This window comes from Bos indicus, chromosome 3 (assembly GCF_029378745.1).
Source record: "Bos indicus isolate NIAB-ARS_2022 breed Sahiwal x Tharparkar chromosome 3, NIAB-ARS_B.indTharparkar_mat_pri_1.0, whole genome shotgun sequence".
NCBI classification, from domain to species: Eukaryota; Metazoa; Chordata; class Mammalia; order Artiodactyla; family Bovidae; genus Bos; species Bos indicus.
The window spans coordinates 28577841-28638788 of NC_091762.1; the positions used below are offsets into that span (position 1 = coordinate 28577841).

Consider the following 60948-nt stretch of genomic DNA (forward strand, 5'->3'; position numbering starts at 1 on the left):
AGGACCACAGTGAGGGCAGGGTGAGGCTGAGATGCAGAGGTGGGAGGAAAATGCACTGCCCAGGCCCCTTACAGTTCCCAGTTCCCAGGGTCCAGTGCCACCCAAAATGTATTGACTTTCTCCAGTTTTAATTGTATAAACATGAAAGGTGTTAGAGGAAATAGTTAAGTGTCCACTTACAATAGAAAATTTATTTATAAAAATATTTAAAACACATCATATATAAAAGAACATAATATTTTAGAATTTTTTCCCATATTCACAGAAAGGAAGAAAAGAAAGAACACAGGAAGGAAGAAAACAAAAGAAAGGAAAGAAAAGAAGGCAATTTAAAGCAGCAGAAATGTTGTTTTTCATTCTCCTGATAGGTGATTATTATCATGATCTAAAAACAGTCTTTCAAAGGGCTTATTTACAATTACATCCATCACTTGCAAGTGGGAAACCCTACTTCCAGGAAGTTCATTTAATCTATATTAAATTTATCTGCCTTTTTACCCCATAGTTTCTATCTAAAGAACTCAAAAGCATCTCAAAAGAGCATTAATTAAGATTGTTTTAGGCTGGGCCTTTACCAAGCACTACCCTATTATTCAAAACAAAGTAATGGAGAGAGTTCCCTGTAATATGAAAGCTTTGGTGTGGCCTCAAGTACAAGGCTGCGCCCATGGCATCATTTGGCCAAATACTCACTTAAATTCACTCACATACATTACTTTATCTTATTTAAACTTTACAAGCATCATTTGATCTTTATTCTATAGATAGGGTGACTAAGGTACTCAGAGGATAAGTAAGACCACACAGTTCACAGCACATCTAGTTTTAGAAAGTCAGGGTGTTCTGACTCGTTCTACGCGAGCTGAAGGGATGGGCTCTGTATCTAAGTGTGGGGAGGGGCCTTCTCTCACATCTCTGAATCACACCACTTAGGCAATCACGTACTGACTTGAGCGATTCGTCCTGAGCACATCCACCTCACACGAAGAAGAAGGAAGTTCACTTTAGTAAGGCTGATAAGCTACCTCTAAAGCAATACAAACTACTCAACAAACTCAATCTAATTTTACTGAGCACCTACTAGGGGCCGAGTAGTCTATTTCATTTTATCATCAGAATTTCCAATGAACCACACGTGAAGAACAAGCTTGAAATATTAGAGAGTCTGAGAATCTGGGCCTTAGGAAGAAGCCAGGGCAGCACATAGTGGAGAATGAGGACAATCTACATTTCCACCATGACTCCTCATAGGAAAGGCAGGAATCAATAGCTGTATTAAGTGACTAATTAGATTTAACTCCATCTGGGAACCTTAATGGTGGCTCATAATTTTTTCTTTAATCAAAACTTACATATTTTTAAAAAGGATTCATTGTCTCAGAGTATAAGTGACCCCCAAAATGTTCTACTATATAGACAAATAAGCTCCCAGCCAGGGCAATAGGACTTATGAAAGAATCGATGGTCTATCTCTTCTTCTTTCTCAGGTTTTGGTTCCCAGATGTGCAATCCTAGAAGGAAAGGGAAGTGGGGATGGAAAGAGAAGAGAAGGAGGGAAGAATGGACATTCTCTGAGATGTGCTTTTGTAAGAGCAGTAAAAAATAGCTAGATTACTGAGCATTCACTGCAGGCTAGTCACTGAGCTGGTGCTATACAAAAGTTATCTCATGGAATCCTCACACACAGCCTAAAAGGTGGGTATTATCCTCACATTGCACAGAGAAGGAAGCCGAGGTCCAAGGTCACTCAGCTAGTAAGTGGCAGAGTCACTAAGTTCAGAGCTCGGGCCCTTCATCCCCAATTACACTGATTCATATGACCCATCTAGATGCTGGTTCTCTCAGCTGAGCTCTTACCAAATTACATGGCCTGTGTCCATTAGCCCATCTAAGATCGGGGCCAGGCGCTGGAGAAGTAGTAAGAGTAAAGCACATCACCACCCCAGCCTACAGGCCCAGGGGCTTAGACCCAAGCAACATTCCTGCCAGCCTTTTGTCAAGCACATTCTGGTCAGGCACCAGGCTTGGCAGTCTCCTCTGACCAGGATTCTGGAATCCTGGGCTCTCAGGAAGGTCCCAAAAGGAAAAGGAGCTACCAACCAGGTGATGACTCCAAAAGCCCTGACCTCAATGTGAATTTGTTCCATCACTCCTGAAAGGTCAGAAGCCAAAGAGACCGGGTCCCTCATCCTCCAGTTCCTTAGGGGCCCCCAAACGTCCCCGGGAGAAGGGAACAACACAGAACTGAAGCATCTTGTTTTGATTGCACTGAAAATATCCACTGTCACAGCCCAGACCCTATGAAGACTAAAAGGAGCTTCTCCACTCTGCCGGCAGAACCCAGAGTGCCGTGCGGAGCCCGCTCACTGTTCTCGGGGGTATGACAGCCAAGAATGCTTTCATAGTTGTGCGCTGCGCCTGATTCTGTCTGGAATGCACAGACTTCATCCCTTTGATCTTTAATATGGCTGCTTGGAGGGCCAGGATCCCAGCATTTGCAGCTAGTTCTGTCTTCATCCTCCACTGATTCTGCCTCCATCCCACATTCTTGGACACAATTTGGCAACTCTGCATTCAGAAATCTCTCCTCCTTCCCTCTCAACTCCAGACCCTGAACATCCTGCCTCCCTGCCAGCAGGAGGGCCTCACCACCTACCACCTTCCTCAGTCACGTCGGGGTGAAGGGAAACAGGCGCCTCCTCCTCTCAGAACTGCCTCCACGATGTTTCCTCCCCCCCAGATACGAGAACCAAACATCTAGATGCTTGAAAACAAGCATCTGTTTAATTGGCTGGGGGTTATTGGCTTGTTTTTTAACTTTTCATCCAGATGTTGGTATCATGTAGACCCTCCCTGGAAGTCCTGGAGCCATGGCTGGAAATTGTGTTTTCTATTATGATTTGGAATTAGTCACAATAATTAGAAGAAGTAAGATGTTGTTTGTCTTTTCCAGTACTACACCCAAGAGCAAGACCTGGGGGCTTAATCTGCTCAAAGAGATTTAGTTGTGGACACATAAGTCTCTATTTAAAGGGGAGAAGAAGGGGAAAAAGATAGATGAATATAAGATTCTAGAGTCTACTAATGGGGGATGAATACTGGCCCCAGAGTTACCAGGTCCTAATATCTGGGACTTATAATGTTACCTTATTTGGAAAAAGTGTCTTTGCAGATGTGAATAAGTTAAGGATCTGGAGATGGAGGTGTCATCTAGATTACCCCGGTGGGCCCCAAATGCCATCACATATCATCATCCTTTTGATAGGGAGGTAGAGGGAGGTTTGACACATAAAAAAGAGGAATGGGCCATGTGATGACAGAAACAGATTGGAAGGATGGAGACACAAGCCAAGGAATGCCAGTAGCCACCAGAAGCTGAAGAGGGAAGAAGCCTTTGGTGGGAGTCTGACTGACTTGGTTTTAGACTTCAGGCTTCCAGAACTATAACAGAATAAATTTATGTTATTTTACTCCACCAACTTTGTGCTGGTTTGTTACAGCAATCACAGGAAATGAATACATGTTATGTATAAGAACCACTACAGACAAACCTAGAGATGGAGGTAAAAGAAGGGATGAGTAGGACTAATAGGCTGTAAGATCTCCTACACATGGGAGGTTTCATTGGTGACTGATGTTTGTATCCAGCCAGTGTCCATTCAGATTAAAGACCTATTGCCAAGCAGAAGGAGAATGCCTCCAAGTAGCATTAGGTAGGGGTCAGTTCAGTTCAGTCACTCAGTCGTGTCCGACTCTTTGTGACACCATGAACCGCAGCACGCCAGGCCTCCCTGTCCATGACCAACTCCCAGAATCCACCCAAACCCGTGTCCATTGAGTCAGTGATGCCATCCAACCATCTCATCCTCTGTCGTCCCCTTCTCCTCCTGCCCTCAATCTTTCCCAGCATCAGGGTCTTTTCCAATGAGTCAGCTCTTTGCATCAGGTGGCCAAAGTATTGGAGTAGGGGCTCTTAATTGGGGTCCTGCCAGTGGGTCAAGGGGTACTCAGGACCTGATCTGGCTCAGCAAGCCCTCCTCCCTGTGAGTTCCTAAGAGATGGGAGCACAAGGAAAAATAACTAGTATAAAACCAACACACCTCTCCAACCATCTAACTGAGTTTGGGCCTAAAAGTCCACTGCAGAGCTTCCTAGGTAGCTGGGCTGATACATGTGTCCCAATCTAATGGCTGAAGGGTCTTACCACTGTATGGTCAACTGAAGACCAAAGAGATGAGCTCTCACAAAACTGTGTGGGCTGGCAAACTTTCAGTCCATTGTCCCTCAAGTCCCACCCACTAGTAAATGTGGCTCCAAGTCTTAGATTGTGACTAATCTAATTAATAACTCATCCTCTCTGTTGCAGAAAAAAGGGAAGTAGGAATAGGACTAAGCTCATCCCTGTCTTACAAATAGGAATATTTTGGGAACCACAACCTCCCCAGGACTGTTGATTGAAATCTCCATTTTGGGAACTGGATGACGAGAATGAATCACACCTTCTGCCTATTCCAGCTCCTTTTTCTCGTCTCCACCAAAAGAAAGTGATATTGAGCCAACTTTCCCTGGGTGTCTACCTTGTGTCATGCACTGTTGTAAGCACAGAGGATACAGCATTAAAGGAACAGATGGCCCTGTGTTGATGAAAGACCATAAGTTCCCTCCTAGGCCTTGCTAAGCCTTCAAATTCTGAAACACAGTCCACCCCAAGCTTAGTCTCCCCAGTCACACTTTCCACCCAGTGCCATGCTGGTCTGAAAACCCAAGAACTACAATTATTGAAAGAACTGTCGTAAGATTAAAAAAAAAATTTAAGATATGAGAATCAGATAAAATTAACATAAATGAAGAGCATGAAACATTGTAAAAATGCAAGACATTTTTAATTGTAAATTATAACCAGTTAGCTCAGAGGATCAGAAAATTGCACTACTAAGGTCCATACTTTGTGATCTCATTAACTCCATTTATTTTCATGTCACATCCTGGACTTAAACCCTGAACAACTGATTAAAACCAACACAAATCAGCTGACGCTCATCTACAATTTTTTAGAATCAGCCAATAGTATTAGTTTCCTTTACAAAGAATAGCATGTTACTTTTGAAACATGAAGAAAGAACAGAAAGGAGACACTCTGAAAGGCCCAGGAAAGTTCAAGTCCATGAATAAGCAAGCCACCTATCTAGAAGTGAAGGAGATGGAGGAAGAGGAGAAGGAGGAAGAGGAAAGAGAGGGTGAGGAGGAGGAGGAAGGAGAGGAAGGAGGAACAGGAAGAGGAGGAGTCAAACATTTCTAAATATGCAACTGTTCACTATGATGTAGAAATGGGAGTGCTATGAGTGACATTAGGGAGACTTTTCTCTTTATTTGATAACAATATCCATGCATGCTTGCTCAGTTGCTCAGTTATGTCCGACTCTTTGCAACCCCACAGACTATAGCCATGAGTGAGTGAGTGAAGTTGCTCAGTCATGTCCGACTCTTTGCAACCCCGTGGACTGTAGCCCACCAGGTTCCTCCATCCATGGGATTCTCCAGGCAAGAATACTGGTGTGGGTTGCCATTTCCTTCTCCAGGGGATCTTCCTGACCCAGGGATCGAACCCAGGTCTCCGGCGTTGCGGGCAGACGCTTTAACCTCTGAGCCACCAGGGAAGCCCACACTATAGCCATGAGCAAACACTAAAAGTGAACCTAATGGAAACCAAAACAATTGTTCCAAAATGATGAAATCTGGGAATTAAGTCTAATTGTTTAATGCTAGTAAAAACAAGTTCACTTTGACTAATTCCATGGGAAGTGGCACCAAGCTTTCCTGTCCGGGATCTGTGGTTACCTGGGTGGCACACATCCAGAACCAAACATCTTTGTTCTCCTGTTGCTTCAGTCCCAGCTCATCACCGACACTCTAGAAATTTCCCACTCAACCACAACACATTAGGAAGGACAACCATTGTTTGGGTCAAAATGAGTGGAAAGGACACCACAGTAGAAGAAACAATAATAGAGAGAGAAAGATGAAAGAAGAGGAAGTGACAGAGATAAAAACAGAGCAGGAACATGTAATTTGAAGAAGTGGGAACCCACCACTTTAGAGGTTTTGTTGAACTGAATGAACTGAAGACAAAGGCCAGTAAAATGTTCCCATCACCCTTGACTTCAGCTGGGTTAATTATGTCTTTATAGAACAGCCTGTTTCAAAGTTCACATTGGTATTTCACAGTCATTCACTCCTTCACTCAGTCATTCATTCAGTAATTACTTATGGAATATGCAGGGCCCTGAGATTAGTTCTAAGGAGGCAGAAAGGTGAGCACAAACTTGGAGGCAGAATCTATAGAGACATGACACATAAATATAAATGTACAAATACCAGTGTGACCTTTGCCTGCAAGAGCAGAGCTTGACAGGGTGCATTTTTTTAAAATAAACTTTTTATTTTATTTCAATTTACAGAAAAACTGTGAATAGAGCACAGAGTCCCCACATCCAAGTTTCCCATTTTTAACCTCTTACATTTGTATGGTACATTTGTCATAATTAATGAACGAATATTGCTTAATTATTATTAACAAAAGCCTGTACTTCATTGAGACTGCCTTAGTTTTTAACTTATTTTATCTCTTTCAGGATCCCTCGAGGACACCATAGTACATTTAGTCATCATGTCTCCTTAGGTTCCTGTTGACTGTGACAGGAGACAACAATCATTTTTAAAGCAACTTTATTTTTTTTACACTGTTGCTCCCAACAGGCTTAGTGACTGGTCATTTCTATGACCCTCTATGAAATCTTAAGCTGGTCTTAAAACTTTTTCAGTCTCTCTTAGATAATATGTTCTATCCAAATATTTACAAAATTAATAATTAGTCAAAATGGTGGGGGAGGGGAGAGTCAGTAGAAGAATAAACAGAGAAGTGAGCAGAAGAGTTTGAGGACCCAGGAAAGCAGAGTATCACAGAAGCCAAAAAAGGAGAGAATCCTAAGGAAGAAGGACAATCAGATGCTGCAGAGTCCCTGGAGAGGAGAAGAAAAGGACTTGGCAATTAGTTTGCAGCCCAAGGTGCTATCTGGCTGATCAACACTCAAAAGCCAATAAAGAGGCCAGGTTGGTAGAAAGGAAAATTTGCTTTATTTTGAATGGGGTGGGGGAAGCCAGACTCCTGTCCAAAGGCTCACACCCCCTGCCCCACAGACAATCGGGGGTGGGGGAGAGTTTTTATACACAGAGGGAGGGAGCTACATGCATAAACAGCTCTGGCAGTCATCTTGAAATTGGTCATCGGTGGTCTGACCAGCATTGTTTTGATTCAGTAGAGTTAATTTCCAGTTCCAGGGTCAGTTTCTTCCCATTCCTTGAGCTTGTTTTTGGAATTATGGCAGCTTATATCATGGCTATGGTCTGGTCATCATGTAGTTAACTTCTTCCACCTGGTGGGGGTTTCAGTATCTACAAGAGAGCTCACAGAATTTGATTCAGAATACTATCTACAGCCTTTGAGAAGGAACTAGGGTCCTTGATTATACTTAATGACTAAATTATTATTTGGTCTCCTTTGACTGTTTGCCTTTGTTTCTGCATTTTCTCAATTCTCTGGTTAAACTTACTCTTTGGCTAAAGTTTTTCTACAGACAAAAGGTAGGCTGAGGTCATATGGCCGAGGACCATAGGGTCCTGCTCCTTTTCAAATTCACTTGCAACCCTCAGGAATAGAGTGGTGAGAGTGGAAGCCACAGTGGGATAGGTTAAAGAGTGAATATGTGGCTGGAAAAATAAAGGCCACCAATTTAGACTCCTCTCTTGAGAAGCTGAGTGATAAATATAAGGAGGAAAATAAGTTGACACCTTAAATAGGTAGCAGAAGTTTGAGAGAAAGCTTTGGGGTTGGGGTATACAGTAGTCAGCTTCTAAAAGATTGCCAAAAATCCACTCTCCTGATATTCACACTCTTGTTTAATCCCCTCCCCTTGTGTATGATGGGTTGCCATTTCCTACTCCAGGGGATGTTCCCAATATTCCATAGAGAGAGGAGCCTGGTGGGCTGCAATCCATGGGGTCACAAAGAGTCGGCCATGACTGAGCACACACACACACCCACACATACACACACTTGCACTTGTGCATGAGCTAGACAGATGATTTACTTTTGACAGACAGAAAACTACAAGAGTGATAATGGGATGGCATGTCTGAGACCAGGTTATAAGAGACTGTGATTCCGTCCCATACCTGTACTCTTTTTTCCTCTGGCTTTCCTCAGTTCGCTCACTCAGATATTATGAGCTGCCATGTTATAAGCTCCCTACATGCCAAGGAACTGAGGGCAGCCTCCAGCCAACAGTCAGCAAGGAACTAAAACCAACAGCCTCTGAAGAACTGAGTGCTGCAAACAATCACATGAATGCAACTGGAAGCAGCTCCTCCCTGGCTAAGCCTGATGTGGACAGCAGCCCCAGCCAACACTTTGCAACCTGTGATACTCTGAAGCAGAGGACTCAGCTAAGCCACATCCTGGCGCCTGACCTATAGAACATGATGTAGTGAGGAATGTTGTTTTAAGCCACCAAATTTGGGGATAATTTGTTACATGGCAAAAGGTAGCTAGAGGGAATCCCTTGTGGCTCAACAGTAAAGAGTTGGCCTGCCAGTGCAGGAGACCTGGGTTCGATCCCTGGACTGGGATGATCCCCTTCTCCAGGGCTACCCACTCCAGTATTCTTGCCTGGAGGGCTACAGTCCTTAGGATCACAAAGAGTCAGACAAGAACTACAACAAAATGACAAAAAATAGGTAGCTAAGCAGGCATGATTCCTACCCATGTCTCATTTCAAATTTCTACACATGATTCTAGTTTCAAATTTTAACCTTAAGACAAAAGGCAGATTCTAGGCACCAGACCCCAAGATCTTTATTTAGGCACTGGAGATTGAAACTGCAGAGCACTCTTTGGGAAAGATGGGCAAGGAACGGTTGCATTCAGTGAAATGGAAATACCAAGAGATGCAATTCAGAGATGTGTGTCTTTATATCCCAGAGCAGGCTTTCCTGGTGGCTCAGATGGTAAAGAATCCACCTACAATGCAGGAGACCTGGCTTCAGTTCTTGGGTTGGGAAGATCTCGTGAAGAAGGGAATAGCTGCCCACTCTAGTATTCTTGCCTGGAGAATTCTATGGACAGAGGAGCCTGGCAGGCTACAGCCCATGGAGTCACAAAGTGTTAGACATGACTGAGTAACTAACACTTTCACTTTCTTTTCATGGTCCCAGAGCAGGTAGATGAGGCCAGAATCCAAGAACCATGGCGAAGCCTTGAAGTTTTGACTCCATTCTCTGAAACAACAGGGAAGAACAAAAATATGGGGAAAGATGCACAGAAATTTTGAGATAAGAAGAGAAAGCCTAAATCATCTCTGCAGGAGGGACATGGAACCTGAGGAAGTAGAACTATTGTTCAAGGTTTAAAGAAAGAATTTGGAAGAAGTAGACTCCTTGAGAAAGTTTTGGTGAGTCAGTAAGAATTTTTTAAATAGGAGTAAAAAGATTGAGAGGGCCAGAGGATGCCTAAATGAGCACAATTTGGAGGAAAATGAAGGCACCCACATTCCTCAGCCTCCCCACACTCTAAGCCACTGGGAATGGGAGAAGGGAAACCTCTGTTGGAGAAAGTTGCAGGGACAGTATCCGGGGAAAGGTAAGCTTCTGTTGTGATAAGGAGGCAGGAGGAAGGCTTTAGAGAAAGGTGGAGAAGGAACTTGTTCCCATCAGCAAGTGTTCTTACTGGGCTCTGGGGGCAACTCCCATAGCGGGAGCAGAGGTGTCCCAGGTGCGAGGGGCTGAGCTGGGGAGGAAGCAAGGACGGCAGGCCTGTCCCTGGGGAAAGGAGGCAGGGCCCGGGGAGGGGGCCAGAGGTTGAGGGTGGGCTGGCAGTCCCTGCAAGCAAGGAGAGGACAAGTAGCCACCATTGAATTAACCAGCTCCCCAAATCTAAGTTTAATATTGATCTGTCATTAACATCAACATCCACGGCTCCTCTGAGAGCAGGCCCAAGGTAAGAACTGACAGCACAAGCCTCCTACAGGGTTGTCTCTGAGAGTCCACCTGCAGTAAGGTTCAGGCCTCAGGAAAACAGGCAGACATGGCCATATTCAAAAGCATTACAGTCCTACATGTAAACTTTAAAGCTGTTCCATTCATCTCGTACAGGAATTTGCTTGTGTTCGGTGTAGAAGACAGATCCCTGGGCTGAGAGTTGGGAGACCTGGGTCCTTGTCCTAGCTTCACCCCAACAAGCTATGTGACCTTAAAAAGTCTTTAACCTTCCTGATACCATTTGTAAAGTGAGGAGGCCGAGCCAAATATTCCCTCAAGTCCCTTCCAGCTCCGACATTCTAAAAGCCTGAAAGCACACAACCCAGATCTCTAAACCAGGTCTAGAGACCATGTGGTTTAGTTCTAAGCTTCAGGGGAAAAAAGGAAGGAAACAAGTCCAACCCTTATCTGTAACCTTCTGCAGACTTCTTATTCATTGATAGAATTCTCTGTGGGTAATGTTTTGAAATAGTGGACATTCCATGAAGTGAAATTCTGTGGATTAATCTGCAATAAAGGCTGAAAATTTTCAGACTGATTTTTCCCAAATGTATGAGAAATCTTTATTCAATTGGATGTGTGGCAGATTCTTTTCCAAAGCATCCTGTTCACATTCATAAGAGGGTTTGGTAGGAAAAAGCACTTGTGCCCAGATATCTTAGCACTTACTCATAAAGTTAAGGAAGATGCACTGACAGCAATGGGTGAGTCATGCATAGGTCATCTCATGTCTAAGGTTTAAAACCATCTGCAAGTATTGCCACACGCACATCTACATATACCTCGCTACGAGAAGCATGAGACAGATTGTGAAAGAACTTTAGTAACATCATGAAGTGAAAGTGGGACTTTCTCCTAACTTCCAGCATCCCTGAGGAATCCTCCCTCTCACCACTTCTCTGGTGGGAACTCCTAAGGTTATTTAGTCTCATCTTACATTTTGGAAACCCAGGATAATCTAACAGAAATGTCCCAACTGATACCCTCAAACTTCACATGGAAGACAAAGGATGAAAAATATGCCTGGGAACTTCTTTTGATTTCCAAATGCAGGAATTCTGATGACTGCATCCAGACACTTAGAGACTCTCTGTTTACTTTTTCACAATGTATTACCAGTAAAAACAAAATCACCCTTTACAATGTGCACTCTAGGTGCTAGAAGGAAACTCAATGTCTAGGCTATGAATTAACTATAATAAAAAATAAATTCTATAATAATAGTGATATTAGATAGTGGTATAAAAAAGTGAAAGTGAAGTTGCTCAGTCATATCCAACTCTTTGTGACCCCATAGACTGTAGCCTACAAGGCTCCTCTGTCCATGGGATTTTCCAGGCAATAGCACAGGAGTGGATCACCATTTCCTTCTCCAGGGGATCTTCTCAACCCAGGGCTTGAACCCAGGTCTTCCACATTGTAGACAGAAGCTTTACTGTCTGAGCCACCAGGGAAGTCCTTGTATGAAAAAAAAAAAAGGAGGATATAATTAATTCTGCCTCAGGGCAGGGAAGTTGAGGAAGATAAATGATGAATAAGAGATTGAAGGTGAGTAAGAGCTAGCCAGGTGATGAATGAGATTTGAAAGATATTTGAGACAAAAGGAAGGGGGGAGGGTAGACAGAAAAATGTGAGATTACAAGTGGAGCATCTGGAGATCCACTAGAAGCCTAATGTAGCTAAAGACTAGGATTCAAACCAGAGAACAAAGGGTGGAGAGGTGGACAAGTAGTTTTGGACCAGCTTTTAAAAACTTGTGAAGGAATGGCTTACTGAGGTGAGCACTTTGGCCTTTATTCTTTAGGCAACAAGAAGACAAAGAAGATCACCATCCTGACCATGATCAAATCTGTGCCTTAGAAAGGTAATGCTGAGAGCAGTGACACAAACGGATCAGGAGGGAGAGAAGAAAGGCAGAGAGCGGTCAGGATCTTCCTAACAGCGAGAAGAGGGGTGATGTATATGAAACATCTCACATGTTCTTGTTATTCTTTGCTTCTGTCTCCTTCCCCACCCCCACATACAGAGATGCTCCTTGTGGACAAGCATCATGTCTTGTTCACCTTCGAATCCCAGCACAGAGCATAACTGTTGATGCAGTGCAAGCAGAAAATAAATACCCATCACAGGTGAATAAATGAACGTGGACTTAAAGAAGGGCAAGAGCAGGGGATGCAGAGAGAAGGACATATTAAAAAAATCGGTCTGAGACAGATTCTAAAGAATTTTGTCCGAAGAAAAGGAAAAATCCAAAGTTTCCATATTGAGTGAATAATAAGGTCTCTAAGGTCTCTCAAAATACAAGAGACCGGGCAGGTTGAAAGGGAAAGGTAATGAGTTAAGTTGGGAATATGTTGAGTTAGACATATCTGTGGGCCACCATCCCCAAGTCCAGTAGACAACTGGACATGTACATCAGGACCTCAGAAGAGTTAACTGGCTGATTTTTACTCAGAGTCATTCACAAAGGCAGGTCAACCAAATGACTCAACTTTTTTGAACACATGCTGTAAACTTTATTTCCAAAGAATAAGTAAACAAGAAAATGAAGAGTATCTTCAAAGATCCCTGCCTCATCACTCCTGAAACAAAAGCAAAGATAAGACAATTTTATTGGTTAATTATGTTTCAGTAATTCTGGGAAAAAAATAATCAGTTTTTTTTTTTTTTTTAAAATCAAGGACAAGAGGAGAAGCCAGGAGTAATCCTTCACTCTTTAATCTCTGAAGATGTCACTGTCGAGTTCTCAAATCTTCAGAATCACAATGAAAAAGTTCCCATGAGCAGCATTAGCTGTCCAAGCATCGTCTGCTGACGTATTACAAAACATTGAAACAACGAATATGCTGACAGAAAACGCTAGCCATCTTCCCTTTGCCTTCCCACATGCTGCCACCACCAGCCAGTTAGTTCTCAGGTAAAAGCTGCTTTCTCAGGGCTACAGAACATGACAGGAATCTGAGGTTACATGATACCTGAGAAGTTTACCAGATAACGAATTATAGGAACTGATTTTAATCCTTTCTTTACCACTAACTGCCACATGACCTTGGGCAAGTCACTTTACCCTTCTAAATTATAGATTCCTCATCTGTAAAAGTGAGATCATTATAGATTTTCTCTGTTTATTTTCTTAAACACGTAGCACTGACCTAGACCTAGATCCCTTCACACGTGTTCATCGTTAGCTCCTTTCTCAAAGGACTTTACAGAGAGCACTAATTAGAGCCTAAATTACCTAGAACAGACTGTTAGAATCAGACTTTGAGGAGGCTGCTGCTAATATCTTAAAGGAAAATGAGGGAAATCCTGTTGGAAACTTGAAGGAAGGGAATCTTTGTGTTGTTGTGACAGGAAGTTTAGCAACACTCTCTCCTGCAGTATTGTAAAAGGTAGAAACAGTACCTAATGTACTGGGTAATTTAGCTAAGAGGTTTTCCAGCCAGAGTGCGGAAGGGGCTACCTGGCTTCCTGCTGCTGCTTATATTAAAATATTAAAGGCAAGAGAGAAGCTAAAGAAAGTACTGTTAAATCAAAAGAAGACAGGACTTACTGGTCTTGAAGATCCTGAAATTTCCTGGATGGCAAACAATACTAAAAATAAGAAATTGCTCCCAAGCAAAGACCAAATTCAGGACACTCTAAGGAAACAGTGTTCTAAAGGTGAAGCCAAGGGGGTAACTATAAAATTCTTTGTTAAGACCTCAGAAAGTTAAACAGTGATAGTTCCTAATCAATGCTCAGACTACACTCAGTCAGACAAAAGGCCCTCTGAAGAGTTCACAAGTTTGCCCCACAGGACATATAAATAAAATCATGGAGGTCCTTATTGTATAGCCCATGGAACTCTACTCAACGCTAGGTGCCAGCCTGAATGGGAGTGGGGTTTGGGGGAGATCGGATATGTATACATATGACTGAGTTCCTTCACTGTTCACCTCCAACTACCACAACATTATTAATTGGCTATACCCCAACACAAAACAAAAAGTTTAAAGTTTGAAAAAATAAACAAAATAAAATTTTAAAAGGGGGGGAAAAGAAGATAGTAGAGGAAATGGAGAATATTAAAAAAAAATAATAATAGAGGTCCTAAAAGGCTTAAACACCTTGTCCCTCAGCCATTTGAGTAGAAGCCCATGGAGAGAGGCTTTATCTCAAAGACATCTGAAGGTCTGGGTTTGTCTCATGGAGGGTCATGGAGGGTTTGAGAGACCAGAAGTACTGCCAGTTTGGACAGAGACTGACAGAGATAGTATAAAATGAAAAGAGATCTCTGAACCCCCAAACTTCTACAGCAGGAAAACAGTCTGAGAAAACAACTCAGCTGCAAACATGACACTTCCACGAAGGAGGAAGAATGGCTCAAAGGTGGACCAGGAGCCTAGAGGACAGGATCGAGAGCTATGGAAAGCCACTGCCAGCCAGGAACAGGACTGGGCCCTAATCAAGGAACTTACAGCATCTGCCCGGCTGGATTTCAGAGCTGCTATCGTTGAGCAACTCCTTTGTGCCTCAGTTTCCCCTTTGTAAACAGGAATGTCTATAATGGTTATCCTCTGGTATGTCACTATTGTATGCTGGCTGGGCAGGAGACAGACCTGTTTCCTCAGTTCAAAACTAAAAATGTAATCCACCTTTCTTTAAATGGGCAAGAAATTCAAACAGATACTTGACAAATGATGTTATATACAAATGAACAATAAGTACATGAAAAGATGCTCAACATCATTAGTCATCAGAGAAATAAAATTATAACTATAATAAGATACCAATACACCCACTGGAATGAAAGTTAGTGAAAGTCAAGTCGCTCAGTCCTGTCCAACTCTTTGCGACCCCGTGGACTGTAGCCCACCAGGCTTCTCCGTCCACGGGATTCTCCAGGCAAGAGTACTGGAGTGGGTTGCTATCTCCTTCCCACTGGAATAACTAACATTTAAAAGAATGGCAATACTAACCATTGGTGAGGATACGTAGCAAGTGGGACTTCAAACATTACTGACAGAACGTTCATTGAGACCTAAGTCTGGTAGTTTCTCATAAAGGTATGTACCTCCCCTATGACTCAGCCAGTCCACTCCTAGGTATTTCCCCAAGAGAAATGAAAACATACATTCGCACGAGAATGTTCAGAGCAGCTTTATTCATAGGAACTAAAAACTAGACTACCCCAAATTTTCATTAACAGGAAAATGGAAAGTCAAATTGTGGTACATTCAATCAATTGAATATCACTTAGCAATATAAAAGAAAGAGAGTAACCAGTATACACAACAATATAGATGAACCTCAAAAGACGCTGGGTTAGAGAATCCAGACATTTCAAACAGGGAAAATTAATCCACAATGAAGGAAATCAGAACAGTAGAGCAGTGCTTACCTCCAGCTGGGGAGGGGACAGGGGTTGACTCAAAAGGGGAAAAGAGGCCTTTCACAGATGATAGAAATGTTCTTTATCTTGATTGTATATGTATGTGTGTGCTCAATTGCTCAGTCGTGTCCGACTCTTTTTGGCCCATGGACTGTAGCCCTTGAGGCTCCACTGTCCATGGAATTTTTCAGGCAAGAATACTGGAGTGGGTAGACCTTTCCTTCCCCAGGGGATCTTCCTGATCCAGGGATGAAGCCCAAGACTCTTGTGTCTCCTGCATTGGCAGGCAGATTCTTTACCACTAGAGCTACCTGGGAAGCCCTTGACTGTATGAAAGTGAAAGGCTCTCAGTCATGTCTGACTCTTTGCAACCCCATGGACTATATAGTCCATGGAATTCTCCAGGCCAGAATACTGGAGTGGGTAGCCTTTCCCTTCTCCAGGGGATCTTCCCGGCCCAGAAATCAAACCGGGGTCTCCTGCATTGCTGGCAGATTCTTTACCAAATGAGCTATCAGGGAAGCCTTGATTGTATGGGTATACACAATTGTCAGAATCCATGTAACTGTACACTTTGCCTATTATTTTAGGATTTATAAATTCAACCTCAATCTAAAACAGGGATGTCATTTATAAAACCACTAAAAATATCAGATACCTACAAATTATTCTAATAAAAATGTGTAAATCTTTCACGGAGAAAAATATATAAACCATCAAGATAAACTGAAGAAGATTTGGTCTGGTTCATGGTTTCAAAGAACAAATAATGTAAAGTTATCAATGCTCTGTAACTTAAACTGTGTAAATTAAGCACAGTTCCAATAAAAATTCAAGTAGACTTTTTTTTTTTTTGGTGGAACTGAAAAACCTCTTGATGAAAGTGAAAGTGGAGAGTGAAAAAGTTGGCTTAAATCTCAACATTCAGAAAACGAAGATCATGGCATCCGGTCCCATCACTTCATGGGAAATAGAGGCTATGGTTTTTCCTGTGGTCATGTATGGATGTGAGGGTTGGACTGTGAAGAAGGCTGAGTGCTGAAGAATTGATGCCTTTGAACTGTGGTGTTGGAGAAGACTCTTGAGAGTCCCTTGGACTGCAAGGAGATCCAACCAGTCCATTCTGAAGGAGATCAGCCCTGGGATTTCTTTGGAAGGACTGATGCTAAAGCTGAAACTCCAGTACTTTGGCCACCTGATGCGAAGAGTTGACTCATTGGAAAAGACTCTGATGCTGGGAGGGATTGGGGGCAGGAGGAGAAGGGGACGACAGAGGATGAGATGGCTGGATGGCATCACTGACTCGACGGATGTGAGTCTGAGTGAACTCCGGGAGTTGGTGATGGACAGGGAGGCCTGGTGTGCTGCGATTCATGGGGTCTCAAAGAGTCAGACACGACTGAGCGACTGAACTGAACTGAACAAACTAATTCTAAGATATGTAGGAAAAAACAAAGGCCAAAGAGAAACAAGACGCTTTTGACAAAGACAAACAAAGAAGGAGAAGTTTTTTCCAGATATCAAACTTATTCTAAAACCACAAAAACTGAGAGTGGTTTTGTGCAAGGATAAGCATACCAGTGAATAAAAGGGAAATTTCAGAAATCCATTTATGTCATTTTATATGTGATGTTTGTAACCAAAGTGGCACTACAGAGAATTGGGAGGGGTATGATATTTTTAATAAAAGGTACTAAGTTGACTGGATAGTCACATGGGAAGAAAAAAGTCTTATCTGAACTCTATCTCATGCCACACACAAGAATCAGTTCTAAGAAAGAGACACGTGTACCCCAATGTTCATCGAAGCACTGTTTATAATAGCCAGGACATGGAAGCAACCTAGATGTCCATCAGCAGACGAATGGATAAGAAAGCTGTGGTACACAATGGAGTATTACTCAGCCATTAAAAAGAATACATTTGAATCAGTTCTAATGAGGTGGATGAAACTGGAGCCTATTATACAGAGTGAAGTAAGCCAGAAAGAAAAACACCAATACAGTATAATAACGCATATATATGGAATTTAGGAAGATGGTAACGATAACCCTGTATGCGAGACAGCAAAAGAGACACAGATGTATAGAACAGTCTTTTGGACTCTGTGGGAGAGGGTGAGGGTGGGATGGTTTGGGAGAATGGCATTGAAGCATGTATAATATCATATATGAAATGAATCGCCAGTCCAGGTTCGATGCAGGATACAGGATGCTTGGGGCTGGTGCACTGGGATGACCCAGAGGGATGGGATGGGGGGACTGTGGTGGGAGGGGGGTTCAGGATGGGGAACACATGTACACCCGTGGCAGATGCATGTTGATGTATGGCAAAACCAATACAATATTGTAGAGTAATTAGCCTCCAATTAAAACAAATAAATTTATTTTAAAAAAAGAAGGCAACTTTAAATGTTAAAGGCAAAATAAAAATTCTAGACATATGTGAATATTTTCATCACTGTGAAGAAGGGTATACTTCTTAAGCAGGAAGTAAATATGTACCAAACATAAAGAAAAAGATTAATAAAATGAAATACATTAGACCTAAGAATGTCAAAAGACACATGAGAACAAAGTATACATAGACAAGTCACAAAATAGAATAACGCGTTGGCAATTTACACAACTGACAAAGGACTGTTATTCAGAAAAGTTTAAAAATTCCTATAAATAAAAAATGAAAAAACAATACAGACCAATAGAAGTATGTGAAAGGGATTTGAACAAGCACTTTACAAAGGATAAGACCCAAATGGCCTTGTAGGGAAAATTGCTTAATCTCATTAGTCATCAAAGGAAAAGAGAAAAAGAGAAAGAAAGAAAGCAAACTAAAACCACAGTGAGATGAGTAGCTCTACATTTCTAAAGCCTGGCTAAAATTTTAAAAACTGAAAATAATTAGTATTGGTGAGGATTTGGGGCACTGGAATTTTATGCACTACTAGTGATTGCATCAGTTGGCAGAGTCACTGTAAAAAAGAGTTTGACATTAAGTGTTAAAGACAGTCATAGCCTGGGAATTTCCTGATGGTCCAGTGGTTAGAACGCCACACTTTCACTGCCCAGGGCCCAGGTTCAATACTGGGTGGAGGAAATAAGATCCCACAACCCGCAGCACTGTCAACAATTAAAAAAGAATATACTCATCTCCCATAACCCAGGCATATGTATACCCAACAGAAATGCGTGTATACAGGCACCAAGAGACATGGTCACGGATGTCCATAGTAACTTTCTTTTTAAGATTCAAAACTGAAGACAACCCAAATGTCCACCAATAGTAAAAATGTATGAATAAATTATAGTGTATATAAACAATATAATACAATATATAATATTGTATATATAATACAATAATATAATAGCAATGAAATTTTAAACTTCAGGCACATTTAATAATATGAATGAGTCACAGAAACCAGACTCAAAAGAAAAATTACTGTGTAGTTGTAGTCAGATAAACTTTAAAAACAGGCAAAACTAAAGTATAGCAATAGAAGTCAAATTATGATTAGCTCTGAGGGAGCTTCAAGTGTGGAGACAGAGGAATGAACATGAAGGACCTCCTAGCTGTGATCTCTTTCTAGACCTGGATGGGAGTTATACAGTTATGTGCTTTTATTATCATTTATTAAGCACATTTATGTTATATATATTTCTGTATGTAGGTTTTATTTCTTAACCAAAAACAGATAAAAATAAACACAATAATTAAAGTGCCTGTCATGTGGCAGGCACTCAGGAAATAGTCTTCACTATTATTCTCACATTACCCTTCTCACTCCTGAGCGCATAAAACAGACTTTCTTCTCCCTAAGGGCTCTCCAAGGAAAATTACAAGCTGTCACAGGCAAAAATTGACCTTCCTCTCCTTCTCCCTTTGGGACAAAGGTTATAGATAATAGGAAGGGACCCGGAAGCAGAATCCCTCATTGCTCTACCAGACCTAGTCTGAGAGAAAACTCACGATTATCCTCATGTGCCCTTGCCCTCCTGCTCCACGACTCTGTAAACTGGTGCAACCAATTTGGAGAATTACTTAGCACTGCTAGGGCACAACTGAGCAACTTCACTTTCACTTTTCACTTTCATGCATTGGAGAAGGAAATGGCAACCCACTCCAGTGTTCTTGCCTGGAGAATCCCAGGGACGGGGGAGCCTGGTGGGCTGCCGTCTATGGGGTGGCACAGAGTTGGACTCGACTGAAGCGACTTAGCAGCAGCAGCAGCAGCTAGGGTTCCCAGGTGGTGCAATGGTAAAGAATCGCCTGCCAATGCAGGAGACGCAGGTTCAATCCTTGAGTCGGGAAGATACCCTGGAAAAGGAAGTGGCACCCCACTCCAGTATTCTCGCCTGGAAAATTCTATGGACAAAAGAGCCTGGCAGGCCACAGTCCACCGGGTCGAAAAGAGTCAGACAGAATGGAGCAACTGAGCGCACGGTCACTTGCTCTGCTAGCGGAAATGCACATCCCCTGGGACCCACCAATCCCACTTGCAGAAACACAGTTCCTCTCAGAGGCGCTCCTGCACTGAACACGGGTACAAAGATGTTTAATGCAGCACTATTCGTAACAGCAAAAAGAGAGAGAGAAAAACCCGGGACGACCTCAGCAGCCACCAACACAGGTATGGTGAACACATTATGGAACAGTCACACAACAAGTAGTTGTTGCAAAGAATGAACTAGATCTAACTTACTAATATGGCTAAATCTCAAAAATATGCAGCTGACTAAAAAAAAAAACAGTTGTAAAAGGTATGTAGCATGCAAGACCAGGCATGTTGTTTCCAGATGTGTAACAAAATTATGCAGAAGCAACACTTCAGGAAAGTGGTTATTCATGAGAAGGAAGGTTGATGGGACTTGGGAGAGATGGTTGTAGCTGAATCTCTAGTATTTTATTACTTTAAATAAGTATCTGAAACATATGATAAAATAGGTACAATTATTTAAGTCTGGTGGTGGGTATATCAAGTGTCAGCTTCATTATTGTGTTTTCTTATATCTGAAATACTATCCAACTTAAAAAAAAAAAAAAAAGTGAATTACCTCTCTTAAAACATACTCCAGGCTCCTGTCTCCCTCACAAAGGATCATTTCTTGAATTCTGTCAGATTTTTCTCCTTCATCAAGATGCAAACGGAAATTTATGATAAACAAAGGTTGGTAGTAGGGTCATTCATACTCCACCAGGCCATTCCTGACCTCAGCCTCACCTCCACCCTGCCCCGTGCCCCATGCAGCTCATCTGGAAGGATATCAGGTCTGTGCAGCGCCTGGACTCTGGCTTCTGATTGGGTTTGACAAATAGAAGACAGAAGCAGGGATGGCCCAACAGGAAGAAAGAAAGGACTAAGCATATATTTATTCCCTGGCTTCCTCCCTGTTGGCCCCAGGTTGGAAGTGGCTCCACTTCTCTGCTGAAAGCCACACCACCATGTGTAGGCCGATCCCAGGTTCCCACGGGGCTCTCTCTCAGCTGCAGCAATCCTTCCTTGCCCTGCTTCTTCAGCCTTGAGGTGGTGTCATGGCTTCTTACTGTCACAAACCCAAGTGATCTTCTGGTTTTCCTTCATTCTGCCCACAGCTTTATAAATGGTATCCTCATTAGGCTCCCCTTGATTTCCCCACTTGAATATGCTGTCTATTTCTCACTGGTATCCTGACCTCATGGAGCACAAGAGAAGTTCTGTGAGAGCCCAAGAGATCCAAGAAAGCTGCAGAGATAAAGCTCATACCTGAGCAAAGGCTTGAGAGAGGAGCAAGCACTTGTCAGTCAGTCAAAGTTTATGATAAAGGGAGGAGGAGGCAAGAGCAGCAAGACTGAGGGAACAGCTTTTACAAAGGTCTTTGCCTTAGGTTGACCATACGAACTTACCAATATTAGACCATTTTTGGATACACAAAAAATAAAAGGCAATTTCCTGTGGTTCAGTAAAGAATAGGATTCAGACTACAATGACCTTAAATGGGAAAGCAGCCTACAGGACCACGAAGAATCAACATGAGTCTGTCCCTACAGGTGGATGTCAGGAAGGGTGGAGATAACATTAGTCTGAAGAGGAGGAAAGTTAGCTTTTCAGAAAGGGATGAAATGTGTTCTCTATGTCTTATTTCTATTCAAACAGAAACACGGATCTCTCTCTGTTCTTCCTATGTCTGGATCTGCAATCTAGTTCTGACAAAAAAAAAGGCAAATGCAAACAGGTTATCTTGAGCCACAGCTCTCACAGCTAGAGAGATCCTTAATATTTTATTGACTCATTTCAAAGACTAAAAAAATAATGAGGCACAGAGGTTAGAGTCTTGCCCACTATCATGCAACTCTGGGAGCCTCCAATTGGATGAACACGAATTTGAGCAAGCTCCAGGAGTCGGTGATGGACAGGGGAAGCCTGGTGTGCTGTGTGCCGTCCATGGGGTTGCAAAGAGTTGGACATAACTGAACAACTGAACTGAACTGATAATGGAAGACTTCTGAAAGGAATGAGTTTGGGAGGACTCCCATGACACAATTCTATCATGAGTGAAGAGGGTGAAGGTCATTACAGAGAAGGGTCACACCCTGTTAGAGGTGAAGGACTAAAAAACTGCATGGACATAGAGGATGTTGAGAAAAATTAGCTTCGCTGGAAGAGCAAAGAATGCATTTGGCAAATCATTTCCTTTTATTAACCTTATCCTTGGAATTAATCTTTTCCTAGACTTGTTAAGCTGACCAAATTTATTACCCTTTCCCAGATTTGAGAAGAATTCAAATATAAATCATATATTTTTCCTGAGATCAGGCCCACAGTGCTGCTCCTCAAAAACTAATATTTTGGTGTTTAATAAGCCAGGGAAATTAGGTCATGTGCTCCACATTAGCCAGTTGGGAAAAAAATTAGTAATATTTAAAGTTAGAATTGTTTTGATCTCATAACTTCTCTCCTGACATTCTAACATTTGAGTTTTGAGTTAATATATACTCTGGAACCAGATTTTCAGAAGCCTGTGTTCAGGGTGAGAGCACCCTCCCTGCATCCCACACAGTTTAGTGACCTTAAATATCTGTGGTCCCAGGCTTTGCCTGATGGCCCAGCATGGGGTAGTGCCTGGGTCTGTTGAAGTAGGGCTCAGATCATTCCAAACAAGGACTGTAGTGCTTTGGAATAAGAGAGTAAAGAGTAAGGTGAACTCTCACAGGAGCAGGGGGTGGTGACTAAGTCCTAAGGCAGGGCGAAAACTTGCCGACATACCCACCCTGATGGCCAGACAACAACATCAGCATCATTACCAACCAGGAAGAAGGACCATGCAGATTAAAGCCCTCCAGAAGCACACCGCTCGTGGGCCTCTGTCTATTGGCTCAAAGTAAATTGGCAGGCCTATTACTTTTGTAATTATTTTATTTTATGTAATTATTACTCTTGTACTTATTGTCTCAGGGACCCATGCTTACAAATAGGTTACTGAGTTACTTATTTCAGAACTAAGTCATCAGTCATCACCCCAACCCTAAGCCCTTGGGCAGAGCTGGAAAATGATCAAAAGTCAACAAAATGGTCAAAGAACTGTCCCCTAGAAAGGACCTCAGTGATGACATAGTTTTAAATTACCACCCTGAAAGGGAGAAAACACAGGTTGATAAACAGTCAGTGCCCAAAGCCCTGTAACTAGTAAGTACAGGGTGGCACTTGATTGCAAGTCCATCATTCACCAGCAGTGGCTCCTGGCTCTTTCTTCAGGACACAGTCCTCTATCTTATACTGTCTGGAAAAGTTCTTCTCCATCCCCTTCTTTTATACAAATCTTTCCTCCCTTTTGTTCAGTTGTTTCTGATTAATGACTTTGTGTTTGTCTTCATGAAAGAGACTATATCCATTTGGTATAATTTAGGACATATTTATTGAGTTCTGTAAGTGACAGGCCTTGTGCACATATTAAGTACTTGGACAATATTTCTTAAGCTGGACTGTATCTGGGAGGCACCTCTATCATCAGCACATGAGGGAGGAGAGGATATGGGGGCAGGATGATGAGAAATATGGCCAAGCTAGTACACTAGTCATGATGTAATTGGTGAAAAAAGGACTGTGGTGGTGAAAGGAATGAAAATCATAGGAAAAAATGTGGAATGCGTTTCAGAGTAAAGTTGGATGTCAGGAAAAGAAAAAACAGAAGAGAATAATCAGAAAATTATATTTTATACCCTTCAAATGTGAGGTACCAACTGGGCACATTTGGAGGAGTCCAATAAGCAGCATGAAATGCAAAGGTGGGACTCCAGCAGGAGTCAAGGTCAGAGTCTACAGAGGGGGATGGTTTAAGCTGTGGAGAGGGACCTTGCCTTGCTGGAAGTTAACAGGGCTCCCTGCTAAAATTCTCCCACTGCTTTGGAATATTTCAACTAGACCCAGGACTGGCAAAGATATTAAAAAACAGCAGCCCACACTGGCTACCTCAGGGGAAAGGCCAGCCCCTGCCCTTTTGCTCAGCCAGCATTCTTCCTGAGCATCATTCTCAATGCCCACCTCCCTCAGGAAGCCCTCCTGTTTTGATAAGAGAGGAACACTGGCTGTCCTGCCTCAGTTTCTATATTGGGGCATATCAGTCATCCCCATGTTTCTATTGGTGGCATACAGGGCACTTAATGATAATTATTTTCTGATGACACTGATAGTTGCTTGGTCATCCATCTAAACATTTCCCCTCCGGTAACTGCCCATTTTCCCACTGTTAGCTCCCTCTCAGACTCCATGCCCAGTACCCTTCCATCCTCTCCAGGCTCCTTTCAGCTCTCTTATCTATCCATATCCCTGATAAATTCCAGCAAAAACTGAGTTTTATTCAACAAAACTTTAAAAACGAACTCATACCACAAAGGATAAACCTTTGTTAAAACAGACGTTGGCTTTTTAAATCTTCCGCATACATTAAAACTACTACTTCCTAAGTATGGCAAAGATCTCTATTTGATAAACCTCTAACTGAATCGCATTTTTACATATTTGTAAAATTTCCACTAGTGACTGGCGATGCAACAGTGACTGGCGATGACGATGATCAAAACAGCAGCAAGGAAACTGGGTAAAAACAGCCAACCACTAAGGCCACCCAAGTAGGGAAGCCAAACCACAGAGGAGCAAGAAACTCCTGGCAAAAAACCCTCTGGGAAAACCTTTGGTTTTCTCTTTTCCAGAACAAAAATGTAGTCATCTTATCATGTAGTTTATCTTATCATGAAAATGTAGTTTATTTTATCATGAAAAAGGTGCCCAGCCCAAACACGAGAAGGGCAGGGGCTTTGTACACCCTACCCCAGCAGTCTTTGCAACGTACCACAAACAGCCAACAGTATGTTACGACTCATCATCCATGGTCTTCTAGATTTCTCGAACCTGCAATAACTTGACCAATCACATCCCATTACTGGTATTCCCGAATAGCAAGGGCCTTAAGAGGAGAAACTCGAAATCTGAAATTCTCATGGCCTATGACTTGAGCAGGTCTCCTATACTCAGCATTTCCTGTTTGATCCATCATACCTCTGTATAACAGACTGAAATGAGCAATTTAAACCAGATCAACCGTTCCTTGGCTTGAAGTTTACCAAAGATAAGGAAAATTCCCTGCAAGACATTTCACTACCACAGTTAACAACAGCATCTTGTCTTCTAAGGCAGCCCCTCCAGTAAGAGCCCAAATCAGACCCCACCACATCCCATAATGGGAACTTGGCTGACAAATGTTTCTCAACTGAACCAAATCAGTTTATAGGGCATTACACAGAGCTATGAATGTATTCCATATGCATTCCATCTCTGAAATTCTGGGGCCCCAGCCCCAAATCAAAATCATATTACTACTATAGTTGTTATTCAACATTTGTTCTTTTTTACAAGCGCAAAGTGCAGCATAATCACTTCACTAGTATCTTATCATCTGGAGCTCAGTCTCTATTCTAGCCTCTGCAGAGGAATATTGCTGTAGCTTGGTATTATTGCCTCACCAACCCATCCACCTATCCTTACCATCCAAAGGGAGGGAGAGATTGGCCGGACATCCACATGAGATTTTGTTAATAGAGTCGACCTCACACATGAAGATAATAGTTACTTAGTGCGGTAAAAGCAGACAGAGCTCTGACCCTTCTAAAGAGTGTGGGAATCTGTGAGGCTCACACCCTCAGGCCCCAGTGAGGAATGCTGATGGGAAGAGGCACAGAGAACTCCTGCTTCCTCTCCTGAAGAATATCTGCAAGTTGTGGAAAATGATGGTCCCTGAGCCTGAGCCTGTTGGAAAGAAGAGCATAATCACCTAGGGGATTTCTGAAGGGCAGTGGTCCAGTTACAGCACTATTACCAACTATTTCTAAAATTCTGAGCAAATACCCCTTTCCCACTCCCACCTCTGCTCCAGCATGCTCAGGTCAAGTTCTCAAGCCTGCTAGCGTGCTTGAGCATTTCCCATCATCTTGATGGTGACCTAAGCAAAAAGGACATGGAAGGTGAGTTGTCTGCCTGTAAAATGGTAAACAACAGCTTTTGGAGCTCACAAGAGCAGATCCATACTTGGAGATAAGCCCTCCCACTGCACACACCTACTTCTTCCAACCATGCTCAGTAAGGCTCAGAATCAATGCCTCTGTGACAGCTGGTGCTCTGGAAGCATGCCTGGGGGGTGGGGGTGGGTGGGCAGGGGGCACCAGTGAATCAAATATTAGCAGCTTTTCTAATATACTGAAAATATGTGAACATGAAGCCTTTTCTCAATTTGTAGGCATTTCTCCCATAAATTTTTGTTCCACCCTTGGTGCTTGTTACCACTTGCCTGTTAGCCAGAGATAGCATAAGACAAAATAAATGAATGAGTAGAAACTATTAATGAGAAAACACAAAAGCAAACAGTCACACATCCTTCAACAGTTTTCTTTCTCCTAGCCTGGGCTGCTTATGTTTGTGGTTTGATATGGTCATTTGTTTGCTGGAGAAATTGTTCCTTTCTCATTTGAGTGAGCTCAATAGACCATATTTTATGGCATTCTGAAAAGAGCCTCATGACTGTCAGGCCCCAGCCCCCAACCCCGGTAGGTTCCATGACAGGGTACTGTGAAAGGGTATCTTTCAGTTAGCTCTGAGTTCCACCCCTGGGCAATTTCTTTAACTCACCTGACTTTTCCAAGCTTCAGTTTCCACATGAGTAAAGACGAAATAACAGTAAGCACTTCATAGGGGAAGATTCTGAGGACTAAACATAATCATGTATGCAATGTGCCTATGTGAAGGAGTTCTTATTCCTAGGACTAAATGAACATGCATCTGTCTGCATGCGTGCTCAGTTGTGTCCGACTCTTTGAGATCACATGGACTGTGAAGGTATCTGCACACCTACAACCAAAGAGGATCTCTCCTGACTAGGCCAAACCCCACAGATCCCCCAAAGGAGTGCCCAGAGCTCTTCAGATGCCATCCACCACAGCCCCAGGTAGGTTCTCTGGTGGTTCAGTTGGTAAAGAATCTGCCTGCAATGCAGGAGACTGCCTACAATGCAGAAGACCTGGGTTTGATCCCTGGGTTGGAGGATTCCCTGGAGAAGAAAATGGCAATCCACTCCAGCATTCTTGTTTGGGAAATCCCACAGACAGAGGAGCCTGGTGGGCTACAGTCCATGGGGTCCTAAGAGTCAGACACGACTTAGCCAGGCTCCTCTGTCCGTGGGATTTCCCAGGCAAGAATACTGGAGCGGGTTGCCACTTTCTACTCCAGGGGATCTTCCCAACCAGGGATCAAACCCAAGATTCTTGCATCTCCTGCAAAGGACGATGCTTTACCACTGCACCCTACATTTTAAATATACCCAGCTCAGTTCTTCACAGTTGCAAGGTGATCCACCAACGGCCTTCCTTTCACTTCCCTTTTAATCACTCTCCAAATTTCCCAAAGGGCTGTCACTCCATAGCTTCTCTGCCCTCAGACTTCTCAGAGCCACAGGAAGACATGTCAGTCCCTGCTTCACGACACAGGGCTTCAAGGCTGTGTGTAAGCTCCCACCCAGCGCCACTAGCTGACCACAGCCACAAACAGCCCCCAGAAAGCTCTAGGGACCTGAAACTCAGGCAAAAATAAAGCCGGAGAGATAGAAGGTATCTGCACACCTACAACCAAAGAGGATCTCTCCTGACTAGGCCAAACCCCACAGATCCCCCAAAGGAGTGCCCAGAGCTCTTCAGATGCCATCCACCACAGCCCCAGGTAGGTTCTCTGGTGGTTCAGTTGGTAAAGAATCTGCCTGCAATGCAGGAGACTGCCTACAATGCAGAAGACCTGGGTTTGATCCCTGGGTTGGAGGATTCCCTGGAGAAGAAAATGGCAATCCACTCCAGCATTCTTGTTTGGGAAATCCCATAGACAGAGGAGCCTGGTGGGCTACAGTCCATGGGGTCCTAAGAGTCAGACACGACTTAGTGACTAAACCATCACCACCAGCCCCCAGGTCACCTGCTCACAGCTTTGCCTGCACCAGGCCCAGGGATTTTAATCAAATGCGAAAAGATAAATGCAAATAGTTCTTCTTTAAGCAAAGAACAAGTCCTCTCCATCCAGTAAGAGCTAACCCCTTGGAGATGCACAGCCTGCTGCTTCATCACAAGGTGTTAATCAGCTGGCATAAGAATGTGGATAGGAAAGGCTCTCCTAGAAGACAGAAGAAAAGCTGGCCGGGCAAGAACGCTGGGTCCCCAGCCCCCTCCCCAAAGGTGTTCCATTTTTTTGGCTTCCTTAAGGTGAATCTAATCGTTTAAACAAGATTAAACAAGCATGGAATTTGAGAGGGAGAAGGAAGAAAAAAATTTTTTTAAAAGGCAAGAGAATTTTTCTTCCCAAAAGACCCAAAACAAATCTAAACGGCAAGAACAGCCTTAGCTCTTAACAGCTAAAAAAGTAAATAAATAAATCTTCCAGGCTGAAAGTGTCCAAGGGAAATTCATTTCCTGTGGTCAATGTAACACAGAGGAATTACAAAGGAACAATAAACCCAGAGTCACCACCTTCATTTTGCATTAGGAAAAAGAAACACATAGAAAACTTTCCATCCCTAATGCATTTCTATTTAGAACACCAGCACCAGCCACTGTAACATAAGAAAACCATGTGCTTTGTTAGACCCCTGAGAGTCTCACGATAGAGCCACACACAAGGATTCTGGGTCAGACTTCTGATTCATACCTTCATCAGTTCATCAATTTAGTCTTTCAATGATCTGTATCATGCTACTCCAGGTACCATGCTAGACACTGAAGCTACAACCAGGAACCAGATGGACATGGTGCTTTCCTCCGAAGAGCCTGAAGACTCGTAGGGTAGGAGGCTTGTAAACCTGTCATATTAGGTGCTGTGCAGAGAGGAAACACGACTGGTTCTGCCCAAAAGGGTTGAGGCAACAGACTCCCTCAAATGAAAGGTGACATTTGCCGGGATCCTAGAGAAGGCACAGGAGTTCTTCAGGAAGAAGAGAATCGGGAGCTTTTTAAGTGAGTCAGAGAGGTGTTACCGGGCACTCTACATGCTAGGGATCTAGCTGGAAAGGAAAGACAGCTGTGCCGACTGCCAAAGCTTTATTTACCATTCTTCGGAGCTCCAGCTCTGAAGTGGTAGTGGAGCTTCTCAGAAGGCAGAATGACATCATGAAGACAGCACTGGATTAAGAGCCAAGAAACCAGGGAATCTGCCATCTCAGAGCTCTGCAATCTTGGGCAAGGGACTGCCGTGCTCAGGGCCTCACTCTCCTCCTCTGTCAAATGAAAGAACTGAGCTGAATGAGTTTTTATTCCATGAGAGGCAAGTGAAACAATTCGAGGATGGAAGCATGGTTACAAAGCAGACTATGCGGCTGTCTGCTGGGGCAGGCCCCCCACATCCTTGGGCTTTTTGATTAACTGAATCTGGTCATGCACATGCCTATTCACATGTGTGCACACTCTGTCACACCCCTCCGAGCCATCCTCCATTTGCTCACCCAAAAGTGATAGGACTAAAATGCTTCTGGGATCCACAGTGCCTGAAGGATAAAGCTAAAAGTCCTCAGCATGAAAGAGAAAGCCCTTCATAACCCCACAGTCTCATATCACAAACTTTATAACTAGACGTTCAGGCTCCAAATCATGCCACATCACCCTGACCCCAACTCCCTTAAAGTATCATGTGGCCTCATATATCTGCTCCTTGGCCCATGTGGCTTCGTCTGCCTGGAACGCCCTTTCCCTCCCCTTGCTTACTTGGCAAACCCCTATTCACCCTTTAAAACTTGCTCTAGAATGACCTTCCTTGGCAAAGCTTGTCCTCATTTCCCATCACCCCTCCCTGTGCATACTTCTAGCCATGTCTGAGACACAGAGTGTAGCCTCTGCCTTATGTGGCTCTCCCCTACAGAAGAGGAACTCCTCAAGAACGAAGACTGTGTCTCAGTGACTCTTGTACACCAGATCCTGGGACTATATATGGACACAGCAGATGTCTGTAAGCAGATGTTTTTCCAACTGATCATCTGCATTTCTATTAACTTTTCTGACTGTAGGCACATTAATACAGGATGACTGACCCCTTAATAGTGTTGGGAACCAGGGTCTCCTAGAGCTAAACTACCTCCCAGAAAAGAACCATCTAGCATGACTGGAGGCCCATCATCTCCTTGTGTACTCCCAACTTTTCATGAACTCCATACCAGACAATGGGAGGACAGGTAAGAAGGTGGGCTTCTCAAACTTGCCCAGCAATGTCATTGTCATGAAGCTACAAACTGAGAATTAAAATGAATCCTAGAAGACACAGCAAACTTCCACCATGGCCGAGCCCCTCAACATGGCACCCCTGACCACTGCTCATCCAAATTCAGTGGGACTCACTACAGTATGAAGGAGTCTATCCTATTCTTAACTGGTTATTAGAAAATTCTTCCTCAGTTAGCCCATATAATCCCAACATCCCCTGTGCTCTTGTCTCAATAATGCTTCAGTCTATTAATAATTAAACAGTCTAACATCAAAAACAGGTGAAGATGAAATTTTAAAATGTCCTGGAATTTCTCAAATATTATTAAAAGGCAATCAAATAATAAACTAGAGACAGTTTCTCACAGTCCTCTCTCCCCATATTTCTCTCTTGATGCCATACTCAGTTACAGACACTCCCCAAAACTTTCCCTCTTTTAACCATTCCCAGCCAACCTAGGAGCAGACTGCAAACTCCTTCCACAGTGCCCCACCCCATCTTGCTCTCTGGTAGTACAATTACTGTGGATAATCTCAGCCTTTCTAGTTTTTTTAATTTTCTTTTATTTTCTCTTTTACCCCACTCCCTAGATTCTGCACTACAAAAGACTGTAATGGAGCTTCCTTGATATTGAAAACCTATTTTTCATTCTTTCATTATATGTTGGCAGCAACAGAAGCACTCTCATGACAGGAAGCCATCACACTTTCCCTACTTCATTTCCTCTCCACTCTACACAGCCCCTATTTCTTCATTTGACCCTCCAAGAGCCTCCATCATTTTGATATTTGTTGTTGCTGTTCAGTTGCTCAGTCGTGTCCAACTCTCTGCGACCCCATGGACTGCAGCACACCAGGCTTCTCTGCCCTTCACGGTCTCCTGGAGCTTGCTCAAACTCATGTCCATTGGTCGATGATGCCATCCAACCAACTCGTCCTCTGTCATCCCCTTCTCCTCCTGCCTTCAATCTTTCCCAGAATCAGAGTCTTATCCAATGAGTTGGCTCTTCGCATCCTTAAATAATTCCCATTGTCTTTAAAAAGAAGTGCTCATAACTGACATAATAATTCAAGTGTGGTTTCATGACACAAAGCACTGCAGAACTTTCTGTGAAGAAGAAATTTTATTAATGAAGATACAGAATGCATTACTTTCACAACATTTTCTATAAAAGAAAAGTACAGCCCAGTTCAAAACTGGACACACTTTGAGAAATAGCCACTACAAGTAAATAATAGGCCAGGTGACTGGCAGGGGGATGGATGTATGCCTTAGGATATCAGCAGGATGGAGCACTCACAGGGCAGGCCCCCACATGGCATCATCTGAGGGGCTCTGACAGCTTCCCCACCCCTCCCACCAGGAAATGCCCACCAGTGGCGCTCATAACATGCTACTCAAAGGCATTAAAAGCAGTTGTTACAATGCAACTGTGCCACCAGGAAGATGATATCCTCAGAACTTGTTATCAATTAGTGTCTCAGCTCAAGTTAAGATTTTATTGGCTACTGCTAAAGGCAGTAAAGAAAGGTCTGAAATTTGCCACAGTGGAAGGTTGTGTACATCCAGAAGCAGGAGGTGAGGGAGGCGTGATGAGAGGAGTAAAGGACACATCTAAAGGGAATGACAAGAACCTGGTAAGGGGACGGCACAGCCCACAAGGCACACTCAGTGACCAATCTGGCGTGCAGCTTGCAGTAAGAAGCCCTCTGAAGAGGTGCCCAACTTCAATCGGCCTCCATGAAGCACACAGCGAGGGTGCCCTCTAGCGGCAGGAACAAGCGTTCACCACACCTCACTTCTGCGTAGAGCAGCAGGGATTTCAGTGTTCCGTTACCTCCCATCCGCATTCATTCAACAAACATTGGTTGGATTTCCACTACGTGCTAAACACTACGATGGACACTAGAGAGACGTGAGGCTAAAATGAAACCTCAAGCAGATTTAAGCCTGGCCGGAAAGTCCCACCAATCATGGTAGACATGTGTGTCAATGACGGTGGGCATGCAGAGGCAGAAGCAGTGATTCGGGAAGGTCTTTCAAAGACAGGTGACTGTCCAGCCAAGATGTCTGCCACCAGACAGTGGGAGAAAGTCCTTCCAAAACAGAATAGCACAAGCTGGAGGTGTTCTCACTCCATCTGAGAAAGAGAGGTAACATGGGGTCCCAGCCAGAGAGCTACCTGGAAAGGGGTCAACTAGGTCAGATTGAGGAGGGTTTAACCTTCATCCTGAAGGTGACAGAAGCCACTGAGGCACAAATCTGCTTTACAGACTGAAAAGGACTTCTCTGGCAGAGGGAACAGAAGCTGAACTGCAAACAGAAAACTGAGGGTCTAAACTGAGGGTCAAGAAAGCAAGGAGGAAGAGATGTGAAGGCGAGAGGGTCTCCAGACCTGGGAGATTGGGTGTGGAGGTTAAAGGAAACAGGAGAGTCTAGACGAATTCCCAGCCTCAGGCTTGGGCGGCTATCTTGATAGTTATGTCATTCATCAAACCAGAAATTATGAGAAGGAGCTGATGAGGAAGAAAGATGGAGAGCTCAGTTCTGAGCATGTAGGACTGGATGTGCCTGAGGGACAACCAAGAGTTGTCTGGGCGGTGACTGCCAGTTGACTTTAGTCTGGAGCTGTGGGAAATAATTTTGGGGTTGGGAGTAATCTATGACCTTGTAAGGGAAAACATCTCTTAAGGGGGGCAGTCAATATGAAAACAGAAAAGAAGCTGAGGGGAGGCCCTGAGAGAAAGCTAATTTTTAAGGAACAGGCAGAAGAAGAGCTGCCCACCCCATCCCAGAAGAGGAAAGACTGAGGTGGAGGGAAAACCAGAAAAGCACTGAAGTCGTGGAAGAGAGCTTCAAGAAGGGTAAGGTCAACCTCCTCCAAAGAGCACCAAGTCTACAAGTCTTGCAGAGCTGAGAGAAGGCGTGTGGTTTTACAGACACTCAGCGTCATAATCTCTTCAATTTGGATGCTGAAAATGTCAGTCTTTCCTTTCTACCACTCAGCGTTCAGACTACCTAGGTAAACAATTGTGGGGGTGGGGGGATACAAACCCTTGGTTTGATAACCTCCATCACATGACTGATAAGGATCAATGAAATCATTTATGTAGAGCACCTAGAAAATTGCCCCGCACATAGTAAGCCCTCCCCCACCGTGACAGCATAACTAGCAAAGTAAATCCAACAGGATACAGACCTGCATGAGACTGGCTGGTGTCTGGGCTGACAGGCCATGGCGCCCACCACTGAACTGGGTAACTGAGAGTGGGCTCAGGTCAGGTGGACGTGATCACCACCAAGTGGACAGTGTAGCGGCTCATGCATTCAGCTAGGGGGGTCAGAAACCGGACCCTGAGATTTCAATCCGTTTCTGACCTCAATGACCCATCACAACAGTGGTATGAGGTAGGTAGTGCCGTTATTCCCTGTTTACAGATGAGGACACTGGACTTATAAGGACTATGTAATTCTCCCAATGCCACACATTCTTTCTCAAGAAACAGGGTCTGTTTTTAAACTATGTCATCTCTGATGTCCCTTTGGAAGATTTAGGAGAACCAGAGAGGAACAGGCACACCCACATCCATTAACTATATTGGATGGCAGCCACTCTGAGCCAAAGCCCAGTTTTTTCTCAGCTCTGCAGCTAGTTCACTATCCTGCATTCATGAAGCTCCTCTCACTGTTCAGGGCCTCAGTTTCTCCATCTGGAAGTGGAAAGAAGTAGTCCAGTGCCTGCCCCTCCCTCTAGGGAGCGGCTGTGCTGAGATCATGTCTGACTGTTGGCTGGACAGAGGGAAGCCCAGTCCTCCTCCTCACTTGAAGGGGACGTGCACATTCAGAAGTCTAGACCAATGGCACGGCGCCTGCCTGATCACATCACTCACTCCTGAGGCAGAGAACAAGTAGGAACTTGGGGGCTTCAGTGCCAGTTCTCCACAATGACTGCCAGTAAATAAAAGCTCAAGTCCCATGATAAACCTTCAAAAGGAAAGGTGCCAGGTCAACTGGCCAAGGCTCAGCTGAACTCTGGTGAGGTCTGCACAGGACCGTGTGGATCTCGGGACCTGAGTTCTTTCCTCTGCCATCATATCTAACCTCATCCCTTCCCCTGAGTCTAATCAGGTCCCAAGTTCTAAATCCAAACAACGAAGTTGGGGCATCTTTACTGGATATAATGTAAAGAAATCTCTTTATGGGGTTCCCCTAACATCTCACACCCTCAGCTTATCAACCTCTTGTATTCTCCATCTGTCCCACCGTGTCTTCCTTTCCTTCTCTTTCCTGCACTCTCAGTGTCTCTTGCCCTCCTCCTACTCTACCATCTACACACACACACACACAAACACATGCACATATATGTGTACACACATGCACACACACTTCTAAACATTCCAAGCTGCCACCCTGAGGCTATCTCAGCACTCTAGCCTGCAGAATTAACACGCATGCACCTGGAATGCTCCCTACCTCTTCACTGAGCCCATCCCTTCTTCCAGTCTACCTGCTCCTGAGAACCCACTTCCCCTGGAAGGTCTTCTTACATTAATCACATAAGAGCAGTTCCCCAGCTCCACCCTCCCTCAATCTGTAGGAAATATCTTAAAAGTTGTTCCCACAAGCTACTTTCTTACCTCAATTATTCACTCAATGCTTTGTCTAACCTCCAAAATGCTCTTAACCTTTATGTGTAATTGATGTTTACTCTCTACTGGTGAGTTATGTAACTCCCTGATGCTTTCCCATGGTCATGTGGGTGTCCCTGCTTATCAGCGGTGCAGGGAGGGTGAGCTCTCTGCGCAGCACCAGATAGGCATAATAAGGAATTTGCAAAGATGAAAACAACGATGATTGCATTCAACAATTATTTATTGGGCTCCTCCTATTTGCTCATCAGTGTGCTGATCTGGGGCTGGGGTTGTGAGAAAGCCATTAAAAACTATAAAGCATAGACCTTACAAGAAGAAAATCATATCAATTCCTCACTTAGAACCATAATTCAGAGTTTAAAAGCTTTCTCAAACATTGGCATTTGATCCTTGTCCCTTTAAGATAGCCTGGTGGGATATCATTGTCCCATTTCACAGCTCAGAGATGTGCATGCCTTGCCAAAGGTCACGCAGCACAGAATGTCAGAACAGGGACTCCTGACCCCAGATCCTGACCCCAGGGTTCAGGGAAGCAAAGGAAACAATAAACCCCCAAACACAAACCTCTAAGGGCAACAGACAAAAGTGTAGGTACAAAAGTGTACAGATACATTAAAGGTATCTGAAGAATTAATATGAGGGAGAGTCAGCCACAGTGGAGAGCCTTGGGATGGACAAAATAAACACCACCCAGAAATGGCCTCTAGGGACAGCACTGAGCTGCTGCCCTTCAGGCCACAAGTCCTCTGCTCTGGGACAGCGTGACGCTGCCCACGTCGGACACAGAGAACAGCTTTAGCATTATCCAATAAATCATTTTCTGGGCACCAGTAGCAGGAAATAGTTTGACTTTAAATGACATCTACATCTTGAAGGAAACTAAAATTAGCAGTTTCTACTGCCATGACCCACTCGTTCTTCCCACTGGACAACAGGACTGGAGGCTTGGCTTCCCTTACTGCCCCAACCCACGTCCCACGGCTCGGCAGCCCCCAGAGCCCTGGTGCTCCACACTCACAGAACTTCTACATCGCAACTCAGCCTGCACGTCCATCTCAATGAACATACACAAGTGTGTATACATGAGGACGTGTGTGCATGGCCATTCCACTGATTCTCACTCTCCAGGTCTCAAACATGTTAGTTAGGCTAATACATTTTTTGTTTGCATGAGCCTGAGACCAACCAGCGTCTCCTCTGGTCACTGGGTTTCTTGACAGATCCATGGACACAGGAACCCAGAGGAACCAAGCAGGCACTGGGGGTGGGCTCAGCACTGGAGCTGGGCTCTGGCTGTGCAGCAGCCCTGGGCCCCCAACCATGGAATCGCCACCATTTTAACACGATGTGACTTCCTTCTGTGCCTCCCTCTCGTTTCTCGCTGAGCAGTTCTCCGACTCCCTAAGCTGAGCTTTTTCCCACCTCCAGCTCCTGCTCATCAGAGCACTGCTCCTCTCGAATGCAGGCCTGCATGCATCTAGCCTGGCAGCTCTCCTCTTTCACATCATGAGCCTGCAGCTTCAGCTCCCATGGCTATTTCATTCTCTCGGTGTTTTCCGGTTCATAACAGTCTGAGGGGACTGTCACTTGGCATGGCTCACCATTTCAAATAACCAAGCCACTGGCAGGCCCATGGGTTAGTTGCACTTGGGGCAGCTGCCCTGTCTGATCAGGGGCTAGGCTGGTGCACAGCTGTAAGCCTTGTGTCACTCACACTCACCTGGCCTTTCCCCTCCACAGGTGACCCTTTCTATTGTACACCTGGGTAGCCCTTCAGTAGCCCTTCAGCCAAGCCCCTGCTTCCCACACTGAGCCAGGATTTAAACCCCAGTCTTGCCAGGAAAGTTTTCTTTATTAATCTTTACTGTCTGGTGCTTCCATTTGTCTACTTCCGTTGTCTAGTTGACTCATCAACTGACTGCAAAATCCTCAAGGCCAGGGAGGATCTCACCTTTCCTGTGTATGACAAAGCACTGAGTGTAACATGCCACTCAGGCCAGAGATGTGAATGAATGAACACGTTAATTAATTTAGGGAGAAAAGGATGGATCGGCTGAGCATCGCTGTCTAAAGCAGTTAGCCTGCAGATCCCTAGACAAAAGGCCACGTTCCCCTGAACTCTTCTGGCTGCAGGGTCCACTGCTCTGCTTCCCTAGGAGCTTCAGGCTGCAGGCAACCAAGCCCTCAGCTACCCCAGACCCCAGACCTGGAGGGTCTGTGGAACGCCTTCCCTGTCTTTTAGTTTATGCTGCTTTGAGACCACATGGAAAACTAGCCGTTTATTTGACTACTGGAACTCAAGCCAAGCTCAGGAAAAAGGGAGTCAAGAGCATATTTTTTTAAAAAGAAGAACATCTGGGGAGGAGTTGGAGGGAGGCAGAGAGAGGGCAATCCTAAGAAGTCTCCAGTTCAATCCACAGCAGGACCTGCGTCCGAGGTCTGGTCCTGGTGCTATCCTCACTGTGTGTCCTTAGGCAGTCTAATCAACTGTGACCATTCATCCCATTAGTCCTTCTTTCCTCCCAGGGTTACTGTGAAAGTCAAATGCAATCATAAATGTAAGACAGGTGTCATTAGCGTCATCACCATCATGAGGCAGATAACTGTGCCCCGTGGTGCTCGGAGCTCTGCCATCCTGGACAGATACACTCACTCGCCCAGACATATGTGTTGGAGACACAGACAGTGGGGAGAAATCAAAACAAGATGCAGACACTCGTGTGTGTATATATCATGTATCAGATGAAGCTAAGTAGCTGTTTACTTTTAAATGCAGGATTGTTTACAGTGTGGCGCCTGTACCCTAAGCACAGAACTGACTTGAAATGAAGAGGAGGGAATAATAGTGAGCTCCCATCCCAGCTCCAGGTTGTTTCATTTCTGCCTCATAGCAGCCTTGATATTATTATCTCCTTTTTTGCAGAGAAGGAAATCAAGCATGTATGAGAACTGGGACTTGAACTCTAAAGCTAATAACTGTTTATTCCAACTGGCTTCCCCCTGGAACCTCAGGTTAGGAAGCTGAGAGATTATCAGACCAACCACATTCAGAGCAGTCATGCAAACCACAGCTGGTAACTCTGGTAGTGGGCAGCTCACTGGGTGCCAGACCAGAGCTCATCAGAAAGGGGGCTGTCCACGAGCACTGCAGAGGGACCACATTCACTCTGGGGGAATCCTCCTCAACACCCTCACAGAAAAGGACACTGGTCACATATCAGTGCCCTGAGAAACCTTGGCAACCTAACTGATTTTCACAATTGTCATTCAAATGCCAGGTAGCACATTCTGAATGCCCCTGCATTTTAAAGAACAGAACACCAGTGACATCGGTGCGTAAATAAAAGGCACGCGGGAAAGGACCAGTGAGCCAGCACCGCAGGAACTGATAGTTTCATGAGCAGCCACAGGAAGGCTGCTGACTCGTGAATCAGTGTCCATTCAGGGCCTTGGCAGGAAAGAACCTGCCAAGCCTGGGCTTCTGGGCCTTCAAAGATCCCTAGCCCACACCCCTGCTCTTCTCCACATGAAATCAGGGGTCCCAGGGTCAGAACGGGAGCCGAGTGGTGAGGAAGGTGTAAAGTGGGAGTCCAAGAGGGTGCTGGAAAAGCCAGACAAAGAAGCTGGTACGGGGAAGCTGGTGGCACTTCATGCCAGGCTCTGGATCCAGATGTGGCCCTGTGTCTGTGTGTTCCTGCTGTTTATAATCAGCAAATCCATGCTTATGGAGTTGGCTTCTTTTTGGTCAGTGGGCCAGCACCTCATGCTTTTCAAACACATGAAAAATAATGAAAATGGGTTTAATGACTGAGATGGCTTTCAGCACAGCTTCCTCTGAGAAGATATTTGGAACCCCCAGAAGATGGACACACAGGAAACAAGTAAGGGCCCATTTGGGACCCAGCTGCAGGACAGCCGTCCCCTCCAAGAGCCTGACAGGCCTGCTCGGGCCCCCAGCCTGCTCCTCTCCAGTGACCCAGGCAGAGGAACTTTCCATCAAGGCAGGGCCTGACTCAACCTCTCCCCAGCAAACCAGACACCAGCCACCAAACTGCCAGCACAAGAGTTTCCATAATGAGAAGCTTCCAGGAAAGCCCCATAAAACCTTTACTGTAAATTCAATAAACTGGATTTCAAACATGGTGCCTGGGTTGGGGAAGCCTGGAGCCACTCTGCCGCCGTCTGCCCCCTCTGCCATCTGCGCTCACACAGAGGTAGGCGTTCCAGCCCAGACAGAAAGGCAGCCCCACCCGCATCCCCGTGCCAGTCCTCCCATTCCCAAGTAGCTTCTACACGCCCTCCCCACACCACCAGCACCACCCTCTCAGCTCAGGCCAGGAGGCAGAGGAGCCTCGTCCATGGAACCTCCGGAAGGATGAAGCTTGACCAACCACAGGGCATGAAAAACAAGCCCTCCAAGGCCCTTGACCACCCTGGGGGCTACAGGGCTCAGCTCCTTGACACCTGTCAGAGCCATTGCCTGCCTTTCTGTGCCCCATACTATTAGTCCAATCAAGGACACCCAGCCATCTAAGACCAGGAAAAGGAAATACACCCTCCAATACTCAATCTAGATCCAGAAGACATCTGACTCACAGTGACGGAGTCAGAGCATCTCTCCCTTTCTTGGTCAAAAACCTTAGCCCCTCACCCTGATCTTTAGCATAATGTCTCACCACCCACCCCTAAACACTAAGACACATGAGTTTCTCCCACACCTTCACTTTCTCACCCAAAATCCAGCCTCACTCAGGTATCCCAGGGCTGAGTCATTCAGGGAATCAAAAACACATCTGTGGGCCACCTGGCCTGGGTCTATACAGAGGCAGAAGCAGGTCTGAGCTTTCAGTCCACACTCGGCCCACTGCACCTGGGCAGTGGGTATCAAGACAGGTCACAGCAGGGTCTGTGCTGGGAAATGTGACTGAGTGGACGAGGAAGAACGTGGTGGCTTCGGTGGCAGGACCCAGAAAGTTTATGTTTGATCAGAAAGTATAGGGAGTACCTCAAAACTTTGGAAATGGGAAGGGGCTTAGAGATTACCCAACTCCACACCCGCATCATGCAAAGTGAGGAAACCGTGGCACAGAGAAGTGAGGTGTCTTGCCCACGGTTACACGTTCACTCTTTCACACACTCAGTAAGCCATCTATGGGCCAAGTCCAGTGCCACAGTACGTCAGCTTCCTGACTCCCAGACACACACTCCCCAGCACCTCCTGCTTCTGAAAGAACAACAGCAGGGACCCATGGAGCATCAAGGGCACAAGGCAACGAGGCGTGCTGTGAGAACACTGGATTCACAGAAGACTGATATCCATGTGGCCTTAGGAAGATGGCATCCCTGAACCTTGATCGCTTCTTTTGTCCAGTAAGTCCAGTAATATCTATATCCCACTTTCTCACTTGCTGCAAGTGTCAAATGAGAGCATATGTAAAACCGAATAAAGTCACTCGGTTGTGTCCAACTCTTTGGGACCCCATGGACTGTAGCCCGCCAGGCCCCTCCATCCGTGAGTATTTTCCAGGCAAGAATACTGGAGTGGGTTGCCATTCCCTTCTCCAGGGGATCTTCCCGACCCAAGGATCAAACCCAGATCTCCTGCATTACAGGCAGACTCTTTACCATCTGAGCCACCAGAGAAGCCCCCATGTAAAACTAACAATCCCTATGTAAGGGAGGGAGAGAGGAATAGATAACAGAGCTAGGTTAGTACCTGGAGGCTTGGGCAACCTCAGCATCCAGAAGGAAACTGATGTGTGGCCCAGCTCCTCCCAAGCACCTGAGTGACACTCCACAGACCAGGGGTCCTGCCTCGCCCACCTGCTGAACCACAGCTGTCGGAGGCAGCATCTCAGGAAGCAGACTTTGCAGCATGGTCCACACCCCTGACGCCTTCCTAGAGTGGGCAGAAAGTGAAAGGCGTAGTGTGCATTTCCCCTCCTCCGGGTGATAGGGTTTCACATTCCTTCCAGCCTCTTCGCAGGAGGACCATGGAATCTTCTCTGCAAGGCTGTCTAGAAGACTTCCCGCCCCCGCTCTGTGCAGACACTTGGGCTGTGTATATTTTCCACATTTTTTTTTAAACTGCTTTTTTTGGGAAGCGATTTTCCTCCAGCCCTGGACCAAGGACAAACCAGTCAGAGCTTGCCGTTGTGAGTCCAGAGGGCAGCCAGGCATTTGCCTGAAGGCTTGTGGGGCACCAGTACTGCCTGTACTTTTCCATGAATGGAAGGAGGCAGAGGGGGGTGGCAGCAGGGTCGGCTTCCCCGGGAACGGCATCCTGGAGATTTTCCCAGCTGGCTTTGGGGAAGTTACTCCAACCTGATCTAGTCCAGCTGTGGTGGAGGCCCTGATGGGTGTGAGGATTCAGACTATTAGCACTGATATTTAAACAGTAGGTGGTCCTGATGCCCTCAAACCAGTTTCCTCTCCCTGATGGAACTGCATGGCAGTTCTTCAGCCTGGGTTATTATTTGCACATCTTAAATACCCTACCTAGACAGCATATTAAAAAGCAGAGATATTACCTTGCAAACAAAGGTCCGCCTAGTCAAGGCTATGGTTTTTCCAGTGGTCATGTATGAATGTGAGAGCTGGACTGTGAAGAAAGCTGAGCACCAAAGAATTGATGCTTTTGAACTGTAGTGTTGGAGAAGACTCTTGAGAGTCCCTTGGACTGCAAGGACATCCAACCAGTCCATCCTAAAGGAGATCAGTCCTTGGTGTTCATTGGAAGGACTGATGCTGAAGCTGAAACTCTAATACTTTGGCCACCTCATGTGAAGAGCTGACTCATTTGAAAAGACCTGATGCTGGGAAAGATTGAGGGCAGGAGGAAAAGGGGGTGACAGAGGATGAGATGGTTGGATGGCATCACTGACTCGATGGACGTGAGTCTGAGTGAACTCCGGGAGTTGGTGATGGACAGGGAGGCCTGGCGTGCTGCAATTCATGGGGTCACAAAGAGTCAGACATGACAGCGACTGAACTGAACTGAACTGAAATACCCTAGGCTTTAACACTGGTTGGCCTCACCGATAACCTGTGCTCATACCTCAGCCCAGCCTAATCCTAGTGAGACGTGGAGAGTGAACTTCTGCCACCAACAAGACAGATTCGTGATAGAGGGTTTTGAGGGAACACAGGGTATATGAAGAAGTGGTTAAATACATGGAATTTTTAGGATCTGACATATTCAAATTCAACTGGCTCTACCACTTTTTAGCTGTTGTTACTTCTTTGTGTTTCAGTTTCCTCCCCAGTGAAACGGGCTTTCCCAGTGGCTCAGCAGTAAAAAATCAGCCTGCAAAGCAGGAGATGTGGATTCGATCACTGGGTCAGGAAGATCGCCCGGAGGAGGGCATGGCAACCCACTCCAGTAATTTTGCCTGGAGAATCTCATGGACAGAGGAGCCTGGTGGGCTGCAGCTCATACATTGCAAAGAGTCGGATATGACTGAAGTGACTGAGCACGCAGGCACCAGTGAAAGAGCTTGCCTCAGAGTATGGGGCAGGATACATTTAAATGATACATAAAAAAGGAATTATCGCTGTGCCTGACACAAAATTGGTGATGTATTGCAATTGTAAATAAGAGGAGCAGGCTGAAGCCTATGACCTACCCATCCTCTCATGCCAGAATAATGATGCTGTGAAAGCAGAAGGGAAGATGAGGATGGGGGAGGCCCACAGAACCTCACAGAAGGACAATCTCTCCACTTTAGGAGCTGCATAGGATAGCTGGGGTTTTGTGGCCAAGGCCTGCAGGAAAAGAAGAGGTGTGGGCTCTAGTCTGGTTCTTGGAGAACTCAAAGAAATTGGAATTTTCAGTGAACTCACATGTGGTTCAAAGGCAGCCTTCCAATGTGACAACCCAGCTTCCTGTTGGATTAATCCCCTGAAAACACAATGGGATTCTTTCCATACCCCAACCCCACTCCTCAGGTTCTCCCACCACCCCAACTAATGTCCATTTCTTCCTGAAAAACCTTGGAACAAAACTACCACTCGACACTCTACTTTTCTTAAGTGCTGGTTGGCAGAACAATATGTATAGGGTGATTATTCCAGTTATGCGAAAATATAAATATTTTCAATGACTAGAAAACAATATGCCAAGGTTACTATATTCCAAGGTTAACAGTGATTACCTATTGTCTGCAAAGGGTGGAATTAAGAGATGATTTTTGTTTTCAACTTCATGCTTTTCTGAATTTTCCAAACGAATAATTTTAGTTTTTATAACCATAAAACACAATTTTTTTATGGAAATAAAGTTCATCATTGGCTTTTTATACACATACATTAAATCACGCACTCTCCTGCTTAACTCTTTTTGATAGTTTCTCAAGCATATAGAATAAAATCCACACTCCTTTCCCATGGCCTGCAAGGCTGGACATGATCCAGACCCTCCACATGCCTCCAGCTCCATCTCCCGCTAGTTCCTGTCCTCACCCACCAGCTCCAGCCTTGATGGCTTGCTCCCGGGTAAGAATTGCAGCTTCACCATTTAAACTAGCTGTGTGATCTTTGGCAGCCTTGGTTTCCAATTCTGAAAGAAAAAGATACATAAAAATGGTATCAGTTCTGTACCTTATTTCATGTTATTGTCAAATAATGTTCCATTATATGCATATATCTCATTTTACTTATCCACTCAACAGTTAATGGACATTTGGGTTGTTGCAAATCTGGGGGCTATTTTGAACAGTACTGCTATGAATAGTCATATATAAGGTTTTGTGTGGACATATATTTTCAGTTTCCTTGGATATATGCCCAGGAGTGGAATCGCTTGGTCATAAGATAACTCTATGTTTAACTTTTTGAGAAACTGCCAAACTGTTTTCCAAAGTGGCTGCAGCACTTTACACTCCTACTAACAATGTTGGAGAAGGAAATGGCAACCCACGCCAGTGTTCTTGCCTGGAGAATCCCAGGGACGGGGGAGCCTGGTGGGCTGCTATCTCTGGGGCTGCACAGAGTCGGACACAACTGAAGCGACTTAGCAGCAGCAGCAACAATGTATGAGGGTTCCAGTTTCTGCACATCCTCATCAACAATGGCTTTGTCTTTCTTTTTTAAAAGCCATTCTAGTGGGCATGAACTGCTGGTTCATTGTACTTGGATCTGCATTTCTCAATGACTCATGATTTTGAGAATCTTTTCCTGTGCTTTTTTGTCTGTTTGCGTGTCTTCTTGGGAGAAACGTGATATTCAAATCCTTTGGCCACTTTCTCGCCTACTGCTCTGCTAGAGCCTCCAGTACAATATTAAACAGAAGTGGAAAGAATGGAGATCACTGTCTTCTTCCTGATTTTAGGAGAAATGCTCTCAGTCTTTCACTATGAAGTGTCAAGTTAGTGTTATGAAAGGGTGTTCAGTTTTGTCAAATGCTTTTCTCTATCAAGATTATCATGCGATCTTAGTCTATGAATATGGTATATTACAATTGATTAATTTTCATACATTGAATCAACCTTGAATTTCTGGAATAAATCCTTCTTGGTCAGGGTGTATAATACTTTTTCTATGTTTCTGGGTTTGCTTTGCTAGTAATTTGTTGAGGATATATATCTATATTCATAAGAGGTATTGGCCTGTAGTTTTGTTCTCTAGTAATGTCTCTGTCTGGTATCAGGGTAAAACTGGCCTAATAGTCTGACTTTCTCTTCTACTATTTTTAATAGTTTGTGAAGTACTGGTATTAATTCTTCAAATATGTAGTAGAATTAACCAGTTAAGCATCTGGACCTGAGATGTTTTTAAACTGCTAATTTAATCTCTTTACTTGTTACAGGTCTATTCAGATTTTCTATTTATTCTTGAGTCAATTTCAGTAGTCTGTGTCTTCCTAGGAATGTTTCCATTTCATCTATGTTATCCAATTTATCGGCCTACAGTTGTTCACGGTATTCCATTACAACACTTTCTATTTCTGGAAGGTCAAAAGTGATGTCTCTTCTTTTATTCCTGATTTTAGAAATTTGAGCCTTTTTTACTTCCCCCTCCCCACCTTAGTTATTGATCTTTTGAAACAACTGATTTTGGTTTCACTGGTTTTCTCTGCTGTTCTTCTATTCCCAATTGTATTTACTTCTACATTATTATGTCCTTCCTTCTGCTAGCTTTGGATTTAGATTGCTCTTCTTTTCCTAGTTTCTTTAGATGGAAGGTTATATTATTGATCTGATATCTTAATTATTTTAATATAAATGTTCATAGCTCAAATATCTCTTTAAGCACTGCTTTCACTGTAACCCATAAGTTTGAGTATGTTGTGTTTTTATGTTCACTTATCTCAAAGAATTTCCTAAGTTCTCTTGGGACTTCTTCTTTGACCCATTGGTTATTTACATACTGGAATTATCTATACAATCCATGGGATTCTCTAGGCCCGAATACTGGAGTAGGTCGTCTTTCCTTTCTCCAGGCGATCTTCCTAACCCAGGGATCAAACCCAGGTCTTCCGCATTGCAAGCGGATTCTTTACCAGCTGAGCCACAAGAGAAGCCCAAGAATACTGGAGTGGGTAGCGTATCCCTTCGCTAGTGGATCTTCCCAACCCAGGGATAGAACTTCAGTCTCCTGAATTGCAGGCACATTCTTTCCCAACTGAGCTATCAGGGAAGCCTAAAGTACATCATAAAGGTAACTAATAGGTAAATACAAACGGCAGTACAAATATACTTTTATTTGTAACTCTTTTCCAATCTGATTTTAAAGAAAATGCATAAATCAATAATTATAATAAAAGTGTGTTGATGGGCTTACAATGTAAAAAGATATAATTTTTATGACAATAATAGCACAAAGGAGGCAAAGAGTAAACAAAAACCAAATTAGAGCAAACTTTATACTGTTGAAATTAAGTTGGTTCTTGCCAAGATGGCGTCTTAAACACTCAACTAATTGTTACAAGTCTTTTATTAATTTTCAGAATTCTGAAAAAAAAAAAAAAACTGATTATGGCATTTTTTTCCAGTGTTCAAGCTGCTTTTATACAGGAACTGATTTTCAGAGGTTCTTATTCCACCATTCCAAAATGTTTCCTCCTTTAAAGAATGTGAAAGGCAAGTCTCATAGAGTCTCTGTTAAAAAACAGAGCTTTATAATATTTTTTTTAATTTTATTTTATTTTTAAACTTTACAATATTGTATTAGTTTTGCCAAATATCGAAATGAATCCGCCACAGGTATACCTGTGTTCCCCATTGGCATTGATTCACCGCAGTCTCATTTCGAGCCCAGTGTAGAGAGGATCTTATCTCAAACATCACTGTGCACAGGCTTTTGATTAATGGAGTAGATAACAAATGGATACATAAAAGCCCACAAAGGATTATACTCGTCTCAACTGAGAGAGACAGACACTACAAAATGAAGGGATCTTTGAACCCTCAAGCTTCTATAAGCAGACGATAGGCTCAGAAAATAACTCAGCTGTAAAAGAGCTGTTTTACATGTGAAAAGAAGAGTGGCTCAGAAGGTAAGATCAAAATTCCAAGATCCCAGAAGATAGAGCCAAGAGATTCATAAAATTTCCAGAGAGTAGAATTGAGCCCTAATAATGGAACAACCTTGCAATATGAGCTCAAATAGATTTCAGAATTACTATGGACCAGTGACTGCTTGCTATATGTCTTCTATTTTCCTCTTTATGAACCAAAAGATCTAGAACTTATGCCTAACCTACCATTGTACGTTGCCTGTGTGGGGAGAAAACATGTCTTTAGTCCAAAGATCTTCTTGAGAAGAATATACTCAAGTTGATCCTTAAGGACTTCAGCTGAGTAGCCTCATTCACATTTGAACCTGATTTAAATGATGAAATCCTGGACTGCAAGCTGAGGCTATAATGGGATAAGCCTTGGAAGTCTCAGGGGAGGAGATGAGTGTATTTTGTGTATGAGAGGGAATTGTTGTGGCCAGAGAGTAGACTGTGGCAAACTATTCTTCCAAGATAGTCACAATAATATCTCCCATTCCACATGTTTTTCTTACAATATTGTCTTGATATTCTTCCCATTGAGGGGTGGTGTCCATATGCCTTCAACTTGCACCTAAGTGTGTCTGCCTCTATCAACACAGTAAGACAGAAGGAACATTGTCATTTTCAAAGTTAAATTAAAAAAAAGCCCATGTACTGCTGCTACCTTACTCTTCACGGGCACACACTCTAGGAACTCAACCACCAAGTGATGAGAAAGTCCAAACTATCGCACACGGAGAGGCCATGTGTAAGTTTTCTATCCAACAACCCAGTCTAGATCCTAGCCAACAGCCAGCATCAATCACAAACCATGTGACTCCTGACATCTCCAGATAATACTAGATCCAAGCTATTGAGCCACCCCCAATCTTCAAGTCTTTCCAGCTGAGTCCCCAGGTGTTGTAGAGGAGAGACAAGTCAATCCTTCTATGACCTATCCAAATTTCTGACCCACAGAAACTATGAAAGTTAATAAAATACTCTTATTGTTTTAAGTCACTGAGTCTGGGGATGATTTGTTTTACAGCAACACATAACTGGAACATATACCTTGACAATATGGTTAAAACCCCATGCCTGGATATTTGAGTTATTTAATTTTTTTGCAATTGTGAACACCACTGCTATGAATGCTTCTTGTACATTTTCCCTGTGCTGTGCTGTGCTATGCTTAGTCACTCAGTCATGTTCAACTCTTTGCAACCCCAAGGACTGTAGCCCACCAGGCTCCTATGTCCGTGGGGATTCTCCAGCCAAGAATACTGGAGTGGGGTTGTCATGCCCTCCACTAGGGGATCTTCCCAACCCAGGGATCGAACCCAGGTCTCCCACATTGCAGGTGGATTCTTTACCATCTGAGGCAGCAGGGAAGCCCAAGAATACTGGAGTGAGTAGCCTATCCCTTCTCCAAGGGATCTTCCCAACCCAGGAATTGAACAGGCAGATTCAAGTCCCACATTTCCCCTAGTGAACATCTGAAAAAGCATCTTTGGGATATATACTTAGAAGCAGAACTGCTGTTCAAATTTGCAAGATAATGCCAAATTGTTTCTCAAAGAGGTTATACTAAGTTACATTCCATCGACAGGGTATAAGAAATCCTGATTTTTCACTTCGGAGTTCTTACACTGGCTATCCTCTCTGCCTGAAATGCTCTTCTCTAGGCATGCACAATTCACTGCCTCATGCCCTTCAAATCTTTTTAAAATGTCACTTTCTCAATGAGATATACTCTGACCTACTCCATTTAAACTGAAATTTCCCCCACATTATGCTCAACTGTCCTCACATCTTTCTATATCTCACTTTCTAGCATACTATACAACTAGCTAATTATTATATTTACTGCTTCTTGTCCATCTCCTCCCAGAAGAACGTAAGCTATCATAACAACTAGCATATTTGTCTTTTTGTTTACCGCTATGTCCTGAGCACTAAATGTGTATCTAGGACAAAGGAGAAGTGGATGAACTTTTATTGAATAAATGAATGTCTACATCTTTTCCAATTCCCTGTATCAACAGACTTTGTAACTTTTGCCAATTAGTCAGACAAATGTTAACTCATTATTGTCTTATTTTTCCTTTATAACTAATGAGATGAGACTGAATACCTCTGCATATGTTTCTTAATCACATAAATTTCCTTTTCCGTGAAACCCATGTTCATGTCGGAGAAGGCAATGGCACCCCACTCCAGTACTCTTGCCTGGAAAATCCCATGGACGGAGGAGCCTGGTAGGCTGCAGTCCATGGGGTCGCTAAGAGTCGGACATGACTGAGCGACTTCACTTTCACTTTTCACTTTCATGCACTGGAGAAGGAAATGGCAACCCACTCCAGTATTCTTGCCTGGAGAATCCCAGGGACGGGGGAGCCTGGTGGGCTGCCGGCTATGGGGTCACACAGAGTCGGACACGACTGAAGCGACTTAGTAGCAGCAGCAGCATGTTCGTGTCATTTATCCATTTCCTATTGTGTTGTTTATTCTCTTTTTTTTTTTTGAATTGCAAGAATTCTGCATGTATAATCTTCATACTGATCCTTTGCAAGTTACATGTATCACAAATATCTTTTCCCAGTGTATAACCTGTCTTTAAGATGTTTAACAAACAGAAATTCCACTATTCTCATGCCAGATCATCAATGCTGGGGGAGGCAGAGCAGTCCTTTCTAAAACTTTCTTTTTAATTAAAAACATTTTATTGATCACAGGAGATCCATTCATGAAATTTAAGGTATGAAAAAGGACCTCTGAACCCCTCCAGAGAAACAAGCCCACCTACCCCCAGACCCAGGCCCCTTTCTTTCACTTAGCCTCTTCACCGTCTCCCCTCTGGCAACATAATGAGAGACAACACCATCAATCACTCCCTAAGAGCTGCCAGGTGGGCAAGAGGTGGGGGGAAGTGGAAAAGAGCCCAAGGGAAGGAGTAGCCCTCCCCCTGCCAGAGGACTGGACAAGTCCCAACAGAGGGCTCCAAGGGGCACTTAGGGATGAGAAATGTAGCAAAAAATGATGATAAGAATGGGAGGTGGGGGTAGTGAACTAAGGAGAGCTCTGGCTAAAGCAGAAACAAGAAAATTTTTTGCACTTTTTTACAAAATGGGACACCCTTTCAGATGGGCCCCATTGAGGCAGGGGACAGTTAGGGTAACCTCTGTGCCTCTTAGAGAACCAGCGTTGGTGTGACCCGCACACGGCACAGGTTCCTGGAAATGAGCAGACATCAAGGGGCGGGGACAGAGAAGGGAATGGCATTGCTTGAGGCCAAGGCTTTCTGGGGTTCAGACCTTCACCTTGTCATTCACCGATGACAGGCTTCCAGAGGCTTCTTCGGCTTCACAACCCAAGAATAAAGCTTCACAACCCAAGAATTTTTCCTGAATGGAGGAGAAAAGAGGAAATTTGAAAACATAGACGCCAGAAGATGCCCCTGTCCACCTCCCTAAGATTAGCTCAGCTATCATCAGCACATAACCTGCAGGGATTTTCAGAGTCCCAAGTGGCCCACAATGGATTGAGTCACTAAATCTTATTTCAAGTGTTCAGACTTTGCCTCCAGTGAATATTTGGCTTTGATACTTCCTGTCATCTCTGCTGAGAAGAGAAGCAAAGCCAGTCACAGCTGCCAGAGTTCTGGGCGTAGGTAAACCTCCTGCTTTAGGCCTCCCTCACCAAATCCATGGGGAGACAGGCAGTGCTGAGCACTGGACTGAGAGGCAAAAGAGCCAAAGCCTGCTCAAATGTTTCTCCTCGTGCACATAACAAAGGAGTTGTTCCCCTTGTTTTGAAAGGGAGCACAAGCCAAGAAACTGAGAGGCTATCAGGTAGAGAAGGGAGTCCAGGTCTGCCCTTTATCCTAAACACATGCCACAGAAAAGTATCAAATGAACCTCTGTGTCCTGCAAAATGGCACAAGGCACCCAGAAGAATCCCACTGGGCAGAAGCTCAGTGCCAATCCCCCAGCCCTGCAGACATCATCAGACCTGTGAGCATGGGATTTCCACCTCCAGGATTCCCTGCTGCTCACAAGCCCCTCGGCCTTTCAGGAAATGTGGTCCCAGCCCTATGGGGTAACTTCACGAAAGGGAGCCCCACATCCAAACTGTTATAAGAGGGCTTGCCCTCAGGCCCTCGCTTGAGACTCCACACGCAGACTGGTTTACCCACAGAGGGGAAGCACAAGTCCTGCCTCCAAGGAGCTTCCAGTCTAAGGAAGAAATCATGCTAACGATGCACTTGATCTGAAGGGTGGAGCAGTCCCTGATGTCAGGTAAAGTGCCTTCTCCAGAAAGCTCCTCAGCGCAGGGAGGCCCGTGACTAGGCAGAACAGAACAGAATAAAATGTGAATTTGGTGAAAAAAATAAGATATCCAGTGAAACTTCAATTTCAGATGAACAAGGAAACGTTTTTTTTTTTTTTTTTTAGTATATGTCCCGTGCAATATTTCAGACATATTTAAACTTAAAAAAAAAAAAAAGATTTCTTCTGCATTTGAAATTGAAATTTAACTAGGTATCTTGTATTATATCTGGCAACTCTAGAACTGAACAAAACCACAAGGCCCAAACCTAACTTTGTATATGCAGTAACATGTGAGCAGGGAGAAATTAAAAGGTCAAAGCATAAAGATGCTGAGGGAGCAAAAGTAGTGGCTCAGAGTTAGCAGGAGGCGACTGGATCTGTGGGCTGCCCGGCAGTGGCAGGGTTATCGGGAATACCTCAGATTCTGACTGCCCCCATAGGCTGCTGCCAGCTGCATTCCTGTCCCTGTGTCGCAGGCAGGATGGGATCCAGAGAGAGAAGTCCCGAAGTCCAGCAGCCAGCTGCGTCCACTTGTCCACTCGGCCAGAGCTGACACAAAGCACTCTGGGAGGGGGCGGGTCAGGGGTGGGGCCTCGAGGAGAGGCGGTGCCAAGATCTAGGGAATGCAGGTCGCCACCCAAGGGACAGTGCATGCTTTTGAAACGAAGAGTGACGCTAACTCTTCTTGGTTGCCAGGGAAGAAGCCTCCATGAGACCTATGCTGCTGGTGATACTGGTAACACAGAAACTTGAGAGGTGGAGAAACTGAAAAATGGGAAACAGCATGATGCGGAGCTGAAGCCACAAACCCGGAAGGCCTGAACTCCCTGCAAAGTCAACTCAAGAGCACTTCCACATAAGGGAAGTCAGAGGTTTCATCTTCTAAGAGGGGACCAAAATGCAACCTTGTGAAAGGCAGTTTTTCAGAGACAGTTTTAGTAACCTCAGCTCCCAGAGGCCTGAGACTTGAGAATCACCAAGGCTACCCGGTTAACAAACTAGAGGCTGAAGTCAGGGGAACTGTATGGCACTCACCTTGCCATAACTCAAGCCTTCCTCTTCCTAGTTTTGACCACCAGCCTCCAGGTCCTTGGTGTCCTTCTATGAGAAGAACTGAGAACATCTGAACGTCCTGGAACATTCAGAGCCAGAGTAGCTCTTACCACCACTGAGAGTGACAGCTAGGGCTGCCTGCTTTGAGGAGCTTTGAGAAGAGCCTAAGGCAGCCTTAGCAATCATCACTGCTACTATAAGTGTCTACCTGGCACTAATTGTATACCAGGCAATGTTTAAAACTTTATCCACTGCCGCCTTTAATGCACAAACAACCTGGGAAGTGGTCCCTCTTGACTCTGTTTTATAGAAGAGAAACTGACATGTAGATATCGTGGGCATCTACAAGTCAAGACAGTCAGCATTCAAAGGAGACCAGTGAGACAAAATCTCAGACTTTGATCATGGAGGTTAAACCTCTGATTCTTGGAAGAAGGGTATCAGAAGATGCTAAGGGCAGGCTCCAAGTCCTTGCAAAGCTGCTTTCTGACAGCAGGGGGCGCCAGTGTCTTCGGAAAGCTACTTGTCGCAGAAAATCTAGACGTGATTGGTACAAGCGGAATACAGAGGCTAAAGGGAAGAAGTGGAAACGATCCTTTCGGCCACATGGGTCCCAGAAAAGAAACCCAAAACAAAACTAACCTGTGATGCAGGATAATCAGTCTCAGATTTAATTCCCAGCTTATTGAGCCCTCTTATCGGCTTCCCCAGAGCTCAGCCAGAGTCCCAGGGGGAAAACCAGTCCAGCCTTTATGGTTTCTCATCTGTCATACCAGCCCCTCAAGATGGCCATAGCCTCTGTGGTTTCTCTCTCCCTCTGTGGAGTCTGCTCACTCAGGTCAAGTCCACACCCATGCTCAGAATATGCAGATGCCCCCAGGGAAGAAAATAAGTAGGGATCAGCTGTTCTAGGAAAGGCCATTTCTTCTCTAGGTCAGTTTGCCTCCTCCTCATCGCTTCTACTGCTCTCCTTGTTTCAGTAGATGACTTTGACAGCTTCCCCGGTTTTCTCCTTGTTACTTTGTTATTGAGTGGTAGTGGTGGTGGCCTGATGCAACTTGATCTATCCTTCCCAGAAGCGGAAGTCCAGGTTCCGTCTCTAAGCTTCTGCTTTCCTCACTTGTGAAATGATGATGATAGTGTAAACATTAAGGGAAACGAAGGATGTCAATCAGCCAACACAGTGCCCAAAGTGTGGGACACTCAGCATAGTGGGGCCTCTGGGCGGCCACCTGAGGAATGTGCAAGGGAGGCCCTGTGGGTCTGGGTGAAGAGCACTGACCTTGGAGTAAGTGGGTGCAGATTTGAACCCCGGCTCCCCGACTTGTTGAGTGACCTTGAATAAGCTGTTTAACCTCTCAGTCTCAGTTTTCTCCCAGTCAGTTGAGAAAAACTAATGTCAGTCTTGAGAGGATGAAATGAGATCCCATATATGAAGCCTTTAACTCCGTGTCTAGCTGTTAGTACATCTTATTATACTTACTAGATAAAATAAGGACAGATAGATTGAGGCACTGTAATTTTTGGAGAGTACCTGTAAGAGACCAAATATTATAAAGGGTATAAGAAAGATAGAAGGTAATAAAAAATCCTCCCAACCACAAGGTACAAGCAGTCCTTTGTATTCATGGGTTCCATAACCAAAGATCCAAGCAACTGCAGTTTCAATGAACCGCAGATTGAAAATATTCAGGGGAAAAACTTCCAGAAAGTTCCAAAAGGCAAAACTTGAATTTGCCACATGAGCAACTATTTACGTAACATTTACACTATATTGGTATCATAAGTAATTTAGAGGTGATTTAAAGTACGGGAAGATATGGGTAGGTTATATCCAAATACTATGCTCCTATTTTCATAAGAGACTTGAACATCTTTGGATTTGGGGAGGTGTGGGAAGTGGGGAGCGAGGAGACTGAAACCAACCCTCATGGATACTGAAGGGTGACGGATGGATGGTACGGCATAGTGGAGCAGATACTCTCTCCATTTTAAAGATGAGGAAACTCAGGTTCAGTGAGATTAAATGAATTAGCTAATGTCCACCCAGCAACTCAGGCAGAGCCAGAGAAAGAATTAGTCTTCACACCCCTAGTTCCTGCCTTCACTGGTATAATAATCCGACCATAGGAGAACTGACAGCCTCCGCAGAAGAATACAGCTCAGTAGGATAAGCTGGAGAGGAGGGTATGAGAGAAGACTGGAGAAAAGAAGGCAGTGGAGAAGCTTGTTATCAAAAAACCATGTTTAGGTGTGTGATTAAACCACTGCAGCCACCATTGCCCAGTGCAGCTCAGAGCCCTAAAGAGGACAGATGAAGCACAGAAATCTCAGTGAGGGACAGGTTGGCAGCACAGTTCACAGCCCAGGTCATCTGACAAGGTCAGATTGTGCATTTTCCTATGTATCTGTTCCACAGAAATGTTTTGAACTCTTACCTCATAGCAGGTGCTGTGTTAGACACCAGCATACAGTCTGGGACAAAAACATATTTCCTGTCTTCATGGAACTTGTCATCTGGTGAAGGAGATAAATAAGGATCACATAGGCTGCCAGTAGATTTACATGTATATATATATATATACAAGGGCTTCCCAGGTAGCACTAGGGGTAAAGAACTTGACTGCCAATGCAGCAGACAGAAGCAGATTCAATCCCTGGCTTAGGAAGATCCCCTGAAGGAGGGCACAGCAGCCCACTCCAGTACTTTTGCCTAGAGTATCCCATGGACAGAGGAGCCTGGTGGGCCACAGTCCATAGGGTCGCATAGTAGGACATGACTAAAGTGACTTAGCATGCATGCACATATGCAAATTGAGATAAGTGTTATGATGGGGAAGTACCAGGTATGCTGAGAGAGCACCTAAGCTATAAACCCAGCTGTGGGTTGGGAACACAGGAAGGCCCACTCCAAGAGCTGGGCAGGCAGAGGGCAGCGTGTGTGAACTCCCACACAATAGTACACAGAACACTCAAGATAAGGGAAGGTGGCAAGCCAGGCGGCAGAGAGAGTGATGGAGAAGGTGGGACAGAGAGACCACCGAGGGCAGGACAGGCTGGGTCTGCAGGCGGTGGTTGGGATCTGGGTCTTGATCTAACAAAAGTGTGCAGCCACAAGAGAGCTTTAAGCAGGGGGGAAGTTAAATGAACACTGAGAAAAGGGAGCAGACGGTGGCCTTTTCAGGTTCTTTGATCTTAAACAACAGTAGCAGAGTCTGACTTGCTTCAGAAAAAAACTAATTTATGGGCAGCAGATGTTGTAGCATCAAAGGAAAGGCTAAACAATTGAGCCTTGAAAAGGACAGGAGCAAAGGAAATGCCACAGAGGCAGGCAGCGGGGATTAAGGGATAGCTCAGTCGGTAAAGAATCCACCTGCAATACAGGAGACCCTGGTTCAACTCCTGGGTCGGGAAAATCTGCTGGAGAAGGGATAGGCTACCCAGCCCAGTATTCTTGGGGTTCCCTTGTGCCTCAGCCGGTAAAGAATCTGCCCACAATGCAGGAGACCTGCGTTCAATCAGGGAGATCTGGGTTCAATCCCTGGGTTGGGAAGATCCCTTGGAGAAGGGAAAGGCTACCCACTCCAGTGTTCTTGCCTGGAGAATTCCATGGACTGTATAGTACATAGGGTCGCAAAGAGTCAGACATGACTCTGAGCAACTTTCACTTTCACCACCATCAGAACTAACCTGCCTAACTCACGTGGGCTCAACTTGGCCACAAGACAACACACATAAATGCAAGCCTCTCTCAAAACAGCTTCCAAAGGGGGACCATGTTCCCCCAAAGGGAAAATCACCAAAAAATCTGTGGCAGGACTTCCCTAATGGCCCATGGTTAAGATTCCCCACTTCTAATGGAGAGGGCCTGGGTTCAATCCCTGGTCATGGAATTAGATCCCACAAGAGGCAACCAAGACCAATGGGAAAGAATTCTGGGGGGAAAAAAAATCAGAGATCTACTAAAGATTCTGAAACAAAGGCAGGAGGATCATTAAGGACAAACTGGATTCCTGTGGTTTTGCCTAGGAAACAAACTCGGGCAACATCACATCAAGAGGGTGGACCATATAAGAGGCTTGAGAGATGGGAAGTAGAGAAAGAGCCACCAGACATCGTCTCATATCAGGGCACACATCACATAATGCTCCCCCAGGCCCCACTCTCTGAGTCATCTGTAGCCTTCAGAGAGGTAAGGTAACCACTAAATACACAAGCCACCTTTACTCATTCTGCCAATCATTATGTAGAAACATGTACATCTGACTCTGACCCTCTCCTCTACTTTGGAGGGTGAAGGAAGAGGTAAGTGTTACCTATAGATGAGAGTTCGGGTGTGCAGGACAAAAGGAAAATAAGACAAGGGATCTGCTAAAACGCCTGTAGTCAGGAACCACCCATGGTGGGCCAGACCACTTCCCTTGCCCCTGGAGATACATCTCTTGGAGTTGCATTGTGACTTCCTTCCCAGACAGGCAAGCTTTGCTCAAAATATGTAAATTTAACATGAAATTTCTCACAGGAAGAATATTTCAAATGTGGGTTGCAGTATCTTAAGGCAACATTGCAAAAGGCCTAAAGATAAAAATTGCACAAGAGTTGGACACTGAAGTGGGACAGGAAGCCTTGGCTTGCCTTCATGCTGTTTTGCTTTGTTGGAACAGAGCTCAAGGTTCTTATGCAGTGTTGAGGCATTGGCCTGACAGTTTCTGAAAGACTCGTTTTTTCCCCTCTTTCACAGAAGACTTCTTCCACTGCATTAGATTAAAAGTTTCTAGTGGAAAAAGAGTGGCAATGATTCCAAGGAAGAGCTCAGAGATGAAACTGTGATGTATAATGTGTCAAATCTTCACAATGCCACTGCCAAAACCAAGAGATGCCTCATTACAGAGAGGCAGTGGGAGACATCGTGGCCGCTTCCGACAGCACATGTTACTTCCATGTACAGCCAGAAGATGAATTTACAAGAACTGGAGCAGCACAGGCTCCCTAAAGAGGAAACTCTTACTACTGATTCACTATAATTGTTTCCTTACTGGTTTCTCCAGCTCAGATTCCTTTTTCCAATTTGATCCACTGTACATCAGCTCTCAGATTGATCATTCTATTGAATCCCCACTCTGGTGTGCCTACCCTCCTAAATCATTCTAAATACCTTAGCCCAATTTTCCTGAATCTTTATTTCCTTGATGATTTTGTCCTATCTGAATACCATCTATATTATTACTTCCTGAATGTTGATTAAATTGCCTCATTTATTTTGCTTCACTGTAAGCAATACTATAATTACTGATTAAATATTTTTAGTGTGCATGCATATAAACACCCAACTTTAAAACGTCCATCATGTACCACCAAAAGTCATCTTGTGAATTCCCTACTGGCACCATACTTTGGGGAACACGATTCAAGATCTGCCCATGGCTCCAGCCAGGTGCCCTTCATGTCCCCTGCACTCCAGCCGAGGGGGATGACTCACCTTTCCCCACACAGCACCCACATCCATGTTTGTCCCACCACCATCTCTGCCTTTCAAATTACACAATCATTCAAGGCCCAAAACCCTGACGCCCCCCCCTCCACCTCTTGAGGCCTTCGACGACTCCCCCAGCCTGAAGGGTATCTCACTCCTCTGAACCTCACTGCCCCTGAAGCACTGGGCACTTCTCATTTGGGACTCAGTGTTGGTCTCGAAATGGGAGGTTTGGGTAGATGCCATCTCCCCTCTCAGAACATCTGCAGCCTTCTTGAGACCACATCAGTCACTGCAGAGGGTCTGGCACAATTAAGACTAGCTGAATGAATGTATCTCCCTCACTCCTCAGTCCCCTCTTTGTGTAAAATACAAACTTGAGTCATTCTCCTGCTCCCCACAAAATAAAGTCCCAATAACTTAGCAGACACAAAGAGACAAGGTCTCTCAGTTTGGCCCCACATGTCATTTTATCCCCTCTGCCATCTCCCTGCTCTCCTCCCAGCCAGCACCCCACCCCAACCACACTCTAGCCACACCCAACTCCTTACTGTCTCTTTGGCTAGTCTCCTTATCATCAACCCAAGAAATACACTTCCTCTCTGTCTGTCAAACTCTAGCTCGTCAAGTGTTAGCCAAAGTGGCATCTCTTCCTTGAAGCCTTTCCCAGCTCTCTTAAGTCCCCCCTCTGTGTTTTCCCAAATCATTCTAGACATTTTTTATTGACACACTTGTCAGTGATTTTATAATTTCTTGTTTAAATGACTGTTGCTTCCATTGGTCCATAAGCTCCCAAAAGCAGGTGTCATTCAATATCCCCAGTGCCTACCATAGTGCCTGGCAAATAGTAGGCACTCAAGATTTGATGAGTGACCAAAGCGGGAGTGAAAACGTAAGCTCTCTAGCCAGACCTCTAGGACCTGAAACCAAGCATTGTCACAGTTTATCTTGGACAAGTTACTTAAACCCTCCTTGCCACATTTTTAAAATGGTAATAACTCTTAGAGTTGTTTTAAGGGTCAAAGAAGCTAATAACTATAACGAGCTTAGAACAGAGCTCTGCACGTTAAATGCTCAATAACATCTATTATTTACATTATTCCCATCAAAGGCTGTGCAGCCAGATGTCTCATGTAATGCATGCATAGCTGGTTTGAACATGGAATATCCCATAAACTTCCCATGTCCATAAGTGACAGTAAATTTTTATGGTCTCTGAAGCCCCTGCCCCATCTTTAGTTCTCTTGAGTTGGGGAATACCCCTTCTAGCTGTGTAATCATGACTATCCCTGGAGCTCCTGGTTTCTAACTATTCCCCACCACCCCCTACATCTGCTGGGAACTCCTCTTGCCAGGGTCTCTTTTAGGACATCCCAAGTGCAAGTCTCTCCAAAGGGCTCATGTCTGGTCCCCAGGAAACACTCATGTCATCAAGTCTGTCATTCTCAGAGTGGGCCAACTGCACTCTTCCATCATGTGGGGACAGGGCCAGACATGAATCCAGTACCAGTTCTTCTGTCCCCAAAACTCCAGGGACATCTGTCACCCCTCCAGGGGTTTTCTTGAAGCCTCTTACAGGTGACTTGAAGTTGGGAAGGGACAGCATCCCATCCATCACCCCTCTCCTTGGTGGGGTGAGACTGACCCTCTCTTTTTAATCTGTCAATATACTCTTAGCCTTCTCTTAGCCAAGATGATAAGGGGTGCCCTTGGCTGGCAGAATCATGTTTCATTCCATCTTTTGCAAGTCCTATATAGACTGTGTGATGATTGACTTTACATGTCACCTTGACTGAGGGGACCTAGACATCTGGCCCAACATTATTTGGACGTGTCTGTGAGAATGTGTCTGTTATGAGATTAACATTTGAATGGGTAGACTGAGTAAAACAGATTGCCTTCCTAATGTGAGTGAGCCTCACACAATCAGCTGAAGACTGGAATAGAACAAAAAGGCTGAGTAAGAGAGAATTCCTTCTGCCTGACTTCCTTGAGCTGGGACATTGGTCTTTTTCTGCCTTCAGGAACCGAAAAATCAGAACCAACTGAAAAATCAGCTCTACTTGGATCTGGAGCCTGCCAGCTATTGGACTGGAACTACACCATTGGCTCTCCTGGGTCTCTGGCATGTGGACGTTAGACTGTGGGGCTTTCCAACCTCCATAATCACATGAGTAATCCCTTTAGTATGTATACAAGTACATCTTATTGGTTTTGTTTCTCTAGAGAACCCTGCCTATGCAGACTGTCTTGCACCTTGCTTTAGACTATAAAGGTCCTTAGGCAGCTATGATTTTGTTCTCAGTGTTTGGGGCCTCTGTTGAAACTTAGGAACAAAAGGAAAAATCACATTAAAATAACACCAGATTATTATTCTGTAATTTTTAATTAATCCAATTAATTTCCTAATTCAGATCATTCAAATGAAGATCATCTAGAAGACACAGTAAATATTCAGACTTAGAACTTAGACCTGAATGGGTTATGTTCCTCTCCTTTCCCCAACCTCCTACAAAAGGGAAAATTAAAATGACTAGGTTATTCCCCAACTCCTAAGGTTGTGAAAACAACTGTCTTTTGAGTTTGCTCCTCTCTCCTGTCTCATAGTCCTTTCTCTTGCTTCCTACATGCCTGCACAAGCAGGTATACACTCCTTCCTCTCACCAGCAAACACCAGAAGCAGAAAAATAAGGAGAGGAAGCCACAGATGCCTGAATGCTGCTGGGCAAACATCGTGACAGGAGAGCTCAGCAACCTGTGACCATGGAGATGGTTTGTAATCAGCAAGCCAAGGCCCTCGCCTTCCTTCCTTCTCTGGGCATCCAAGACATGGTTGGTTTAGAAACCCTGCGCCCACAGACTATTTTCCAGCAACAACTGCATAGCAACAGGATTAATATGCTGCAAACCTAGCAGTCAAAACACTGCCCGTGTCCTGCTTATCAAAACAAAAGTCACGACAGCAGGCACACCGGGCTTCTTTTTCTAGCACTAGGGCAAACTTGATATCCTAAACTACATTCTCCATTGAAAACACTAGAAATATATAAGCATCTTTTTAAAAACACATTGCTTAGCTAGCACAAAAGCAAGAGAATCTACAAAGCCCATAATGAAATAAAAGCAAGAACCCTCGAAATTAAGCAGGTACCAAGGCCATCTTTGGCCCCAAGTTTCTGTTTCAACAGCTGCAAAGACTTGGGGCTCATGAAGTAAAGCCTGAAATCCCATTAAGGTAAGGAGTCTTTGGGAGACCCCACCCAAACCTGGTCCCCGCTCCCAAGGGCCACACCTTCAAGGTAGGAGTATATAGGAAATAACCATCATGAACAAGGAGATGTACATATTTTGATCATGGTGATTAGTGGGGAACTCCCCTGGCAACTTGTAAAACCAACCTTTAAATGCACTTGTATCTGATTTAATACACTGTGGTAGTACCTTGAGATGATTTGCAGAAGTCAAAGTATACCTATTCTGGAGGAACACTGCCGTACTATTCTGAAATGGCTCTTATCCAGTTGTCAAGGTCCTAAATTTCAATAACACCAATTCCAGGGAACTATAATCTCACCTGTTATTGCTGAGGTATTTGTACAGTGGCCATTCCCTCTTCAGCAGCCCTTTGCTCCCTCGGCTTCTGTGACATCACTCTTTTTGATTTTCCTCTTACCTCTCTGGTCATTTCTCTCCAGTCTCCTTTGAGTGTTACATCTCTGTATGTGCTTGTGTGTATGTTAGGTGC

General features: G+C 44.4%; 1 long non-coding RNA gene across 2 annotated transcripts; it reads right to left on the reverse strand.

The window, feature by feature from the left end:
* Positions 1 to 27314: 27314 nt before the first annotated feature.
* LOC139182160 (uncharacterized) lies at positions 27315 to 51339 on the reverse strand. Of its 2 annotated transcripts, XR_011565734.1 has the most exons (4): positions 51094 to 51339; positions 50542 to 50691; positions 49667 to 49750; positions 27315 to 43427 (listed from the first exon to the last, which is right to left on the reverse strand). It is a non-coding gene; the product is annotated as an uncharacterized lncRNA (long non-coding RNA). The 2 variants fall into 2 exon arrangements; XR_011565733.1 differs by lacking the exon at positions 50542 to 50691 and having other exon boundaries at positions 51094 to 51334.
* Positions 51340 to 60948: the final 9609 nt, after the last annotated feature.